General features: G+C 44.9%; 7 protein-coding genes and 1 pseudogene across 7 annotated transcripts; 3 read left to right on the forward strand and 5 right to left on the reverse strand.

Annotated features, from left to right (window-relative positions):
- Positions 1–17475: 17475 nt before the first annotated feature.
- Positions 17476–17882, forward strand: LOC102449848 (histone H4). The gene has a single exon (XM_075934829.2). The coding sequence runs from the start codon at positions 17523–17525 to the stop codon at positions 17832–17834; it is 312 nt and encodes a 103-aa protein (XP_075790944.1). The 5' UTR covers positions 17476–17522; the 3' UTR covers positions 17835–17882.
- Positions 17883–18986: 1104 nt separating this feature from the next.
- LOC142818228 (histone H3) lies at positions 18987–19528 on the forward strand. Its single transcript, XM_075934804.2, has one exon. The coding sequence runs from the start codon at positions 19050–19052 to the stop codon at positions 19458–19460; it is 411 nt and encodes a 136-aa protein (XP_075790919.1). The 5' UTR covers positions 18987–19049; the 3' UTR covers positions 19461–19528.
- Positions 19529–19672: 144 nt separating this feature from the next.
- LOC142830377 (histone H2B 5-like) lies at positions 19673–20982 on the forward strand (annotated as a pseudogene).
- A 136-nt stretch (positions 20983–21118) lies between these two features.
- On the reverse strand, positions 21119–21651 carry LOC142830376 (histone H3). Its single transcript, XM_075934798.2, has one exon. The coding sequence runs from the start codon at positions 21586–21588 to the stop codon at positions 21178–21180; it is 411 nt and encodes a 136-aa protein (XP_075790913.1). The 5' UTR covers positions 21589–21651; the 3' UTR covers positions 21119–21177.
- Positions 21652–22755: 1104 nt separating this feature from the next.
- Positions 22756–23172, reverse strand: LOC102450092 (histone H4). The gene has a single exon (XM_006125906.5). The coding sequence runs from the start codon at positions 23113–23115 to the stop codon at positions 22804–22806; it is 312 nt and encodes a 103-aa protein (XP_006125968.1). The 5' UTR covers positions 23116–23172; the 3' UTR covers positions 22756–22803.
- Positions 23173–28454: 5282 nt separating this feature from the next.
- On the reverse strand, positions 28455–30925 carry LOC102450334 (histone H1-like). The gene has a single exon (XM_075934838.2). The coding sequence runs from the start codon at positions 30874–30876 to the stop codon at positions 30223–30225; it is 654 nt and encodes a 217-aa protein (XP_075790953.1). The 5' UTR covers positions 30877–30925; the 3' UTR covers positions 28455–30222.
- An 11023-nt stretch (positions 30926–41948) lies between these two features.
- LOC102450562 (histone H4) lies at positions 41949–45048 on the reverse strand. Its single transcript, XM_075934851.2, has one exon. It carries the CDS (start codon positions 45000–45002, stop codon positions 44691–44693), a length of 312 nt encoding a protein of 103 aa, XP_075790966.1. The 5' UTR covers positions 45003–45048; the 3' UTR covers positions 41949–44690.
- A 5543-nt stretch (positions 45049–50591) lies between these two features.
- Positions 50592–50999, reverse strand: LOC102450788 (histone H4). Its single transcript, XM_006125908.5, has one exon. It carries the CDS (start codon positions 50960–50962, stop codon positions 50651–50653), a length of 312 nt encoding a protein of 103 aa, XP_006125970.1. The 5' UTR covers positions 50963–50999; the 3' UTR covers positions 50592–50650.
- Positions 51000–62414: the final 11415 nt, after the last annotated feature.

Below are 62414 nucleotides of genomic sequence, written 5' to 3' on the forward strand. Positions count from 1 at the left end.
CCAGGCCCTGCCATGGTCGCCAATTATGTTACCAGCAAAGGCGCACTAATAAACTAATTTAGACTGGGCTGCTGACTAGATGGTAAATGCCTTTGTCCCAGAAGGAGATCCAGCCTGGAACCCACTGTATCTATCACCAGCGGATTTCTCAGATGGAAAAAAACCCACAGATGCTGGTATCAAATTTAAAAGATGTAAAAATGTATTGAATACAACAGGTAACCAATAAATTTGAATAAACACAACACAACACTGTAAAACCAACCCTACCCCCTTTAAAAATAATGAGGTGTTATGCAGTGTGCAAAGGAAATTATACTCAGTGAGTCTGGAGATGGTAACTGACAGCCGAGGCTCAGGACCTACAACCCTTTAGCTCAGATAGCCTTGGGGGAGGAACACTGAGAAGTCCTTGTCGTTGCTCTGTCGATGGTGTGACAGTCAGTTTGTGAGTAGAATACACATAAGATTGTCTTCCCAGCTCTGGAGTAGAGGGCATTCACCACAGCAATCGGAGTTAGGCGGTGTGTCCGGTTCGTCAGGACAGGTAGCTAGAGTCCACTTGCACAGGGCTTTCACCAGTGTTGGGCTAAAGCACCCTGCTAGATGCTGGTCTGTTATCAGGATATGTCCCAGCCTTCATCACGGTTCTGGAGACAGAAAGCTAGGCGAACGACGAACTCACAAAGAGACAGGAATGAGGGAACCTGAGAAATCAGGAACCCGAACTCTCTCAGGGTCCGAGCTTATAAATGCCTCTGGACGGGAAAAGCAGCTGGAGTGCCGAGTGCAGAGAATGGTGCTGGGTGCAAACTAGTGTGGTGTGCATGGACATGTGCCATGTGCAGAGGGTGGTTTTGGCTGCAAAAGTCCTCTCAGTCTGTTGGGTTCCATGTTAAAATCCCATCATGCACCACAACTCCATTTTGGATTGTCCCTTTAGTCACAGTCTCCATTTTGGTTATAGTGCATTTCTAACCACATTAAATTCCTACTAGGACCCTGGAACTGCGCTGAAGGGCCAGGGTCAGGGTCAGGAGGAGAGTGGAAATATGTGTGTGTGTGTGTGGGAGCGGGGAGGTGTTACCCCAGAGTCTCAGTAACAAGCATAATCTTTTGGATTAATTTAGAATTTAGGAGAAGGGATCTGACTGATGATGTTAAATGCTCTGGTTACCAGAAGGGAGTCTCCTGACACCATATCTGATCACCGGTGATTTCTCCCCCAAAAAACAAGCTTGGAGTCCAGATTCAAGTTCACTAATATATTGTAAGGATTTAAATTGACAAGTGCATGAACAAGAACAAAAACAACCAACAAATCCAACCCCCACCCCAAAACAGAAGAGAAGGAAGACAGAAAGATCCCCAATACAGGTAAGGTATTTATACGTTACAAAGTCTCTGTCGCCAATGGTGGTAGTGCTGCTTGCAACCTTCTACCTTTGGACTCAAGTTAGCCCTTAGGGAGGAACCGCAAGTGATCCCTCGCAGTTCTGGGATGATTTTCGTTGAGCCTTCACCACAACGGAGTGTTTAAGGGACAATGACAATGTTATGGTCCGAGGCAGGTAGAGATCAAACACCTCTGCTTGGTGTATCCCAGATCACCAGTGCTGAGCCTTCGCCACAGCGTGGTGTGAGAACCCACCGCAGTTGTAATGATCCCTGTGCCTTTTCCCTTTGTGGCGCTGTGCTGTCTACACAGACCAGAACACTGACCACCCACCCCTGGGTGCAGTGTTTTTTCTTTTTTTAGAACCTTTGGTAGGTAAACTGTAAACTTGTATAGGGTAATGTGCCCAATTTCGGGCTGGGTGCAAAGGATCTGCATGCCTGGTGCAATTTTGGTACTGAGTGCAGACACTTGAGGAGGGAAAAGTTTAACTGTCTTTCCAGAAAGTCCATTTTATTTTCCTAAACTCCATTTTGTTTTCAGTTACTGATGGCAGCAACTGCTCCTTTAAGTGTGCACCTTACCCACATCCTATTTACAACAATTACATTATGACCATTATAAACAAATCAACATTATAACACCACTCTAACAGAGGCAACACTTCCACATGCTCCGCTCCAGTCACACCCCTGGATGTGATGTCACAAATGTTCTTATGAAGCAGGTGTGTTGCCGTTACTGAGGCTACGTCTACACTGTGGCTTTTGTGCGGCAGATGATATGCAAATCGCGCTCTCATTTGCATATGTTCTGCCAATCCTTTTTGCGGAAGAGGTTTTGAGGCTAAAAAGCCCCGTGTTGATGGGCCATTTGTTGGAAAAAAAACCCTTTTGCGCAAGATCCTGTAAACCTCATTTTTTGAGGAATTAGGGATTTTGTGTTAAAGGGTTTTTTTTCCAACAAATGGCCCTGTCTACTCGGGGCTTTTTGAATGTGCAATTCACAGTAGGGAGAGTTCCCTCAGGAACTGGTGCTCATCAGCCACCATTGCTCTTACATGATATTGCTGCCAAGAAGTGTATCCTGTACTTCTTTGTCAGCCGACGGTCAGGGCAGTGAGTGGTGTGTGTGTGTGCTATACACCCGAGACTTCAACTGCTGAGACTGGGGTCCCTTGCAGCGGGCAACCTGGAGGAGGGTGACGAGCGCCCCAATAAGTTTACAGGGAGAGTTTATTACACTTCAGATTTTAGCTGCTAGAATCCGTGATTCCTTCGCAGCGGGCAGCCTGGGGGAGGCTGAGAAGTGCCCCAACGGATCTGCCACCTGGGAGTGACACAAATCCAAACGCCCAAGCTCTCCCTATATCTGTCCCTTAAGACCGGCTGAAGTTCTTTTAAATTGTGCCTGGTTCTGTTACAGCAACTGAAGGAGTCAGGTTAAAGCTTAAACAGTTACAGGTTTATTGAAGAAGCTTATAAATCGTATGGTTGCAATGGCTATTGTTCTATTTCTTAACTGCTAGCAAAATATAAATCTTAAAAATGGTTACAAAGAAGATAAAGATAGGAAAACAGAAATAATAGTACCAAGTAACAGCTTAATCTTTAAAGAGCTCTAAGTCTGTGTACACTTAAGACAGAGGACCACATCCAGGTACAATTTTTACCCCCTTCTGTGCCTCTCGACTCCAGCGTGTCAGGCCAGGGCCGGTCCCTCAATTCCTAGGAAAGACGAAAATACGAGGTGGGCGTCCCCATAGAACCTCGGGAGGTCAAACACCTAACCCGACCAGCAGGTAGAGGGTAGATTGACACTCAAAAGTGAGTGTGCTGCTGTACCCATCTTTATACCCATGGGGTCACGTATTTTTCTTTCTTATCTGTGATGCCAAATAGTGCTGGTCTGCCTTTTGTGAGACCAGTTCTTACAAGGGAGTTGTGAACTTAATTTACACTTGTAAGAGAGAGTTGAGAGGATTAAATTGGAAGTACTGGGCATTCTTTTCTCAGTGGGGGATTCCTCTCCCAGGGACGGCTGTGTGTGTTCGTATCAACATGGGTGCCAGCCGAGCACTTCTGGGAGCCTCGAGCTCAGCTTATTGCCTTAATCGTTCTCTCCTCATATCAATGTTTTCAGCTTACTCAGAGTCAGAGAAAACTCGCATATCCTGATCTCGCATCAAAGCAGATCAAAGCTTAATGGCTATGCTGATTTTCCTTATCGTTCCTTCTCTGCCCTGCATACAGACATCTCAGAGGGCAAGCAAGATGGATGAGATGGGGGAGGGGGGTCTGTCTGGCTACATTCTTAGTGCCAGAGGGAAAGACATCTTTAAGGATATGATTTACTCATGGAAGTTATGGATCTCATGACTTTATCAGACTTTGGTGACTTCTTTGGCTTCAGCTGTCAGCGGCTAGAGCTGGGGCTATGAGCCTCCCCTGCCCCACAGCTGCTGCTGGGGCTATGACCCTGTTCTGCCAAGGTGGGAGACTGGCTGTCAGCCCCCCTTGAGGCTCCAAATGTCATTTCTCCTTCCCAAGCCCTTCCCCACCCCAGCTAATTTTAGTAAAAGTCACAGGTCAGGACTCCCGTTAATTTTTTGTTTATTGCTCATGACCTGTCAGTGACTTTTACTGAAAATAACCATGACCCAATCTTAACCTGAAAGCTCAGCAGTGGTTCCCATTCTGATCACAGCCACATTCTGCTCCCTCCAGTCACAGGAGCCATCCCATGATCCTTCACATCGAAACTCAAGCTTTTTCTCTGTGCACACCTCCCCTCAGCCCCTAACTTACCTTTGGTTATTGTATTTTTGTCTTCAGTCAGGAACATAGTCTTCGTACACTTTTGTTCAATTACCACATCCTAACACAATAACTCACATCATACAATTTTAAGTTAACGGAGGCCCTTCGTCACACACCTATAAAACATATGCTCCCTGCTGGGCCCCAACTTTCCACAATGTGGGGAAAGAAGGTGTCAGAGCAGTGCCTGCTCCCAGCACCATGACTCTTCCCATAAGAACCTTCCTAACTCATGCCCCACATTTTTACACTGCCACTATGACTGTTATATTCTAGTAGCACTTAAAGACTCCAACCTGGATAGGAGCCTATTATACTAGGCATTATAATAGGGCTACTCAACATTGGAAGCCCTGGGGGCCACGATGATATTCACAGCACATGCCGAGGGTTGCAACTTAAGTGTGGTTGCACATACAGGCAAATATATATGCAAATAAATGCAAATAGCTTCTTTCACGCTGATGGACATGAATACAATGATGAAGTCAAGTCGACACAACACGCTGGCCCCAATTAAGTCAGTTCTGCTGATATTAACCAAATGCAATATTTACCTGATTTCCACCCATATAACAGCACTTTTAATGAGCAATGACAGTCCAGGAATGTAACTACTAAAACGCATATCAACAGAAGACCATTATATTGACTTGCCATTGTGTAGCATGGTCCCAGTGGAGGCCATGTTCAAAGGATCCCATCGGTGGGCCACGTATTGAGCCAAACCCAAACCGCATAAACCCAAACCGCACCGTGGGCCACAAACAAATGGGCCGCAAGTTGCACGTGGCCCACGGGCCATATGTTGAGTAGCGCTGCATTATAATGTGCCCATGCCTCACTATTTTATTAGGAATAATATGAAGTTGGCTCTTGCTACAATCTGTCTTGAGATGAAAAGAAAATCTGCAGATCATGCACTTATTTATTTTAGAACTTTTAAATTTTAACTCAGTTCATTAATTAATTATTTTGCGAGAGGTTTTTTCTAAAAGGGAAGAAACTCTGCTTCCAAGTTTCTGAGATGTGTTGTTGTTGTTTCAAGATATAACTAGGCAAAGCCACAAACCAAACAACTGGAATTGGGCAGGGAACTGGGTGAACTTCTTTCTCTTCCACTTTCAGTTTAGTTGCTGAAGGTGCATGGACACATCACACAATATATGCAACTTTAATGGATAGTACAGGTCATGAGAAACGTTCACTGAAATTCAGCTGCTGAGGCATTATTCCAGCTTGCCACTCTTGTTCCCATGGAATGCGACCTGAGTACATATGTTGTGATTTACTGAGCTGGACACCTATGAAGCAGACAACAGTAAGACAGTTGGAAAAGAGGTAAGAGGAGGCCCATTGACAGGGTTGGGGCAAAGGAGATAATTGGCCTGGGGCCTGGTGATTCAAAATAGCCAGGCAACAGTGGTGGTAGCCAGAGCCCTGGGCTCTTTAAATTTGCACTTGATCCTCACAAGGAGTGTATCAGGCAGTGCTAAGGATTGGGGAGAGGGGAAGGGGAAGTGTTCCAGGCAGCACTGCGATCTGGCTGCCCTCACTCTGTCATTTTTCCTGAGCCTCTCTTCCTTCCCCCTTTTCTGGGAGCAGGGAGCTGTCCCCACACCTTTCTCAGGGGCCTGGCAATACTATCAGACCCCTTGAGTAAGACAAAATAAAAAATGCTGGAAAGAACAATATAATAAGGACTCATTTTTAAAATTCTGGAGTTTCCTTAACACAGCCAGGTTGCCTGGGGAAGAGATTCCTTGAGCTCTAGAGCCATCCACAAATTGTGCCCATTTCCCTCTGTAGTCCAGGGTCTTCAACTGACTTCTCCCCAAAGAAATAAGTATCTGAGACATAGTGTGGGTACCTTGCTGGTTGCTAGGCTTGGGTTGTGAGTGACCTCAACTGTCTGCAGCACAGCCCAGCAAAGCAGGGGATGAGTCATTATGCAAGGGGGCTTTGAACCTGTCTGACCAGTTATCTCCCAGGGAGTGGAACAATGGGAAGAAGGGGAGTGGAGCCCTGGCTGGGGGCAGGGCTGGAAGTGAGTTAGTTAGGTTTCTGGATGGTATCATGGAGGAAGCAGCCTAGGCAATGGGCTGGGATTTAGGGGCCCAGGCTTCCCCATCTCAAGGGGGTGCTGAGGCATCCTAGACCTGCCCTGTAACAAGATTACATCTGTGCTGTGCTGTATCCTGGAGAAGCAATAAACTTCCTCTATTGTACTGGCTGGTGGAGTCTGTCTGTACCATTACGGGGGTGCAGGAGACGGGAAAACCCCAACGCGCCGTCACAGCATCCCGACTTCTCTAGAATGGCAGCAGGCAAATATTTGCCTACTTTGGTCTCTGAAAATAGCTGAAAGACAAACAGACATCAAGGACAAATTAGGAATGACATTTACGTCTCTCTGAAAGAGAGAGAGCTGGCTAGCCAGCTTCTTAAAGAAACAGCACACTTGTTTCCCGTTCCACCCTGGTGATGCAGAGTTGTAGCGAGGCGGGGGCAGAGGGAACAGTTGCTCCCATCTGGCATACTAGGGGGATGCTGGACAGGGGTGACCCCACGTGACCCACAGCAGAGAGGAAGCACTTTCCCTTCCCAAAGGAGCCGGTGCGTGCTGCCTGAAGAGCTGGGGCTGTGGCACCCTGTAACTTAGTTCTGTAGCCTTTCTGTGTGGTGAGGGGACGGGAGGACAGGAGACCCGGGGCTGTGCAGCTCCAACTGTGCAGGCAGCACACTCTGCCCTGGGACTCCCCACACCCTACCCCCCGCAGGATGGCATCGCGGAAGTAAGTTGCTGGAGTGCAACAGCCCCTGCTGTTCAGGCAGCGCACGCCAGCTGTTTGAGGAGGAGAAGTGCAGTCACCCAGAGGTGTTGCAGGATTGGCAGGTACTGGTCCCTGCTTCCCCTGTCCCCTGCCCCCACCAGCGCTGTCCCCAGCACCCAGCAGCACCCTGTTCCTGGCTCCAGCACCCTGCCACCCACCCCAGCACCCAGCAGAACTGTCCCCAACCCCAACCACCCACCCCGGCACCCAGCAGCACCCTGCCATCCACCCTAGCACCTAGCAGCACCCTGTTCCTTGTCCGAGCATCCTGCCCCAGCACCCAGACACCTGTGCCAGCATCCTGCCACCTACCTCAACACCCAGCAGCACCCTCTCCCAGCCCCAGCACCCACTAGCACCCTGTCCCTTGTCCCTACCAGCACAGTTGGGACCACATTAGTGAGGCTTGGGGGTTTGGGAGGGCTTTTTTTTGCATCTCACTTGTGTGGCCCCAACTGACTTTTCTGTGGGTCAGTGACCCTTGACTCAAAACAGGTTCCCCGCCCCTCTCATAAATGAAGACAATGCTAAAACCTTTTGCGTTTCACATAATATATTATTTCAAAATGAAGCCTGGTCAACAAGCCCCCAGTTGGGGCCAAACCCCCATCTCACTGAAACATCATAACACTTCTGCACCACCTGACCCCAAATCTGAGCCTATCATACACTGGAATCCCCTGTCCTGAGCCTCTTACATCCCCAAACTCCTGCATCCCCACATCCTCAGTCTTCTGCCACAACACCCTGCACCATCCACACATCACAGATCTGTGTCCTGAGCCCACCATACTCACAACCTCCTTGCTCTGAGCCCCTCATATATTCAACCCAAACTCCTGCACCCTCACGTCCACAAGCTTGTGGCTGGCTCAGTACCGCAACCTTCCACCTGAGCCCAACACTCCCCAGCCTGGAGCCCTCTCCCTGAGCCAGCCTCCCCTTCTCCTGCATCCAAATTCCCTCTCAGAGCTTGCACTTCTCACCCCTTCCCACAACCAAATCCCTCATTCCCACCCCAGAGCCCACACCTCCTGTCTCAACCCAGTGAGAGTGTATAAGGGCTAGGGATAGCAAGTGATGGAGAGGAGGGGAACAGAGAGGATGAGGCCTCAAGGAAGGGGTGGGGTCTTGGGGAAGGAATGTGATTTTCATGCACCGGTGGGTCCCCCTCCCCCTCTTTTTTTTTTTTTTTTTTTTTTTGCTTCACAAACCTACTGGTTACTTGACATTCTGAAAAGCTGAAAAGGGTTCCATGGCCAAATAAAATGGGGAAACACTGTTATAATCATTTGAAAATAATAGAAGTACCTGTAGTAGCAGAGAAAGGCAAACCCCTAAAATTTGTTCTCTGGCTCCTTACAGAATCACTAAGCCAGTCAGATGATTTTAAATTCGATTAAAAAAATACATGACAGAGGTTCCTGGCTTCTATGATGGCTTCAATTGCTAAAGCTCATGCTTTGATTGTCAAATGTCTTTGATTTACCGTTAAAGAAAAAAATAAGGCAACTAGACTGTGGGGGAAAACAATTTTGTGGGAGACCACAAAAATAAGATAATATTTGTTCAAGATTTTGCAGAGATGTGGCTGAAAAAAATTATTCTTTTGAAGACTTTGAGAACTTGCCAAGATGCAAAGGGCTCAAATATTTTATAAAGTTTCTAGCTCAGTCCCATGTCAAGAATGTTCATCTGTTACAAAATCCATGGGAAATAGGAAGATTTTTAAATAGCCATCAGAAAGCTGAATAGCCAGCAGCAAACTGAATGTCTTGCGAGTATACTTCCAAGTTGTTATATCTTATGCCTTACTTGCTTATACAAACTTATCCAGTTACCGTGACTAACTTTCTTATTTGGTTTCTCTCTTTTGACTTTTGGGAATTTCTGTTCTTATCAAATGCTCCAGCAGGGGAGTTAAGGGAAGACTTCAACCCAAAGTGATCTCATAAGGGTGAAATGATTGTGTTAGTCTTTATTTAAACTTGTGCATTAGCCATATTCAGTGCCTTTGATCCTGTATTTGTGTGGAGGAAATAATGAAACATTTGGCAATATGACTAATTTGCTAGATCAATGTGAATCTTTTGTTTGATTAAACAAGATCTATCTGTTCAGATCTGAACAAAAGTACAACAAAGAGATCACCCGGGGGTTGTGCAGTTCTATGTTGATCTGTAGGAACTTGAAGGCCCCAATTAAAACTGATGCCAATGGGAGATTCTTCGTTACCATGTCTTGCCACTGGGGGTCTTTCTCATAGTCTGGTGTTTTGGCATCCTAAGTGCTGGAAGTGCAGGAGACAGTTTTCTACACTGCAAGCTGTGGAAAAGTGCATAGGAGCTGACAGATGTAGCTGTGCCCTGTGTAGGCCAATGGAGCTGTGGAGAGGACCAAGAGGGGATACCAAGCTACATGAACAAGAGACTCCTGCACTAGGGATGTGAACAACTAGTTGACTATCCAATAAGCAAATGCCTAATGGATAGTCAACATGCTAGTTGACTAGTCGCTTCCTCCCCCCCAGTCCTTGCTGCCTCTATCAGAAAGAGACAGCAAAGGGGGGGAGGAGAGAAGGGAGGTTTTCAAAGCAGCAGTGCCACGTGGAGCCTGGGGCCAGACCTTGGGCTCCATGCAGCGCTGCCACGTTCAAACACTGCATGCAGCCCGGGGTCAGGCTCCCCATGGTGTTTCTAAGTGGCAGGGCTGCATGGAGCCCAGGGTCAGCTGGGGACTCAGTTTCCAGCTGACTCCGGTCTCCATGCAGCGCTGCCGCTTTGAAACACTGTAGGAGCATGGGACCAGAGGAGGACTGCTTGAGTCTGTAGCTGGCCCCATGCATGCAGTACTGTTGCCTTTGAAGTATATCAAGAGCCCAAAGGCTGTTGCTACATTTCAAAGGCAAAGGTGCCTGTATTGACTAATCGAATAGTCGATGAAAATTGCATGGACTATTTGATTAGTCAATTAATTGAAATTTAACATCCCTATTCTATGCTGCCTATGGTATTCTTCTTCTTCCTCCCTCCCATCCTGCCCCTATATGTTCCATTCCTCTCTTCTCCTGCCTTTCTCTTCCATCATGCTCTCCCTTTACTCTTCCCCCCATTGCCCTGACACCCTCCTCTTGAGTTCCTTCCAGAACTTCTTCAGTCCCTTTCAAAACACCTGGCTATGTCTAGACTGGCATTATTTTCCGCAAATGCTTTTAACGGAAAAGTTTTTCCATTAAAAGCATTTGCAGAAAAGAGTGTCTAGATTGGCACGGACACTTTTCCGCAAAAGCGCTTTTTGTGGAAAAGCGTCTGTGCCAATCTAGACGTGGTTTTGTGCAAGAAAGCCCCGATCGCCATTTTCACCATCGGGGCTTTTTTGCGCAAAACAATACCGCGTTGTCTATACTGGCCCTCTTGCGCAAAAGCATTTGTGCAAGAGGACTTCTGCCCGAACAGGAGCAGCATAGTATTTCCGCAAGAACACTGACAATCTTACATGAGATCGTTAGTATTCTTGCGGAAATTCAAGCGGCCAGTGTAGACAGCTGGCAAGTTTTTCCACAAAAGCAGTTGCTTTTGTGGAAAAACTTGCCAATCTAGATGCAGCCCTGGTGTAGCCCAAGGTCCAGGGTGCTTCAGGCGCAGCCCTGGGAACTATTAGTTGTGGCATGTTGGGATTACTTCCTGGTTCCTGACAAGATGCACCCCCTGCTCTCCTAGCAGGGTCTCAGCACTGACTGGGCTTGGAGCAAGTAGGCTGCAAGCAGAGAGGCGGCTGCTGAACTGTAATCTTGGTCTGTGTTCTTTGCAGAATAAAGCCTGTTCCTGGTGATTGGAGTGGGGCTGGTCTGAGGTGCACACACACTGACACACAACACAAAGCACACAACAGAGCCTCAGGTCTAGTCTCCCAAAGTTGTGTAAAAAGTCACAAGGCTTCCACTATGTAAAATAACCTCATACAGGGCTAGTGAACAGGAGGCGCTACATTTTTTTAGTTATTGCTGCTGTGACTTGGATAGGGGAAGTTTGATTTTTTTCCACACAAGCAGGAAGGTGCCACACAAGAGAACAAGGACAGCATGGATTCAGTTTGGAGTCCAGGGGGAGCCCAGGGTTTACTCTGGTTTAGTGTCAGTGAAGATAGAGCTCTTCAAGGGTTGTTGAGGTCAGGAGACTCCTGCTACTAAGAGTGAAGGTGTTGGGAGTAAATCTTGGGGTATGTGGGATTCTATGTTCAGTGGTGGTGCAGATTGCAGGGTAGGTATCAAGGACTGGATAACAGATATACAATCCATGCTAGCAGCCACTGGCATTCCTGAACCTTTGAAGTTCCCCACCTTCATTAAATACCTAAACAGGGGAGCCTGTAAATTAGTCCTTAATCTGCCACTTCCAATCTGAGCTATTGAAGGGCGTAGAGCAGAGTACAGTGTCATTTATCATTGGACCCCACGGTAGGCTTTTAAGAGAGGTGCCAATGCCCTGGAGAGACAGCCTCATCTTATGCCATTGAGTTAGAAGCCTTACTGCAGGCAGTAGAGGAGAAGCTCCGACAGGGCCAACCTTTCCCTGATCGGGATTATAAATTGACACAGTAGTTCATGGGGGGCATCTGGGACCAAGAAGTGAGGAACAGGTTGGCACCAGTGTGGCCTTGCAGCATGACATTACAATAGTTGCAAGGAGACTTGCTTCACCTGGCCCAGGAAAAGAATGAAGAGCAGTGGTCACCAACTACTGGTAGATCTTGGAGCCTCTGATAGGGGATCTTGACTGGCTTAGCCAAGAGGTTATCAAGCCCAGCACTTCAGCTGCCTTTCACAGACTGATGCACATCTACTGCTGTTTGCCTTGGAGTTGTCCCCTCAGGAACCTCCTGCTTTCTATGCAGGCCAGGGGAGACAGAGGAGGGGTGCCGATGTCAAGATGCCCCCTCTCTCACCCTGTATCCTATCTCCACAGAGCAGAGAGGGGACACAGCTCTGAGTCATGCCTACCTGCACGGCTCCTAATACACTTTAAATGCAGAGCTGCAGCAGGAATAGGTCCCGGACCCATTGCAAGCCAGGGCTGAGTTATTCTGTTGGCCAGCCTGCTAAAAAATGTACTGGTGGGGTAGGAGGAGGGAAATGCCAGTAGTCTGTGCAGTGGTTCCCAACCTGTGGTCTGTGGACCTCTGGTGGTGCACTATGGTATTGCAGGAGGTCCATGGAAAGTTTAAAAATAAGTTGAAAATAAATGTGGTGACCCCGATCTTTACTTTTCGTTTCCTTTTCTTTTTTTTCTCCCCCAAGGAGGGGGGCAGTTCGTGAAGTTTTAATAGATTGAAAAGAGGTCTGTATGCTCAAAAAGGTTGGGAACCATTGGTCTACAGCATTAACCTATAAGCTTTTGCTTATTGGTTAATTGGTTAATCCACTGCACCAGGGCTACTCAACTTTGGAAGCCCAGGGGGCCACAATGTTACTCTCATAACTTAAGTGTGGTTGCATACACATGCAAATATATATGCAAATATACGCAAATAGCTTCTTTCACACAATACCCTGGCACTCCTGGCACCTCCTCCCTGGGGGCTAGAAACACCGACACCCTGTACCTAACTTCCAGCCAGCCTGTCCACTCGTGCCTTTCAATGCTCAACCCATCTGGGAGACGCCTCGCCATTGTGGAGTATGTTCCCAGTGGAGGCTCTGTTCAAACGATCCCACCCACAGGCCACATGTTGAGCACCATGTAAATCCAACTGCACTATGGGCTCCAAACAAAAGGGTCGCAGGCTGCATGCGGCCCATGGACCACTACACTATTACATCCTAAGGATGATAAAATGCGGTTAATTGGCTAGTCAACTAGTTGATGGAATTTCCATTGACTAGTCAATAGGCACTTTCATATTCCTCCTTTAAAATGTACAAGGGCCCTCAGCTGTGCAGCAGCTGCCCCTTTGAAATGCTGCATTGGGGTTTCAAAGCAGCAGTGCTGCACATCTGAAGTACCCTTTCACTCCCCTTTTGCTGCCTCTATCTTATAGAGTCAGCGGGGGAGGGGGAAGAGGGTAATCAACTAGTCCACTCAGATAAGCAAATGATTATTGGATAGTCTTTAACATCCCTATTACATCCCTACTTCACAGGTCTCATTGCTGTTAGATCTGGCTTCCATCCCCTCTCCATCCATTGCCCTGAAATGCTTGTCTTTCTGGCTTTATCCATTCACAATTCATTCATTCAATAGGGACATTCTCTTTACCTAACTCATTTTTAGGGATTATCCTACCAAGACTAAAGACTTTATACAAAGTTTCTATGTTCTATATGAAAAGATACAATGTTTCTATATAAAAAGATGTAATACAAAGCTATGTAAAAGGACTTGCTACAAAGTTAAAAACTTAATATAGAGGTTATATGAAAAGTTGATCCACATTCACATGAAAATGATTAATATAGAGATTTATGATTAATACAGAGATTAATCCTACAGTCAGAATCAGGAGGAAGAGAACAGGTGATATACCATTACCAAATTACACCAGACATGTTTCTACTTATTGGCTGAGTCAATCAACCAGTATGTAGGGAAGTAGAAATGTAGGGAGCCAAGCCAGGACGTGAGGGATACTTCCCATTGAAGGCAGGGGTAAGGAAGGACCTCACAGGGAACTCTATCGATAGACCAGGCTGCTATAGGGGAAAGAAAACCTGCAGGGGGATTGCAGGATACACTGCAGTGAGTCACCAGACCCAGACCAATCTGAGTCAGACCCTCAATACTTTGACCTATAGGAGCTTTACCAGACCATAGGGAACATGGAGGAAGCCAACCAAATCAAGGAGAATCTGAACAAACATAATTGGATGGGAGAAAGGTAGACAGAGTGGGATCAGACTAAAGAGGTGCCCAGAGATAGCCCACCAGCTCTGCAGTGCTCAACGAGACAGTTCAGAGCATCTGTTTTGCCCAATCTAGAACAAAGGGCTGCCTGATGAAGGAGGAGTAAATGGGGGTTTTGGCCAGAACTGCTGTGAGATGATGTACAGCAGGAAGCCCTAGGAAATATATGAAAAGTGTATGACATGTGATATTCCACTGGAGAGGGTTTTGACTAAGAAAAGAGATAAGGTTGCTCTTTCAATATGTGGGGAAAGGGTGTAGTCCCCGGGCCAGTGTGCTTCAGAAGCAGCCCTGGGAACTACAAGTTGTGACCTACAAACTGTGGTTTGTTGGAAGAACTTCCTAGTTCCTGCAAGGATGTACCCTCAGCTCGACCGGCAAGGTCTCAGCATTGACTGAGCTGGGAGCACATAGGCTGCAAGCAGAGAGGAGGCTGATGAAAAGTAATCCTGTTCTATGTTCTTTACAGAATAAAGCCTGTTCCTGGTGGCTGGAGCAGGTCTGGTCTGAGATGCACACACACTGACACACAACATAGAGCACACAAAAGAGCCTCAAGCTTAGTCTCCCAAAGTTGCATACAAAGTCACAATAACTTCATAGCTGGCTAGTGAACAGGAGGGGCTACACTGGTATAAATCAGGCCCAGAGAATATGAATAGTGAGTATGAAATATACATCAGACTCACTAACTGAATTGGATTGTTTGTTGTGCTGTTTGGTACTAGGGATATAAAATTCCATGTAATTACTTAACTGCTTAAACTTTATGTTTAAATGGTTAACGGATTACATTGCAGTGGATGCAGATGGGGTGCTTCAGCCCAGCTGGTCAAGAGCAGTCACTGGCAAAACAGCCAGGCTGAAGTGGCTCCCCCGGCCATAAATGGGAGCTCCCTGTGCAGGCCCTGAAGGGCTGGAGCAGCCTCCACTGGTTATCTGTTATTGGTAAGCCTTACCCATTAAAGATGAGGCTTACTGGTTAACTCATTAACCAGTCACATCCCTATTTGGTACAGAACTTTACTATCGGCTGGAGCAGTTACATTTCTCTTCTCAGTAACATATTCATATGGGAAGAGAAACTGAACATTTGGCTGTAAATCAAAGTTGGGGAAGGGACGCATCCTAGGGAAAATAATCCCCACCACATTCAATGTCTCACTGAATTCATCAAGCTGTATTATTAGTACACAATTTTCAGTTTGGCAAATTGGAAAGATTACAATTAGGGGGAATGCAAAGGGATATCCATGTTACACCTGATTACAATTACAGGTTGGACCTCCCTGGTCTGGCACCAAATGTGAAAGGAACTTAAATTTCTTAATTTCTGTCCTATCACAACGCAGGTCCACTCCAGCTCTTTAAATAGATCCATGCTGGCTATTGCCATAGCTCAGCCAGTTCTTACTGGATTTGCTTACCTGAGTATATCCCATACTTTCAACCTGTCTGGTATCTTGAGGATCTGACTGGCTATGGAAAAGGGAGATTTCCGGATTAGATAAGGTTGGGCAGAGGGGGCACTAGACTCTCTGCTCTGCAAGCTGCTGCAGCCCTGATGGAGTTCCTGGCCCTCTAAACTGTGGCAGCCCAGTGTAATGATTTCATACTATATTTCTGCTAAATGACTCTGCCTCACTCAATGAACAAAGTGGGCAGAACTCAACTAATGAGTCATGGCAGTGTTGTGCATGAGGCTGTTTTGTGCCTCACTGAGGTTACCTCAGTGTCATTTTTAGCAGAAGTTGAAATGTGTAAGGTGAATGTAAAAGTAGACTTGCCAGAAGAGATAGGAGGGCCTCAGTGTTAAGAGGTTTGAGTGTGTCCCTAGGAAACTAGTGTTATCCTTGTCTCTGCCAAATAGCTTAAGTGCAAATAGCTCAGCTTCTACAAGTCAAGCTCCAGCTGCCTCATGTAAGGCAACATTTCCCACAGGTGACCTCTAATATGGCACTTCTCCTTTGAATTAGGGCCTTGGGCAAAACAACTGAGACTTGATTTGTAGATGTTCTGAGAATACACACATGCAAATGATAGTATGGGGAACTCTGCTCCAAATATTTTCAGTATGTTGTTATAAACTATTAAATGATCAGAAAAACCAGCTTCCTGCAGACTGAGTCTTTCTAGACACAAAGCTACATAGTGATCTTCCAGTAAAGGAGCACAGCTTGCTCAATGGCCCTTGGAAGGTATATACCTGTCTTTTCTGAATCTGATGGAGGACAACTATCATTCCCACCTTTCTGGTTACAAAAGGCAAAGGTGGGAACAAAACCCGTATGTTTCCCATCAGTTAGATCTCCTCTACATAGCAAACATTTTTGTACAACTGAAGTTCTGCTGACAAGTTGTAGTCCTCTCTGTCTGAACAGGAACAAATAACCTGGTTAGTCTTTAAGGTGCCACAAGACAGCTCCCTGTTTTGTGGTATTCAGAGTGCAAGAGATCCTCCTCTGAAACCCCCCCTTCAGATGGCAGTTCCCCCTTTGCCTTCCGAAGATCTGTCTGCAGGTTCATATAAAATTGGAAGTGTGGCATGTGGGCACATATAACATCTTTTTCGAAGTATTGTCCCTGCCTGACTGTTTTCATATCAACAATTTAGAAGCCGACCCCTTCCCAACATAAAACTTTGATTTCTGCCTAGAAGGTACAGAAATGAGGAATCAGGCTGGTTTTCTGAGCCATTGTTCCCATTTATGCATCAGTCACACTATGGCATGTACTGTGAAAGGAACAGTAAGAGAGTTCATACCAGCGAATAAATGTATCGAAGGTGTCCTGCCTGCTCTGTTTTCCGATGGTAATAACTGTGGGCGTCTTACATTAAGCTCCCCGTAGGAGAGTTAGAACCTGGCGAGGGGAGGCGGCGACAGAGGAGTGGGGAAAACATGTGTCCGAAAATCTGATTGGTCGGATTTTGATGCAGTCCGTGAATACTTGAAAACCACAGAAAGGTTTTCAAAAGAAAATGGCTGCGAACGTGAAGACGGCTTTTCCGGAGAACCCTCAGTTACAAGCTAAGGACAAATTGAACAGTACAGCTTGAAAGTAGCATTTCCTTTGCACATTTCACAGAGCCAGGCCATAGCGCCAGAAACCGCGAGGTTTCATTGCAATCCTAATTATAGCAAGCACGACTTTTTCATGGATTCCAAGGCCGGAAAGGGTCCTAGTGATCGTCTAGCTCTGATAGTGTATCTCGATATTACAAACGAAGGACTTATCCTCGATCGCGTCGAATCTATCTATTTTATCTCTTTTTTAAAAACTCAAATCTTGGGGAGTGTCACTTAGAGCAGCGCGCCAACAATGGCGAGTGGAGAAGGGAAGGGTGGGGAAGAGAGCAGGCTGAACAGCCCGCCTTTTTTCTTGTAAAACTCGCCCTCCTCAGGCAGCCGGAGGCAGGGCGGTGAGGTGGAAAACAGGGTCCATGCTCCGCCCCTTTCCTTCACGGTTCTCAATCAGGTCGGCTCCCAGATAATATACAGCGAGTACAGCGAACCGAAGCCACTTACTCTGTGCTAGGTTTTTATTTGTGGTGCTTAAAGCCTATAGCGTAAGCATGTCTGGTCGTGGTAAAGGCGGCAAGGGTTTGGGAAAAGGGGGCGCTAAGCGCCACCGTAAAGTGCTCCGTGATAACATTCAAGGAATCACGAAGCCGGCTATTCGCCGTTTGGCGCGCCGCGGTGGCGTCAAGCGTATTTCGGGCTTGATCTATGAAGAAACTCGCGGAGTGCTGAAGGTGTTTCTGGAGAACGTGATTCGCGATGCTGTCACTTACACCGAACACGCTAAGCGGAAGACTGTCACTGCCATGGACGTGGTCTATGCTCTGAAACGCCAGGGTCGCACTCTGTACGGCTTCGGCGGCTAAGTTTTTCCTCTCACACCAAAACCATAAAAGGCTCTTTTAAGAGCCACCCACACTTTCACAACGAGAGCTCAATTACTAGTGGTGTCTTCTAAAGCTGTTTAAGGGTATTCTATTTCCTCACGTGACCTAAATCATACATTATATAAGGACGCATTTATTTTCTTTCACGGCTGAAAGGAGAGGACTAAGGCTGGGATGACGTTTTTGTTTTCCCCTGAGAACCTGTTTCAGCCTTCTGGCTAACAGGACCCGGGTTTCCTACATAGTCCTTTGCCTGGCAGCTTATGAAACGCCACGAGAAAGCTGCAGTAAAGTCCCCTACAACCGGGAACACTAACCTCCGATTTGTGCCGCCCTCCCCCCGTTTGTTGGGAGGGGAGAGACTTCCCACGGTGTTCCCCGAGGCCATATGTTTCATGCACTTTCAAATCTTGTAGAGAAGATACGGAGGGCATGAGATGTCAATAGAAAACCTCTTTGAGAATTACAACTCGTAAGCATTTAAGATATCTTGTCTCCTCTGAAGCTTAAGACAGGACTGAATGACAAAAAGGTTCTTCATGAGGAGGCAGCGCTCCTCGTTCCGAGAGAAATGAATTGTTGGATACTGGTAGCAGTGAGTGTCACCTTCTAAAAGCTATGTATGTAAAGAAGGCACGCCCAGGAGAACGAAGCGACTTTTCTATGCAATTGGCATATCCTGTGGCTTCGCTCTTACCCTTCGGGGATTCGTGCCCCGCTCATGCTTAATTAAGGTTGCTCGTATGTAAGTTACGGCGAAGATGGGGGAATAATGTTTGGTCTCAAGAAACACCCGTTTGGAAGCGAAATAACAAGGTGCCGAAACATCACTTTAAATGGGGGGGGGGGGGGAACTAGACGGTGAGGGAGTGGGAGGCGGAGTCTCGGAGAGAGGGAACCGTAAGAAACCGACTATGGGGAGATTCACAGAGCGCGAATTTCAGCGACCTGACCGTTGAAAGCCGGTTTAGAGACTTGTCTGAACTGAACAGCACTGGGAAAAGGCGTGTCCGATTTTCGCTGCACCAGGCGCGGGCTTTTCAAATGTTCAAATCGTCCAATGATAGCTGGCTCCATCTCAACAACCAATCGAAAAGGAGTGCTTGCCTATAAATACCGCCTGAGCCGAGGGGGTTTTATCTTAATTCTGTCTATTTGCCTGACAGTTGTAAGTGAGGGTCAGGGTTGCTGAAAATGGCCAGGACCAAGCAGACCGCCCGTAAGTCAACCGGTGGCAAAGCCCCCCGTAAGCAGCTAGCTACTAAAGCTGCCCGGAAGAGCGCGCCTGCCACCGGGGGAGTGAAGAAACCTCATCGGTATCGCCCCGGCACTGTTGCCCTGCGAGAAATCCGCCGCTACCAGAAATCTACCGAGCTGCTGATCCGCAAGCTGCCCTTCCAGCGCCTGGTGCGAGAAATCGCCCAGGACTTCAAGACCGACTTGCGTTTCCAGAGCTCGGCTGTTATGGCCCTGCAGGAGGCGAGCGAAGCCTACTTGGTCGGGCTCTTTGAGGACACCAACCTGTGCGCCATTCACGCTAAGCGAGTCACCATCATGCCCAAGGACATCCAGTTAGCTCGCCGTATCCGTGGTGAGAGGGCTTAAAAGCTTAACTCCTTTTGGCAACAAGAAAAGTATCGCGAAAGATCCAAAGGCTCTTTTAAGAGCCACTACATTCACACTGCAAAGGAGCTGTACCACACTCGTCTTTTCAGCACCATTCTTGTCCAGTTAAGTTAGTGACTTATGTATATTTCATACTCAATATTCATATTTTCTGGGCCTGATTTATAGCAGTGTAGCTAGCCCCTCCTGTTCACTAGCCGGCTATGAAGTTATTGTGACTCTGTATGCAACTTTGGGAGACTATGCTTGAGGCTCTTTTGTGAGCTCTATGTTGTGTGTCAGTGTATACATTTCAGACTAGACCCGCTCCAGCCACCAGGAACAGGCTTCATTCTGTAAAGAACATATTGTTCATCAGCCTCCTCCATAAGCATTTCCATATTCTGTCTGGGTCGTGAAGTACCTTTAATTTTTTCTTATCTCCTTTTATTGCCTCTATCGCTTTTGTGGTTTAAGCAGGGCACATGACAGTTTACCTAAAGGAAGGTAGCAGTGCACATTCCCAGAGGGAGAAGTGTAAACTTAAAATCATTTTTTTAGTAACAAGATTTGGAGTAAATCTACGTAGCACCATGATTATATACATAAGCAGAGGGAGTCTCGTGTTTCCAATGCTGCTGATGGACTCGTGTAACAAATTTAGGCATATTGTTCTTGCATATGGGCCTCTGAATTCTTTTTTTATTTACTAACCTGTACCTGTTTTAAGGATAGTCGTGTTCGCCTAACTTTAAAAACGAGTTTTCATATGGCTCACACAATCATGAATTTAAAGAAGAAATACCATCAGATTAAATGGGTTTCCCCTATGAAAACACATTATATGCATTTATCTCAAAAATGGCAAAGGAGCAAAAGATGTTTTCGTCGGTAAAATAGTGCTGTGTGAAAAATAAAATATTGAAAGAATACTCTGAAACTCCCACCACCTGGAAAGAATGAGCAGAATACAAAACCTTATAGATGAGCTGACAGGAATCTTGCTGAAAAGACGAGTGTGGTACAGCTCTTTTGGAGTGTGAAGGCTTCCATAAGTAGAGGGGTCGTCGCTTTTTAAAAATGTGCTCTTGTTAGGATTTCAGGGATTGAGGCAGAGTATATAGATACAGCGGATACTTTTATCAAAATGTCTGAACCAGCAAAATCTGTTCCCGCTCCTAAGAGAGGCTCTAAAAAAAGCTTGTTATTAAAACTCAGAAGAGCGATAAGAAACGAAGAAAGAGCAGGAAGGAAAGCTACTCTATCTACACGTACAATGTGCTAAAACAAGCTCACCCAGGACACCGGCATTTCTTCCAAGGCCATGGTCATCATGAACTCCTTTGTAAATGACATTTTCGAGTGCATTGCGAGGGGGAAGCCTCTCGCCTGGCTCATTACAACACGCACTCAACCATCGCTTTCCGTGAGATCCACACTGAGGTGCGTGTACTTCTGCCAGGGGAGACAGGGTGTCTGAGGTCACTAAGTACACTAGTTCTAAATAACCGTTCAGTTTTTTTCAGCAATAACTTAAAAGGCTTACGAGCCACCCACCTTTTCAGTTAAAGAGCGATGATCCTGTGAACGAATAATAGGCATAAGACCTTAGAACACATTTCAATTACGAGTGTGCTACAACTCCTTTAAGTGTACATTTAGTGGCTCTTAAAAGAGCCTTTGGGTCGTTTGGAAGTTGCAGGACAGTGAGCTGCCTTTAAGCCCTCTCACCACGGATACGGCGAGCTAACTGGATGTCCTTAGGCATGATGGTGACTCGCTTAGCGTGAATGGCGCACAGGTTGGTGTCCTCAAAGAGCCCCACCAAGTAGGCTTCACTCGCCTCCTGCAGGGCCATAACGGCCGAGCTCTGGAAACGCAGGTCGGTCTTGAAGTCCTGGGCGATTTCTCGCACCAGGCGCTGGAAGGGCAGCTTGCGGATCAGCAGCTCGGTAGATTTCTGGTAGCGGCGGATTTCTCGCAGGGCAACAGTGCCGGGGCGATACCGATGAGGTTTCTTCACTCCCCCGGTGGCAGGCGCGCTCTTCCGGGCAGCTTTAGTAGCTAGCTGCTTACGGGGGGCTTTGCCACCGGTTGACTTACGGGCGGTCTGCTTGGTCCTGGCCATTTTCAGCAACCCTGACCCTCACTTACAACTGTCAGGCAAATAGACAGAATTAAGATAAAACCCCCTCGGCTCAGGCGGTATTTATAGGCAAGCACTCCTTTTCGATTGGTTGTTGAGATGGAGCCAGCTATCATTGGACGATTTGAACATTTGAAAAGCCCGCGCCTGGTGCAGCAAAAATCGGACACGCCTTTTCCCAGTCCTGTTCAGTTCAGACAAGTCTCTAAACCGGCTTTCAACGGTCAGGTCGCTGAAATTCGCGCTCTGTGAATCTCCCCATAGTCGGTTTCTTACGGTTCCCTCTCTCCGAGACTCCGCCTCCCACTCCCTCACCGTCTAGTTCCCCCCCCCCCCCCATTTAAAGTGATGTTTCGGCACCTTGTTATTTCGCTTCCAAACGGGTGTTTCTTGAGACCAAACATTATTCCCCCATCTTCGCCGTAACTTACATACGAGCAACCTTAATTAAGCATGAGCGGGGCACGAATCCCCGAAGGGTAAGAGCGAAGCCACAGGATATGCCAATTGCATAGAAAAGTCGCTTCGTTCTCCTGGGCGTGCCTTCTTTACATACATAGCTTTTAGAAGGTGACACTCACTGCTACCAGTATCCAACAATTCATTTCTCTCGGAACGAGGAGCGCTGCCTCCTCATGAAGAACCTTTTTGTCATTCAGTCCTGTCTTAAGCTTCAGAGGAGACAAGATATCTTAAATGCTTACGAGTTGTAATTCTCAAAGAGGTTTTCTATTGACATCTCATGCCCTCCGTATCTTCTCTACAAGATTTGAAAGTGCATGAAACATATGGCCTCGGGGAACACCGTGGGAAGTCTCTCCCCTCCCAACAAACGGGGGGAGGGCGGCACAAATCGGAGGTTAGTGTTCCCGGTTGTAGGGGACTTTACTGCAGCTTTCTCGTGGCGTTTCATAAGCTGCCAGGCAAAGGACTATGTAGGAAACCCGGGTCCTGTTAGCCAGAAGGCTGAAACAGGTTCTCAGGGGAAAACAAAAACGTCATCCCAGCCTTAGTCCTCTCCTTTCAGCCGTGAAAGAAAATAAATGCGTCCTTATATAATGTATGATTTAGGTCACGTGAGGAAATAGAATACCCTTAAACAGCTTTAGAAGACACCACTAGTAATTGAGCTCTCGTTGTGAAAGTGTGGGTGGCTCTTAAAAGAGCCTTTTATGGTTTTGGTGTGAGAGGAAAAACTTAGCCGCCGAAGCCGTACAGAGTGCGACCCTGGCGTTTCAGAGCATAGACCACGTCCATGGCAGTGACAGTCTTCCGCTTAGCGTGTTCGGTGTAAGTGACAGCATCGCGAATCACGTTCTCCAGAAACACCTTCAGCACTCCGCGAGTTTCTTCATAGATCAAGCCCGAAATACGCTTGACGCCACCGCGGCGCGCCAAACGGCGAATAGCCGGCTTCGTGATTCCTTGAATGTTATCACGGAGCACTTTACGGTGGCGCTTAGCGCCCCCTTTTCCCAAACCCTTGCCGCCTTTACCACGACCAGACATGCTTACGCTATAGGCTTTAAGCACCACAAATAAAAACCTAGCACAGAGTAAGTGGCTTCAGTTCGCTGTACTCGCTGTATATTATCTGGGAGCCGACCTGATTGAGAACCGTGAAGGAAAGGGGCGGAGCATGGACCCTGTTTTCCACCTCACCGCCCTGCCTCCGGCTGCCTGAGGAGGGCGAGTTTTACAAGAAAAAAGGCGGGCTGTTCAGCCTGCTCTCTTCCCCACCCTTCCCTTCTCCACTCGCCATTGTTGGCGCGCTGCTCTGAGTGACACTCCCCAAGATTTGAGTTTTTAAAAAAGAGATAAAATAGATAGATTCGACGCGATCGAGGATAAGTCCTTCGTTTGTAATATCGAGATACACTATCAGAGCTAGACGATCACTAGGACCCTTTCCGGCCTTGGAATCCATGAAAAAGTCGTGCTTGCTATAATTAGGATTGCAATGAAACCTCGCGGTTTCTGGCGCTATGGCCTGGCTCTGTGAAATGTGCAAAGGAAATGCTACTTTCAAGCTGTGCTGTTCAATTTGTCCTTAGCTTGTAACTGAGGGTTCTCCGGAAAAGCCGTCTTCACGTTCGCAGCCATTTTCTTTTGAAAACCTTTCTCTGGTTTTCAAGTATTCACGGACTGCATCAAAATCCGACCAATCAGATTTTCGGACACATGTTTTCCCCACTCCTCTGTCGCCGCCTCCCCTCGCCAGGTTCTAACTCTCCTACGGGGAGCTTAATGTAAGACGCCCACAGTTATTACCATCGGAAAACAGAGCAGGCAGGACACCTTCGATACATTTATTCATTTGGTGGCATGCAGTCTTTTACTCGTGCTCTTATTCTTACTTCAACTACTGTAACTGGCTAACCTCCTCTATAATAAAAAATAGTTCCTGACTGCAGGATTCTGTGGCCTCAGAGCCGTCCTCTGGCTCTTGTCCTCTGGCTCTGTGTCCCCCTCTGCAATATTGTTCATGATTTTCTCCTCCTGCCTCTGTCCACTCTGGGATTGTCCCTGAGACCATGAAGTATCTATAGGGATTTTTGGAGCTGAGGTGGGGTCACCCCAAATATATCACCCAGCTCGTTATATAAGCTCTGGGTCCTGGGCACAGTGCCAAATTGGCATGTCTGGTGGTAGGCATTTTACAGCTCCTTCTCTTTGATCTTGCACTGCAGTGTATCCTGGTCATGGACCCTTTCAGTTATCCATCTAAAGATCTGCCCATAGGTATCATAATTGCCATGGCTGGTGCATAGCTGGGACTGAACTGGCTCCTTTCCCCAAACAGTGACAAGATCAAGCACCTTGATGTGGCTCCAAGTAGATCTTTTGGTGTGCGAAGCAGACATGGTCACCTGGAAAGATGTACCAAGAGCACACAAATTCAAAAGGATTACAAAGGGCAGGTCTGAAAACTGGTCACCTGACGGGAGGGCAGTAGAGTTCAAACCAATAACTAGAGAGGCAAGAAATGGCATTGTGGTACACGTAATGGAGTCCTGTCGCAGCACTGTAGTACAACATGGTGTCCACACTGGCACCCCAGTACTGTATCCAGAGCACAACAAGCACTATGTTTCTCATCAAGGTGGTTTACTCAAGACTGCAGCAACTGCGAAGCTCGTGCACACTAGGTACCTTATCAGTATGGACATCTTTGAATGGAGTGGGCAAAATATGGTCCACAGGTTCAATCCGGTCCCTCAAACTGACATCTGACCCAGCGGGATCCTTAGGAAGGCTCCCTTGCTTTCCACATGCCACCCAAAACAGCCTGTAGCCAGAGCCATGTGTTTTCTGCATTCCAGGCACGGGAGGGAGGAAGGGCAGGCCTCTTGTGGTTACCCTATCCTCCAGCACAATCTCACAGCACTCATTGGCTGGAAACCAGCCAATGGGAGCTGCCTGGTCCGTGTTTGTGGTAAAGACAGAACATGAAGTCTGCCCTCTACCCCGGACACACAATGCACAGAGAACACTTTACCAGTTTGACTTCTGCTCTGTGTGGTGTAGAAAGCAGGGAGCCTGCCTGACGCCCCGCTGGGCTGCTGGCTCAGAGCCACCTAGGTAAGCACCTGCTGGCCAGAACCTGCCTCTGGCACCCTACCCGATCCCTTGTCCCAGGTCATCACTAAAAACTCTGCACTCCCACCTACAACCCTGCCTCAGGTCACAAACCCTTCCCAGATCTTGCATCCTTCCTCTAGGTCAGAATCCTCTCCTGCACCCCTGCCCCAGGTAACAACCCCCTCCCAAACCCTGCATCCCCTCCAACACTTCTCATCCAGGTCAGAATCCTCTTGTGCACCCATACTCATACTCCCTCCCAGATCCTAAAACCCACCCACTCCCCTATCAAAGCTCCAGGAAGTATCTGACAACTGAGTGAGCTGCTCCATTTGGAAACAAACAAAAAGAGTAAATCATTAGAATCCTACCCCACTAGAAAAACAGCAGCAGGGAGACTGCTTCTACAGGGGGAAGTGTGGAAAGACTGCTATGTTGCTTTGACATTCCTCAGCACAGAGAGCTCACAGAGCTACTCATGATGCTGCTCCCAGCAACTGAGAATGCTGCGGGAGAACTTAGAGAGCATCCCAAGAAGTGCAGGGATCAGCTCTGCCTTCCCACAACACTGCACTATAGGATGAGTACCCACATTGTTTTGCTCTGTCTATCAACAGGGGAGCTAACAATATGTTCATGAAATGTCAACAATGGGAGGCAGAAAAAGAAGTTTGTCTGGTTTTCACTTTTGCCGACTTTTGCATGTTGATAGCACATTTGTGATCAAACCTTCCTACTGTAGACATAGCCTTAGGAATAGAAACTTAATGAATTGGATAGAGAAGGCAGGTCAGGAGCTTTTGTGTCCCCTGTCTCATGAAATAAGCATAACTGGACTGGTGATAAAATTGAGAGATTACAAATTTAAAACAGACTAAAGGATATAAACTTAACAGGTGGTTGCACTATAGAATGTGTTCAAATGGAGTGTAGTGTTGACTTCAAATTAAGAAAGAAATGACTGAACATTTACACCAATAAAAAGAATTTCCAACTGTAAAATATTTAGTGGGGCCTGGGAAGAAAAAGATATAAAAACATAGCATTTTACATCTTAAAACTGATCTCTAATTATTAGAGAGTAAAAGAAGATCTTCCTGTAGAGGTGAACATTGTAAGGACTCTTGAATAGTTACTTTTACAAATGGCTTTGTATTATTTTTATTTTGTCATTTTGAATGCAATTTTTATAATTGATTTATTCGTATTGTTTGCCTTTTTTAAAAAAAAGTATATCGACTTTTAATGAAAAAAAATGAGCTGCTCCACTAAAATTAAGATGGCTGTATTTTGAGAATTAGGTCAAGAAATGTATGTAAGTGTGAGCTCTCTAAAATTTATGCAGATATTAATAAGCTATGACAGTAAACTTATAATAAATGTTGATTGGATAAGGTGTGAAAAGGAGACCAAAAGATTAGCTTACAAAAAAGGTCTCCTGACACATTTTAATATCTCTTTTAAGACTTTCCTTAGTAAACAAGAGAATGTGGATCCATAAATTCATGAACCAAAATTGTTGTTTCAGATATTAGGCCTAATTGGTGTGCAAAATAATGATAGCATGGTCTTTTCTAGTCACCATTCCTGTTTGGGCTCTCAGGCCATGTCTACACTACAGATATGATTGAAGCAGCCACAGTCAATCTTCTGGGGTTCAAATTAGTGGGTCTAGTGAAGATACATTAATTCAAACTGAGAGGGCGCCCCCATCAATGCCAGTATTCCTGCTTCTATGAGGAGTAAAGGAAGTTGAAGGGAGAGTGTGCCCCCTTCAACTTCCTGCAGTGTAGACAGTGTCAAAAATTGCATTAAGATACTTCAACTTAAGGTATGCAATTAACATAGTTGAAGTTGCGTACCTTAATTCAAACTTATCCCTTAGTATAGACTATGCCTTAAAGAAAAAGACTTGAGGGGAGGGAGAAATGGAGCACACAGAAGCTACTGAAGCAATTTTCAGTATCCTGGCTATCATTCCCAATATCACCTATGACCCTTGGTCTTCATCATCCTAATCCTGAAACTGTGATGACTTTGCCAGAGTTGGCAAGAGACAGGAATCCAGATAACATTGCCATATGTATCAACTCTATTGTAACTCCTAACACTGTGGGAGTGGGATTTTTATATTTGTATTTCAGGTTTAATAGCATAGTAATGTATGACTTAATTTCATCCTGCTAACCACTCTTTTTTCTTGTGACCCTCATTAGGCCATTTAGTTAAATATACATATTTTGTATTAAGATTTAATAATTGAGAGACAGGATTTTGCATTGTGTCTATGTTAATGAGATTAGAAATATTGAAGGCCCGGGCCTTCAATGTGAACTGTTTTGATTACAAGATTTAGTAAGGTTTAATTTACAATGCTTTTTGCTTTTGCTCAATATAAAACACTGCTGGTTGTATCTTTTTGAAAGGCTGTGTGAATGAGGAATGTATCATCAGAAAGAGATAAGGTGTGAAGGCCATTGTTAAAACCAGATGGTCAAGAGAAGAGGGGGTGAAGAGACTCCAGGATGCCAGAGAACCATCAGTGCGTATCCATGATCAGGGATTGGCAGATTGACTACACCAAGGTGGAGCTGGCACCCCTAAAGACAATTGATTAAACAATCCAGGACAGGATGACCTCTCGGAGGTGTTTTGGACTATTAACATCAAAAGATAACCAGAATCAAAAGGGAAAGAGGATTATAAAAGCAGGGTGCTTTGCCATGGAACTTTGGGTTAATCTTGCCACCAACTCCAGGAGCATCGGATTGCGACTGACAATGCCCAGCTCCCCTCTGCGAGCAATCTGGCTGGCCACTAGATTGATTCAGACTCTGGACTGGTAACTATAACATTGACTGGCGGGACTGTATGCATGGTGTGTGTGTGACTGAAAAGCATATGCTACAGTTGTATTCTCAATAAATGCGGTGTAATGCCTTTCCCTCTATAAAAGGTCTTGTGTGCTTTGTATAACCATAACACCACCACACTAGATAAAATGGGATAGGAATTTAACAAGAACAGCTCCAGCCCATGTCAACTAACTTCTCCCCAAAAGGACATATATTGCCATCAGTGATACCGCTGCAAGGTGTTCCTTCTAAACCTCTCCCCAGCTACAAGGAAAGAGAACCAAGGATATTGTTAAAATGAAACCCATTTAATACCTTACATTTCAAATATTTGAACTGCTTTTTTCTTTTCTATATCTTTAATTTAAAAAATTAAAGGATGCGTAATAATGGGCTTATCAACCCCCAACCTTGTTTTAATGGTGGCAGAGTTCATCCAATGTACATTGTAACAGTCATAGTTTACGCCAGAGCAATGTGACTTATGTCAGTATAGTTGCCACAAAGAAAAAGTTTGACTTGAGGGAAGTTGAAGGGAAATACACTGTATTGACCACATTAAAATATTATCTCAACGGAGACACTCAAGCTCCTCCATGCTTTAGGCTCATACTTGACATTAAGCAGATTGACCACACAAGTATCAGGGGTATATTTTTTGTTATCCTCATGAAAATCCATTCCAATCTGGCCAGTTTACAAGCCTCTCAAAATCATCACATATGCTAAGCAAAGCATTTTTGTTTGGTGCCTCAAATGTTTCAAGATTGGCTGCACTGACCTCCATCAGACAGCTGAGCAGAACTTTTTCTCTGCAAAAACTCCTGACAACTACAAAGGATCACTGTAGTTTCAGGCACCTGGAATGAAAACAGGGATTGTCTTCTGTAGTTTACATGCCCTCACTTTTTGCACCCTGACAGAATAAGAACCATATATTCTAACAGGAATAAAGAGAGGAGAGGTGCTTGGTAAAGGAGCCGGACAGGAAATGGTGAAAGGCAACGACTAGCACATAGGTATGTATAAAAGGGATTACAGTAAAGATGGAAACGGCAAAAGGGTCTGTAACTATCACAAAACAGTCCCTTCCAGAGTCTGGTATAAAACAGATGAGTCCCGAATATCAACTATCTATCATCTGTTGTCAGAAAATATCCCTAAAGCCCTGTAGAACAAATGTGTTTCATTCATTCTTTCTTTCCCGAGAAAGAATCCACATATGGAATAGCCATCTGTGCTCGTTGCTACCAGTTGGACAAACTGGCTGAGGTTTACAAATGTCCCAACCCTCGGGGAATTCCTACTATATTCAGGTGAAGGTCATTTTGAGAGGTATCAGTGAGGAAATTATTTCTGGAGTATTGGGTGAAAGACTGAAAGCTGCCCAGGAGAGAAACGAAGATAGAAAGCGGAGGTGACGATGGAGGAAAGACTGAACAGAAATTAATCAAGGGAAAGCGGAGAACAAAATGAAAAACGCTTCTCTTCCAGTCCCATAAATGGTGCTCCGATTTCAGAAAATAAAGGTTTCCAAGAACCCAACCAATCTGATCTGAAGAGAAATAAAAATCCCCGGGTGTGATAGCTTGTACTTTGTAAATGGACAGGATTCGATGCACGCAAATTACTCGGTTACATTACATGCGAAACTCCAGATTTAACACTGCGACCCTCCCCCTAACTCCAAGGAGAGAAGCGGGTACGAGTTGGCACAGGCCAATCCTGGCACAGCGCGGGCTTTTCAAACCCACCAACGGGCTTAACGCTGATCCCACCACGGCGAACTCAGCAGAGAAAGAGAAGGCTGTGCCTGAGCCTGTGCGTACGCGCGCAGTAAGAAAGATTGTTAAAGGCTCATTCCCTCCCTTCAAAGAGGGTTGGGTGGGCAGAAGAAATCTATTTTTAAATACAACTCCCCTCTAGTGTAAATAAGCCAACGTCACGTATTAAAAGCGTTGCTTGGGGCGGGAGGGGGACAAGAGGGACGTGTATGAAATTAAACATTTATTTGTCCCACATTTCCATTACTTTACTTTCGAAAGGTATTTTTTTCGCGCCACCTGTAAAACAGCACGAGTTTACTGACGGGAACGGAGTGTTTCAGCTCCTCTGGTAAAGGGGTGGGTGGCTCTTAAAAGAGCCGTTGGATTTCTCATCAAGACATTTGGTCCAGCCCTTATTTCTTCTTGGGAGCTGCCTTCTTGGCTTTGGTTGCTTTAGGCTTGGTTGGTTTGGGCTTGGCAGCTTTGGGCTTCACCGCCTTGGCTTTAGCCGGGCTCTTAGCTGCCTTCTTGGGCTTGGCAGGTTTAGCCTTTTTCGGGCTCTTGGCTACTTTCTTGGCGGCGGATGCCGCTGGTTTCTTGGCTTTCTTCGGGCTCTTTTTCACGGCCGCAGCCTTTTTGGGTTTCTTGGCGGCGCTGGCGGGCTTCTTGGCAACTGGTTTCTTAGGCTTCGCCGCGGGCTTCTTCTTGGGTGCCTTTTCCTTGGTCTCGCCCGGCTTCTTGTTCAGTTTGAAGGAGCCCGAGGCGCCGGTGCCTTTTGTCTGCACCAAGGTGCCTTTGTTCACGAGGCTCTTGAGCCCCAGCTTGATGCGGCTGTTACTTTTCTCCACATCGTATCCTCCAGCGGCCAAAGCCTTCTTAACAGCAGCCAAGGAGAGCCCTTTGCGCTCCTTGGAAGCGGACACCGCCTGGGTGATCAGCTCGGTCACGCTGGGACCGGAGGGCTTACGCGCTTTAGCGCTGGCTGCCGCTTTCTTCGGCTTCTTAGTAGTGGCTTTCGCCCCAGGAACGGAGACAGCAGGAGCTGCAGCAGGCGCAGTTTCCGACATAGCGACAAGCGATCTCTAAATTTTAGGAGAGAGAGAAAAACTAGAGCAAGAGCAGTTCAAATGGTTGGTATTTATAGAGACAAGCTGCTCTGTGATTGGCGCATTAAAGAGCCCGCCCCGCTGAAAGCAAAATGGTCTTTCTCCTCTCTCTGTGTTTCTTCGAAGTTAAAAAGGGGTATTTTTTGCGAAATATCTATCACCAAGTCACCCTATTTTTTAACTGCGTGAAGGGGGAGACAGGGTTTTTTCTTTCACTAGAGTCGTCTACTTTAGGAGAGACTAAAAATGAGCTAAAAATGCCAATAAACCGTGAGACCTGTAACTGGAAATAGCTTTGAAGAGGGAAACTTTTCTTTTTCGTTGTAAATTAAAACCATATAATTATCAATAAAATCATAATTATAATTAAATCTTATTTTTGAGAATGTTTTCTTTAATTTAGGGTATAAAGCTAGTTATTTGATGTGATGTTGCCGGTATAAAATGGTTTCAAGAAGAAGAAAGTAACACAAGTTCTGTACTTTGAATATGGATGAAAGAAATACTGTCTTAACCATATCTTCTACCCCCTAAAACACTTAATTCTGTCAACAACAAAAAAGGGAAAACTACAGGGCGTGTTTACCCTACAGGGACAAAGTCAAAATAAGATATGTAAACTCAGCTATGTCAATTGCAATTGCATAGCTGAAGCTGAAATAGCTTAATTCAGCTTTTGGCACTGTCTATACAGCCAGAAGTCCAAGGAAGAACACTCTTCTTTTGACTTCCCTAAGGTGCATCTACACTGCAGGGCTTAACTTGAAATAAGCTACACAAATTGAGCTATGTCAATTGCGTAGCTCAACATAGCTTATTTTGAAATAGGAAGCATCTACACAGCACTTATTTCAAAATAGAGCACTCTTCCTCTGACTTCCCTTATTCCACATACAATGAGGGTTACAGGAGTTGGAGTAAGAAGTCTTCCAGCTTTACAGTATTTTGACACTACTTAGAAATAACTGCCTGCAGTGTAGACCCGGACTAAGTTATTTCGGAATAGCGCTAGTTATTTGGAAATAGTGTTGCAGTGTAGACGTACCCTTAGGGTGCATCTACACAGCAATCTAAACTCAAAATAAAATGCGCAATTTGCGCTATGCAAATTGTGAATCTTAATTCAAATGTATTTAGAAATAGCTTATTTTGAAATCTGGTCCATCTACACAGCACCAAATTTTGAAATAATGTGCTATTTCGAGCCATCCCTTAACCCTTGTCAACAAGGTTTACTAGGATGGCAAAATACCACGCCCCTTATTTTAAGAAATATTTCAAAATAACAGGCTTATGTACACGCAGGGTAGTTATTTTGGGATACTGGAGGTATCCTGAAATAGCCCCGCAGTGTAGACATATTCTTACTCCTCGTGAAATGAGGGTTACAGAAATCGGAGTAAAAAGTCCTCCATCTCGAAATTATTTTGAAATAACAGCTTACTGTGTAGATGTGCATTTTGTTATTTCAAAATAACGCTGCAGTGTAGAATTGTCCACAGAGAGCTGATCAAATACATTAAATATAATTAATGTTATTGCTCTTTAAATTAATACTATTCCAAGAAAGTCACCTTTTTCATTAAAAACAATAACCAGTTTTAATTTTAGTGTTCTGAACTTTACTTTAAAATATTTAAAATATTAAAATTTAAAAGAACTATTAGCCTTTTTGTTTAACCACATTCTGTTAAAACTAATAGAAAGTCAGAAGCAATGTTTTAATAAAAAAACTAAACCATATGGAGAAGTAAGTATCAAAATCTGATCAGTGGTTTTTTTCTATAGAATTAATATAATACATGAAATTGGCTTCTGTGGTGAGGAAAATCAAAGTTAATAGTATGACAGAGTAATATATGTTTTCCACCAAAAACAGAATGAGATAACTCACTATTTTTGGGGGGCTTTCAAACAGTTTCAAAACTAAACCAAATATTCTTTTTAAAGAGACTGTCAAATTACAGGGAAGGGGCTTATTTATTAATAAATTACTTTAGAGTCACAAACAATTGAAGAAATTGCTTTTCTTTCACTTCTACAGTGGGAGGTAGCTCTTATTTGTGATTGTATTAGGTAAAAACTAGGCCCCACTCAGCTACTAAACAATAGTGAAGAAGCCTAATTTTATATTGAATGTAATATAGTACCATGTTTATTATTAATAATTAATACTAATTACTAAATAACAAACATATTAATATTATAAAATCTAATCTAATATTTGACCAATCTGTAATAAGAGGTAATAAGCAAATATTTACTATTCTGTAACTCCCCTGGTTATTTAATAAATATAAGTTGTTTTCCTGCACAAGAGACACAGGTTGTGCTGTGGATAGGGCCCTAAAATATTCGTTAAAAGTAATAATAGGTGTATGTCATCAAAAACCAGGTTAAAGGGAGAGAAGTTGTTGTGACATTTCAGTGTTAACCCAGACCAAGGAAGGGTCTGTTATCACACCTGCCTTGTAACTTTTTAAATGCCTAACCCTATGCTTCTATGGCTCAGCCTTGACACCAGTAGTCAGCATACAACCATAAAGGTCTCACCCTGTCTTCCAGCAGACAAGTTACTCCTTGCAGGTGACCTCAACAGCCCTTCCCATCCTGTCCCCTCAAATCCTTCTACTCCCAATTCTTAAGCACCAGGCACTCAGACTTCTTCCCTGGAAGGAGTGATGCCTGCAACCAGTAATCAGTTTGCTGAAGGTAAATTTATTAATCAGAAAATATAAACGATAATCCATTTACTCCTGTAGGTTATTTGTGCTTATATTTCAATGATTAAAGGTCTCCAGTGACTTGATTTAAATCTGTTTGAAATGAATTGATGAGAACCAAGCCTAATCTATCCACTAAAGTTATGTCTTCCTAACTTCATTTGTTTCAGTTTAGTTTTGCATGCTTACACACCTAAATCTGTATGCTACTGATGTAGACACAGGGACAAATTATTATTAATAAGGTGGTAGTATAGACAAACTATTACTTCTATTGAGTCTACCGTTCCTCCACCGTTCCTCCAGAAGCTGTCACACAGTGACTCTGAACCCACCACAAGATACTGTTTTTGAAATGTTTTTTCCTGTTTGCCCACTTTAGCCAAGGACACTTACTACCAGTGTTTCCTGAAAACTGAGTGGTGGGTGGCAATGCAGGAGAAATTTAAATGCTGCCCAGTTGATTAGCAGAGTGACCTCAGTTCATAGCATGTGTTCCTACTGCAGGTGCACATCTGCACATACCTCTGTGCACATAAAATGTATTCCACATATGGATTGAAAAATAGTTAGAACATTGCTTACTACCAAGCTTTGTAAAAATCTAATCAGGCAGACAGAGAGCCACTAAACATGCTCCTATCTCCAGCAATGTAGAAGTCATGGGAAGAGAGGCTGTGTAAGCACAGCCAATGACTAGACATTTATGTGAAGATTTTATGGGGTTGCTGGTGGGTGCTGAGCACCCACAATTTTTCCCCATAGCTGCTCTAGCCATGGAGTCAGCATCCATGCTCATATCCACCTGTAAAACCCAGCAGAGACCGGGGCTTAGGGAGTTATACATAGGGGGCATTTGTACATTCTAAAAGAAATTAGAAGCATTTAGCAACCTACCTCTTTTCTTCATCCAGTGACAGAGATCCACTGCTCATGGTTTCCCTGAGTATAGAATCATTGCTTTGCACTGTATTAATTGCTTTAGAATTTGTAGAGTTTAAGTATTTAAGGTTTAAATTGTAGAGTAATTGTTTTTAAGGCTTGTGAAACTTAAACTATGTTAACTGCTTAAAGCTTGCAATAAATAAGAAAGTGCTTAAGTCTCCCTGCAGTGTCCTGGTTTCTCTTCAATCTAAAGTAAATTGAATCACATGACACAGTGTACTAACAGTATGTCCTAATAATGCATGGTATATAATATGTTGCTTGAAACTCTCAAACTGTATATTCCAACTTCAATATTAGTACTACAAACATTTAGAATCAAAATGTACATATGAATTTGAGGAGTCATTACTGAGCTGTAGCTGAAAGTTGCTGGAAAGTATAATTTATAGCAATCAACATCACACTGGTAATTTTTTTATCCAGATCTTATGGACGACCATGCCTTACATAGTCAAATGGAGGAGTCTATCTTTTCCAACAAGATGGGGAAACATACACTCCAGGTCCAAATGAAAAAAAAACAAAACAAAAAACCTGCACTAGCTTCTAAATATCCACTGAAATCTAAGCACCTCCAACATACATATGTAAAACCTTCTATCTCCAGTCTCAAAAAACCAAAATCTTGGGTTTTTTTTTTCTTAGCTCGGTTTTGTTGCTTGATCCTCTCTCTCTCTCTTTCTCTAATTTATTTGGGGAATAAATTAGTTTTGTCTTGAATTCTGAAATCGGTGAGATTCCGTGGCTATTCTTAACTAACTCTTTGTGGAAGTGAATTCCATAGTCTAAAAACGTATCTCCTGAACTTGCATGTCATCTTTACTGGTGAATAGGATAATGATACCAGAGGAGCAAAGCTACCATAGACCTTTAGAAACCCCTTTTGGGGGTACCTTGGCCAAATGACCCAGAAGTGGTTGTGAACTTCTTGCACCAATAAGCCACACCTGAGTCAGATTTTTAAGAGTGTTTTACAGTGGAGTCACAGAGAGTTCCCATGTGTACTGAAATTTATCGTTCCACCAAGTTCAGCTTGCCTTTGTGATAGATGATTCCTTCTATCACAAATCATAACAACATTTGGGTTATTCACAATCCCAAAAGACCAGTCATTTACTTCAGTGCAATTGCACCTTAGATCCAAGGAATGAAAAAAAAAACCTACAGTACTTTATCCCCCTCACTGTATCCTTCCCTGTTCCAGCTCCCAACCTGCCTCACACTCCATTTCCCTGTCATTGCATGACTCCCCATCCCACCTCTATCCCCCTCACTGCATCCCTCCCAATCTCAGACCCCATCTCCATCACTGCATCCCTCCCCATCCCAGCTTCTGCTCCCATATCCTTCTTTGAATCCCTCCACATCCCAGCACTCAAACACAGGGATACACATACCTTAAGCTCCTGGATGCTGGTGGTGGGGTGACAGACAGCACATGCTTTAGCTCGAACCCTGCCATATGAGAAGAGACGCAGGAAGCAGCAGGATATGACTCCTCAACATGACCACTCAAAAGCCTCAGCACTGGAGTGGTACTACTTCAGGAGGGCAAACTTTTTGGCTTGAGTGCCACCTCAGGAACAGAAATCATATGGAGGGCCAAGCAGGGCAGGGTTGTGCTGAGGCTGTGCCTCCCTAACCAGCCAAGCATGGCTTGAACCTAGCCCTATATCTAACCCCTCTCTGACCTCTGTCCAAACAGCTCTGCTTTCCAGCCCTTCACTGCCCCCTGGAACCCGTGCTCCTTATCCAATCCCCCTGCTCCCTGCCCTCTTAACTGCGGGTATGTCTACACTACCCCGCTAGTTTAAACTAGCGGGGTAATGTAGGCATACCGCACTTGCAAATGAAGCCCGGGATTTGAATTTCCCGGGTTTCATTTGCATAAGCCGGGCGCCGCCATTTTTAAATCCCGGCTAGTTCGAACCCCGTGCCGCGCGGCTACACGCGGCACGAAGTAGCTAGTTCGGATTAGGCTTCCTAATCCGAACTAGCTGTACTCCTCATTCCACGAGTACAGCTAGTTCGGATTAGAAGCCTAATCCGAACTAGCTACTCTGTGCCGCGTGTAGCCGCGCGGCATGGGGTTCGAACTAGCCAGGATTTAAAAATGGCGGTGCCCGGCTTATGCAAATGAAGCCCGGGAAATTCAAATCCTGGGCTTCATTTGCAAGTGCGGTATGCCTACATTACCCTCCTAGTTTGAATTAGGAGGATAGTGTAGACATACCCTGCCTCCTTGGGACCCCTCTTCCCTCTATCCAACACCTCCTGCTCCATGCCTCCTGACCACTACCCCCAGGAATCCCACTTCCTATCCAAACCCCCCTGTGCTCCACTCCCTGCCCAACTCCCTGGGATTCCCTACCTTCAATCCAACCCCCTCATATTCCTTGTTCTTCCAGAACTCCCCTGCTTCCAACCCTTTGACTGCCCCTCCCCCACCCCTGCAGCCTACCTGGCAGGCCCTCTACTCCCTGCTTCCAGACTATGCTGTCCGGAGCATCTGGGCTGGCACTGTGGCTACCACATCCTGGTATAATTGTGGTTGTGGGGAAGGGGTGGAATGGGAAGTGCCAGGAGGCTAGACTCCATGGGTAGCTGGATCACCATGTAGCTCCTGCTCACCATGCTTCCCTGGAAAAGTCCCTCCCCTGCCCTGACCCAGCCAATGGGAGCTACACCTGCAGGTCAGGAGTAGGGCAGCACAAGGTCACACACCCACACTGGAAGCCCCCAACACTAGGAGCTGGACATGCTGGCTTGGATGCTTTCCTGTGGGCTGTGCAGTGGCTCACAGGAAACTACCATCCCTACTGTGGTGCTGACTGGAGCCACCAGGATTCCTTTTGGAGCGGGTGTTCTAATCTAAAAGCAGAAGTGTGGTCACCTTATTCCTGGGTCAGTGTGGGGCAAGCAGACCATGTCACAGTCACTATTTGCAAGGTGAGGCCTTTTAGCTGTTCTCACTGGTGCCTGTCTGACCCCTGAATATGCTCCTAGGCCTCTTTCTCCTCTCCTCTGACCCAGAGACAGCACTAGGTTCTTGGTGGCTTCCCTGGCTGGCAAGCTAGTGATCTTCCTCTCTGGTAGCAGGTCAGCTTCCTTGTGACTCTTCATCAGCCAACTCATAAAATGAGTCCGGCTCTTTCCTTTTCTTTGCCCTTCAGGCCTGGTATGGACTGCAGAGTTAATGGGACAGGTCTAGGTGGGCCCAAAGGCTCTCCTTAACCCTTTCTGTGCTACTGGCCAGTTTCTCTCCTTCACCAGACTCCTCATTCACCTCAGCGGGTTCTGTAGTGGCAATGGGGTGGGACCCCAGTGACCCAGAACTGCTATCTGACCCCTTCTGGCCCAATGTGGGGTTCTATACCCCATCATAGGTGCCCTAAGGAGCACCCCTGCAGCGCCTCAGGCACCTGGCAAAAGGAATGGCTGGTGTACAGCTGGTGTCTTCCCATGGCAGTGATGTCCTCCTCCTGCAAGAGAGGAAGGAGACTTGGATGCCCCTAGGAATCAGGGGTGTATTAACAGTAACAGCAACAGCCGCATTTCCATAGCACCTTCCTATGTCTTAGGGACAGATTTACACTTCTGACCCCTGGGAGGCACTCTTCCCCTCTAGAGATAGTCAGTGCTATCTCCCTCTCCCTCTCCCGCCTACATATCACCACTGTAAGGTGAGCTCTGGCCTCCAATCCCTCAGCCTCCCTCTGACAGCTGTTCCATCTCCCAGCCCAACTGAGATGCAGCTCACATGCTCAGAATCTCTCCTCCTCAACCCCCTCTACCCAAGCAGGACAGGGAGAGGGCTGCAGCTGAGAGGGCAGGGGGGTTTCTAGCAGCAGTAATGTGGGAGATTGAACCTTTTCCCCAAGTGACAAATGGAGAAGCTGTAAGATGGCAACTCTAGTGAATTGGGCTGATGGACAGCCCCTGAAGACTGACTTCTTCAGTTCTTCCCAGAGCAGGTCTAGTCTGGCCATCAGCAAAACTCCCCATCCCATGTGCCTCAACTCTGTCTGGTCAGTTTGCCATGGCCCAGTCTGTCCCCAGCCCCAGGAAGCTGCCAATGACAGGGGCAACTCTAACTGGTAGCTCTTGTGACATGGAGTGTGGGAGTCCCTGGCAGAATCCTTACCCCTCCCCCTCCCTGGCTGTGTTCCTGTAGCCCATTCTCCTGTTGTCAATCCCAGCACCACAGACCTTTGGCAACATGTATTGTCAGCCCTGCAGGACAGAGAGAGTGTGTGTGTGTGAGAGAGAGAGAGGGAGAGAGAGAGAGAGACTCATCCTACAGATGTGATCAATCTCAGAGGAGTGGGCAGGAGTGAGCAAGGGTCCCATCACCCAGTTGTGGTCACTCCCAGATAGGAGAGGGTAGATGTCTTTAGGAATCCCATTGCCCAACTTCCATCAGTCTCAGTCTTCTACTAAGTCCTATTTTCCAGCTGGCTTTCCTTATCTCTTGTTGTAGAATTAGCTGGTGGAGCTGGTAAATACACTCCCTGGTGTTCTGGCTTATGTCCTTGGCTGAGCCGCTGATGACATTCCCCATCTTGGTGAGATGTTCTGAGTTCTAAAGGAAGGCAGAAGATAGGGGCCATTCTACTGTCAGCTTCCAATGTCCCCTGGGCCAGGAGGATCCTCTCTCCCCCAAATCCCTCTGCCAGAGATGCTGGGGGGGCAGGGGAAGGAGCAAGAGCTAGATTCTTAATTCTTTCTGCTCCCACTGGAGCCTGGAGGAAAGGGATGAGGGGTGTTCCCTTTCAGGAGGACTTTTTTCCCCAGCTGCTCCAGGATGAGAAGAAGGGATCCAAGTCCAGACACACATCTGGCTGGAGCAAGGACTGGATCATGGTCCCTTTGAAGGCCCAAGCGTACCACTGAACTAAGAAAAGAAGAACTTGACTCAAGTCTACCTCATTCCCTTCTCTGACTCTGTCTCTCCAATAGGAATGTTCCTAACCCACAGCCTTGGCAGCAGCAGATCCTGCAGCCCATCAGAGCCAGCCCACCTAAACTGGCGAGCTGGACCAGAGGTCATATTCAGGGAAAGCAATGCTGAATCAAAGCTGGGCTGGGCTGCATCTTCTGAACCTGGCTGTCTCCTTTGGAATGCTCTGGGCCTCATCCTAAAGCTGACCTGCTGTGGGGGAGAGAGGAAGGTCAGGGTCAGTGGGCAAATCCACGTGCTGTGCAAATTAATCCCTCCCCATCTGCCAGGCACTGGGACATTGCGCTCAAAGGGGAATATCTGACTCAGGGATTGCAGAGCTTTTCAGGGGAGCACCCGGGACAGTGCCTAAATAATGCTGATAAGTGTTTCATGTTGGGGCTGGTTCCATCTTCCATGAACACCTCAGCAGGAAGGAGACAGACCCAGCATCCCTCCCTACTCTAACATCCTTGGTGGGGTGAAAGGAGTGACTATGAGGACACTCCCCCTGTGATTGTGTCCTGACAGGTCTCTTGTTCCATCCATTGATGATAATTGTTTGGCCATGTGTGTATGCTCCTCCTGGTGGGTTGATCAATGTATCTCTATCCATCAGGTTGTCAGACCCTGTCCTGAACCTGGGTTAGTATGTCCTTGTGATCTGTGGGGAGTGTGTGGGTAAAAATGTGCTCCTTAAAGAGGTGTTAACAGCCCCAGGGTTGTTGCTACACTTCAAAGATGAAAGCACTGTGGCGTTTCAAAGCGGCAGTGCAATACGTAGCTGCGTGCAGCCCAGGGCCAGCTGAGGACTCCCCCACTGACCGCGGGCTCCATGCGACGCTGACACTTTGAAACATCGCATGGAGCCTGATGCCAGTCACTGCTGCTTTGAAGCACCCTCTCCTCTCCCACTCTTTGCTGCCTCTTTCTGAAAAAAGGAGCAAGGGAGAGGGGGAAGCGACTAGTCGACTAGTGTGTCGACTATCCAATAAGCATTTGCTTTTTGTATAGTCGGCAAGATGTTTGCATCCTTACATGGAGAAAACTCCACTTCCTCCTTTGGTAGTTTGGAGGAAATCAATGCAATGAGGGGAAGGGAACTGACCTCAAGGCCACACTTGTGAGTCTTTGTCATAACACACACGCTCAACAGTGCTGCACTAAGGTTGTACATGTAACCTTAATTCTGGTTTTTCCTAATGTTTAAAGCCTGGGCTACACCTTGTTCTTTGTATTACAGAACTATTTTGGGTCAAGATGCATGAATTTATTTATAATTCTGAAGGCCCCTAGCTCTCAGTTGCAACTTCAAACTGGGGTACCGCTGAGCTCTCTGTATCATACGCCTGGGCTTCATTTCACACTATGATAAGGTGTTGATTGCTATCAACCCTGCACTCACACAAATCTATACAAAGGCAGGGATGCACCCAGATACAGTTACTGTGAATCTTCTCCCCAGCTCCGAAGTGTAGGTTCACAGAGCCGTCCCATCTTGCCCTGGTCAGAAGTCTGGCCAGTACAAGTTTATTATCCTTCAAAGCTGAGAGGATAATGCATGAATTTTTCTTCCTGAGCAGGTTTTCCAAGCATGTCCAGCAAAATACACTGGTCTCGGTAAAAAAATACAAAATTCATTCATTAACTACAGAAATATTGGCTTTAAGTGATTATAAGATCAAAGTACATTACCCGAGAAATAAATAAAAATGCAGTCTAAGCTTTATAAACGAGACAGGATTTGAATGAAGCAGTGTCTCACCCTGTTGGATAGTACAAACCAGAGCTGGGCAAGAAGCTCTCAGCAGGCCAGATTTGGCCCATTGACAGCTCCTGGATCTGGCTCTAATAAGGAACCTAGGAACCACTGTGGAGGCGCAAGACCTTTCAATTGCTGCTATTTAAAGGGCTTGCAGCTCCTGGTGCCAGAGCTGAGAGCCCTTTCAATAGCAGATGTTGAAAGTGCTCCTGCCCCCTGCTGCCCTGCCACTCCCCCGCCCTCAGGCCAATTGAAACCTGAGGACAGGGCAGTGTGTGAAATCTCCTCCCCCTGCCAGGGGCACATAGTACCAGAAGGAACTACCTAGTGGTCCTCTTTAGGCACTGCACACCCCTGGCAGGGTGTGGGCAGGGGGAGCTAAGACTTCACTTGCTCCCCCACCTCAAAGCCAATTGGGGTCTGTACGTGACTAAGCCTCCTGGCCCCACCCCTTCCACTCGAAGCCCCACCCCTTTGGGGGCAGCTGGCAACCACTTCAGAAATTCACAAAGTGGCCCCCTTCAAAAACTATTGCCCACCCCTGGTATAAACAGTTCACCAAGCTTTTTTTTTGCTTTTGTGCACAGACAAGAGTTCTTCTTTCCTGCCTGGCACCTCCTTCCCCAATTCAATCTTTGTTTTCAGATGCTGTGTTTTTAGGAGGAGTGTGGCCAAGTGATGTTGTAACTTCACCTCTTTCATAGCTTCTTCTAATTTGTGGATGTTTGTGGTCTGCCCCCCCTTTCCCGCAGTTAAGCATCCTCCATAGCCTACATGCTCCCTCTAGGAAGTCCCCATTGCAACTAATTTCTGAGATAGTCCATGGTCACGTGGATTCCCTTTAATGGGGCCATTAGGACTGTCTAGGTTTTTCATTGTTGTACCTGAAAGCCTAGTTGTGGGGACTACCAATATCACAACAGATTTCAGTAACACACACACACATAGCAATGCTTCTTAACTCCACATACAGTGATAGCACCTGCAATCCAGCATGACATTAATGATCAACAGTCCAAGACCATGGCTCCTCCTGTTGTGGTAAGTGCATGGAGGGGGGAGGAGACCTCTGCTGCCAGCTCGCACCAAGCCCCCCCAGTAATCCCTCAGTTTGTGTCACGCATAGGAGGGGGCTCTAAGCAATGGGGTGGAGCCGTGGCAGGGCCTGCAGGGGGTTTGCCCTGGGCCCCTGTACCTAGGGTACAGTGTGTGGGGGGCGGGAGTTGCCCTGGGCCCTGGTCACCATAGGGATGGCCCTGCCAGATGCCAGCAGTGGAAGCATGATGGTGGCCATCTTCCATTTTCTCCAAAGACACCCATCCAACTGGAGCACCCGATGATATTAACTGTCAGGTTAGTGCTGCCCCTATGTCTCTGGGATTTTCTAATAGACTTCATTACCACTTGGAGATCTTTATTTTTGTGCATCTGATAACAAATAACTTGTTAAATGAGTTGTAAATACTGACTTCCTCTTATATTATGCAAACTATCGTGTATTCGATATTTAATTTCGCATGTCACTTTCAGCCAAATTTCCCCTCCACTAGGTTTGCAAAGGCATCTGTGAACAGCATGTAGTTCAAACATTTTGTCCAAATTAATCCACTGTTCACTGAAAGGGGGAAAAGGGTCGTTCCTGTTAGAAAAATGAAGGCAGAATCCTATCCCCACTTATGTAAATGACGTTTAAAAATGTTTTGTTAAGTTAGTATTGTAAAATGAGGATTCCATAAACACAATACCTACCAACTTTGGAGATAATCAGCCCCTTTTTTACCTCGTGGGTGGCTCTGAAAAGAGACTTTAGGTTACTTTGAAAGTGGAAGTGTTCATTTCTGTCAGCATTACTTGCTATTGACCTTATGGCTCTCGGTTTTCTTGGGCAGGACACCACCTTGAGTGATTATGACTTTCCCCAGCAAATTGTTGACCTCCTAGTCATTACGGATGGCGGGGAATGATCGGAGTTTTCTTGTTGTTCCGAGCATCGTTGCCAGCAAACTGGAGGATCTCAGTGGTCAGATACTCCAGCACGGCGGCCATATACACCGGGGCTCTGGGGTGCCGACTTCATCTTAGCTCTCCCCTTATCTCCTTGTTTTTACCGGTCTGACATTTACAATTCGCTTGTGCACGCTTGGCTCGGGAAAAGAAATTCAGGGCAAAGCCAAGGGACATCCGGGCCAGCAGCTGAGCTGCCTTTCCTTTTTCCAAGTCAAACCATTTGCGATAAAATGTTGCCTTGGGGAACAGCCAATGGGGAAGCAGATTTAACTGTGACCATTGGTGAAGTGTAATGTGCCAATTGGGAACAGCACGGTTTTTCCGTCTCATATGGAATAGAAACGTCCCACGCTAAACTTTATTTTACAGATTGTCAGATTGACGAGAATAAAGGTCTCCAAATGACTGGTGCATTTGTTTGAAATCAAATAGAAAATCCTCGGACGTAACTTTGTGCCGAATGCCCTACTCCGACTGAGCAAAGGAACGCGTCTAGGTATCTCCGTGAAGAAGTAAAAAACAAAAACAAAAACAGACTGTCACTGGGCAATCATCTCACAGCGCGGGCTTTTCAAACTCACGGGTTTGTAATTGACTAATCCTTACGCAGCGCGGGCTTTTCAAACAGAGAAATCGGTTTTTAACTCACCGCCCGGAGAACAGATTTTTACTTCTAAAATCGCCAATATTTTCTCCAGCCGTCCTCATCCACACTCCTTCAGGCTCTAGGTCGGTATGCGTTTACACTGTAGTCTTAGGGATACTTTAGTTCATTCCCCTAAAGGCAGCATTTATACACTAATTATCTCACTAATCCCCTTTATCTCAAATGCATCCTGCAAACAGATTTAGCGGAGAATAGCAAAAAGAATATTAGCAAGACTTGTTTTTTAAAATACCCCTATAATGCTTTATAGACTGCGTTTCTCTTCCTCGTAAATCTAATTTTTGTATTTCTGACTGCTAGGGGAACTGCCGAGATTGCGCCTGCGCGCACAGCACTATCTACAGCTAGATGGTCATTTGCTGCAAGCGGTTGCTACTATCAAGTATCTTCAGTGCTTTACAACTATTGTTTAAATAGTTTAAACAAAATCTGAATTAACACAAACGGTACGAGCCTAGTTAGGGTTTATTGCGTGTTCCCTTCAGCACCGTTTCACTTGTTTTCAGACTCACATGGTTCAACCCCGCACCTCTCCATGAATTAGCGCTGAAACAGACGTATGTAGATTATAATAGGGTTGTGAACTGGTTGCTCAGATCATAAATTCCCCGCACTAGTTATTCTTTGGTACATGTTCCCGTGGTTGTTAGGCTGATACAGCTCTCACTGTGAAAACGTGAGTGGCTCTGAGAAGAGCCGTTGTTATTAAGACTTAGAGAGGAAATCCTGCTAACCACCGAATCCGTACAGAGTGCGACCCTGGCGTTTCAGAGCATAAACTACGTCCATGGCAGTGACAGTCTTACGTTTGGCATGCTCTGTGTAAGTCACAGCATCTCGGATCACGTTCTCCAGAAAAACCTTCAACACTCCGCGAGTCTCTTCATAAATCAGCCCCGAAATACGCTTCACTCCTCCACGACGAGCCAAGCGACGAATAGCGGGCTTTGTAATACCTTGGATATTATCACGAAGCACCTTCCGATGTCGTTTAGCGCCCCCCTTTCCAAGTCCCTTACCACCTTTACCACGTCCAGACATGACTGGGTTCTTAGTTGCAGCACTAACACCCAAAATGACTTCGAAAAAAGTGAATAACCAGCGTATGTGATCCCCTCATATATATGCACCTAACCGACCTAATTGAAAACCGTAAAGAGGCGTGTCAATTTTCTTCCACTCCCCCCCCCCCCGAGCCTGCTTATTGAGAAGAAAAGCGAGGGAGATCAATCCTCCCCACCCCCGCCGCCATTGTCAGTAAAAGCATCCTTTTAAAATTCAGAAAGTTTGGAGAGGTAAATAGATAGATAGATCCAAACTTTTTAAATTTAATAAATAATAAATATTTAGTTCGGTAGTATTTCCTGAGATTTTCTACTTGTATAAGTTACTAAGTCCTACCTAATTGTTATAAATATTGAAATCCTATATTTTCCAGAAATACTGGTCTCTCTGAACTCTTGACAATAAGAACCACTTTGAAAAATGTGTTCCTGGGGATCTTCCCCAAAAAAGTGTTTCACATTCACTATTTCTTTTTTAAAAGTTCCTTTGATTTTTAAGACTTTCCTGTGTGCAGCAAAATGCTACCAATTAAGTTTCTGGACACATCTTTCTTTTCTTCCACCCCACATTCACTGCCATTTTTCGAAAGAATGGTAAGGAGGGGAGGGCTAATATAAGTACACCTTAATTGCATCCAAAGGATGTGCTAAAATGGCTGTTATTTCCGCTTTCAGCATCTGATATTAGTTTTATATATAGAAACTGGGGGAATATGTGAGCTTTGTCTTTTTCTAACGCTTTTGTATAGTCTCAGTGACATTCTGAACCTACTATCTGCATTGGAATTCACACAGGACCAAGTGCCCTCTTTGTCCTTTCTGATGTGCTTACTGGACAATTGGTCTGAACTTAAGATGAAAATCAATAGCTACTGCAAAGTACTATACTTAAGGAGGAACAATCACATGCACAACTCCACAATGGGATTAACTGTCTAGGTGGCAATACTACTGGATGCTATTTGGGAATTATAATGGAATACAAACTGAATGAGAAGCAACAATGTAAGTCAATTGGGAAACAGACAAATATTCTGTAATGTATTTACAGGACTGTTCTATGAACAACACAGGAAATAATTATCCCCTTTACTCATCAAAGGTGAAGCTCAGGTGGTGTATTGTGTCCCATTTTGGGTACCACGCTTTATGAATGATATGGACAGATTGGAGAGTTTAGAGGAGAATAATAAAAATAATAAAAAATAAAAATAATAAAAATAAAAGGTATAATAATACCTTCCCTGGCACTGCTGCCAACAGACACCTTGGCCATAGTGTACCCCAATTCCTGGAGAATCCCATTGCCTCATCCACTCCATCCACCATCCCCAAAGGCCCCTGCTGCTCATCACATCCCTCCCTTTTGGGATGAAGGAGTGATGAGCAACATGGAAAGCCAGCAGCCAGTGGGCTGAGGAGTCTTGGCTAGGTGCTGCTGGGGCCAGCAGCATGAGGGAGGAGTCCTTCATGGCAGCAGTCGTCACTCAGGGAGGCTTCCAGCTTGGCCCACTGCTGAGCCCAGCCCAATTCTGGCAGCACTGGGGCCAGCCTGGCACTCAGCAGTGCCCGCAGCTCCAGTTGGCCCAGTACTGGGGCTGGCCTGGAACTTGGAGTATTCAGGGGCCAGGGAGCAGAGGCTCACTTTGCTGCTGAGGCCAGGTGGTGGGTGGCAGGCAGGAGGACCAGTGCCAATGCTCCAGGCAGCACAGCTGTGAGCTTCAGATGGAAGTGCATCTGTGATTCACCTGTCCCAATGCTCCAGGTGACACAATAAAGGGGCAGGGAGCATTCATCATGCCACGTAAATATTTTAAATTAAAATTAAATCCAGAGTTTCATTAATTTTAGAAAAATTCACAACCTTTGTTTACATAGTTTTTGAGCCAAAGAAACCACTTTGAAGTGAGAAATGAAAATTTGTTTACATCATCCATGTGCATTAAGGTCTAAAGCATCAAATATCTTAAGGTAGATGGGAAAAGCTGGCTCTTCGTAGAGCAGGCTGCGGTTCCCTCTAAACTAAACTTTGTTCACTGTCTGATCTGCAAGGTCAATTATTCTGAGCATATCGGTGCAGGATTAGAGCCCTGATCTATATGGCCATGGATGTCACATATCCGGTCACTGAAATTTTTTAACTGCTTGACAGATGGTACTGCTTGGGACAACAAGAAAAACAGGATCATCCCCCGCTATCTATAGCTCTTCAAAGCTCTGTAAGGCATTACATCTAAACACCCACACAAAATGTAAAAACTGAAAGTGATCTACATTGTCCTCAAGTTAACCCATCATGTTGTATCAACCTGATTTTAGCTTTGCGATTGGATGATTACTTGTTTTTTGACTTGTGGCACTGTTTTATTGGGCAAAAGCATGACCTGCATGTAGACAAGATATTCCCTTGCAACCAAGAGGCTATATCACAATCAATCCAGAAATTCTGTTTAGAGCCACCTTCAAGATTAAAGAAAAGTTAGTTTATCTCTAAAGAGCCATTAGGAAACTGAATTCTTTATCCTATAAAAATAACGACCACGGTTTTCAGTGACTTCAGTAATGGGCTTGTCTAGACTACACTGAAGTTTTAAAAGAGGATATGCAAATTCTGATCTCACTTTCAAGAGTGGAGCTGCTGTGCCACTGGAGGGCCCCCCAGCCTCCCTATATTCTGATTCCCCCCCTTATTTGTCCTTTGTTCCAAGGGTGCCAGGTCCACATTGGTTGAGGGTGGGGCTTGAAGAGATTCCCTTTATTTTTCAAACAGGAACTATGTTCAAACAAGAGCAGTGACATTTCTTCCTTTCTATTAACATTGGATTAAATTGGCATCAGTGTAGATCACTTTCAGTTTTTAAATTGTGTGGTGTTTAGATTTAATGCATAGTCATCTATTCTCCACTGCATGACTTTTACTAAGAAGAGTCAGTATTTAACTCTAGACGTCTCGTGTCATGTACACAGTTCTCTAGCAAGATGTTTGTGATCAGAACTAGAAGAACAAAGGTCTCCAAATGGAAGTCTAATCTGTTTATGAATGAAATAGGAAAACCGGGGGAGCAGTTTGGTACCTAATCGTATCCACGCCACTCGAGAGACTACAAAGGCGTTCAGGTAGTGCCTGTAACTTGTAAAATAAAAAGGTTAGAATTGGGCAATCCTTGAACAGCGCGGGTATTTTCAAACTCATAGAATGGTTTGTCACTGTCCAATCCTTGCACAGCGCGGGCTTTTCAAATTACGAAAGGGTCACCACCTCCCGGATGCAAAAGGTTTTGTCTATAACTCATCAACAGCTTTGCTTCTCTCACTGTCTTGGCGTTTGCCTTTTGGAGAATGAAGCTGATATGTCACGGCCACAGATAACTTTCACCACCTCATAAAGCTGTGTCCTTTCCCGCTCACTCCAGCTGCGGCGTGCATAAGGGACAATGCTTGGCTCTAATTAGGAAAATGCAACTTCACTTTTATTTTTATAACTCACAATCTCAAAAGAATATCAGTCACTATTGAGAGTATTAAGGGTACCTCGACAACAGAAATTTGTATCCAGAGCAGGAAAGCCTTCAGTTACAAGTATCCATTCTCGAGAGATCCATATTGCTGCTGGGGCCAGGCAACTGGCCAGAAACACTGCGTCTGAGACTACTAAGTAAGGGTATGTCTACACTACCCCTCTAGTTCGAACTAGGAGGGTAGTGTAGACATACCCATAGAGAGGTAGCAGTGTTAGTCTGATCTTGGTAAAACAAAAGGAAAAAATATGTAGCACTTTAAAGACTAACAAGAATATGATCTGAAGAAGTGGGTCTGCCCCACGAAAGCTCATCACCTAATAAACTATCTTGTTAGTCTTTGAAGTGCTACATATTTTTTTTTCTTTTGAGGCTAAGTCCGCTCCCAACTAAATGTGTTTTTTTAACTCAACGAAGTGTTTTGAATAGCCCAAATCAGTCAAACATCTAAACACGCTACAAATTAATGATTAATATTACAACAATATAGCCAAAGTAAGTTTGTTTATTTAAGATTCAGTACTTAACGTTTTGACAAGTGCCTAAAGGGAGTTGTTGAACAAAACGCAGCTGTTTGAGAAGCTTATTCTTAAAGTTAATTTAATGGGAAAGTTTTTTCTTCAAATATAGGCTGATAAGAGGAAACAAAGGTAATTTTTCTTTCAGGAATGTAAAATTTAGGGTTTGGAGTAAAAAGTTATCCTTCCATTTAAGAAACTTTTACAGTATCTTACTTTATTATGAAAATCCAGCTAGGTAGAGCGGGGTGCTGACACGTATGCAGAATGTCAAAAGAAAGTGTGTGGGAGCCATGGACATAGTTATGGTCTGCACTCTTTCCGGAGATGCAAGACACTGTATTGTGATTTTCGAAACTGTAAAAGACTAACTAGCTTGTGTGGTTCTCAGTCGCAGAAAAGACTAGGATAATGAAAATGACCAGTGATCGGTGATTTAACGTAACAGCTTGCTTCTCATGCCAGGTAACTGTTTCAGATCGTCTGACCTTTTAGATGTTTTTTAACTAGAAGATTATAGAAGTTTAAAGCTAAGTGGACAGAGCACTGGGATCGGAAAGACTGTTTCTGAGACAATGAAGTGGCTTAAATGTAAGAAATACTTTTATGCAACTGACCTAACAGATCTAGATTAAGAAATCTCAAAGTAATGTAGATTGGGAAAATGAAACTTTAGGAACACCATGAATACGAATTGTTAAAGTGAAAATACAGTGAAGATTCTTAACAGCTTATTGACCGGGACCGGATCCTTGCTACTTTGTAATGATTTTTTCCCAAGATTGTATCCTGCAGTGTTCCGAAAGAGCATTAGAAAAAACCAAGGAGACACAGCCTTCTAAACTGATCCTCGTGAGCATTTTTCTTTTTCTTTTAATACTCTCCTTTGTCTCGTTAGTCTGCGAAAAAGCGAGGAACAGAATTTCTAATATACCGAAGTCAATGTCAAAGGAATGGTGGGCACATTTTCCTTAAAACTTATTTAGAACTGTAGAATATTGCTACTGGGAGCGGGTTTTCAAATTGAACAAAGGTAAGTGTGCCTGTCACAGAAAACTGTATAAGGACTATTCTTTTTAATCGCCTTAGATTTCTACGTTTCCTTACTTGTTCTGTCGTCCCCTTGGCAAGGAGACCGATATAAAAAAGTGGCCCAAAATACTTCCTTTTCATGTGTTTTGGCTAGGCTGGTTTACACCTTCTAACGGGAAATAATTATTCCTACTATAACCTCGATTTTAAATTAGCGGCGCCGCTGTTCTGAAATAAGAATTGCACACCTTTCTAACAGCTATTTTCTGCCGGCACTTAGGATGTTCTGCTTGTTTCCCAAAAACCGACAAAATAAGCAAATGTTATTTAGCTTAATTGTTTTCTAGCCATAACCACAAATACCGCAAGGAAAGAACTTGCACGGTTTTCTGCAAGTATCCAAAACACAAGAACGCTAACACAATTCACATAACGTAAAAAGCTGCAATGCAACTTGTCCTTTCGTTAGGCAGTATTAACAGCTCTTATTATGAAAGTTTGGGTGGCTCTTAAAAGAGCCTTTGTGTTTTTCTGTCGTTTTAAAATTGCCTTAAGATTTAGCCTCCGAATCCATAGAGAGTGCGACCCTGGCGTTTCAGAGCATACACTACATCCATGGCAGTGACAGTCTTCCGTTTAGCGTGCTCAGTGTAAGTCACAGCATCTCGAATTACATTTTCCAGGAACACTTTCAGCACCCCACGGGTCTCTTCATAAATCAACCCAGAAATACGCTTTACACCACCGCGACGAGCCAAGCGACGAATAGCCGGTTTCGTGATACCTTGAATGTTATCACGAAGCACCTTCCGATGGCGCTTAGCACCTCCCTTCCCGAGTCCCTTTCCCCCTTTGCCACGACCAGACATTCTGCTACTGATGAATCACACAACGCGATTGAGCCCACAAACACTTGCACTCGCCTTATATATTCGATGAGCCGACCTGAAAGAAAACTCGGATGAAAAGTGGCGCGATGTCTATTGTTCTTTCCTTCTTCCGCTCTCTTGTTGCTGTTAGATTGAGAGGCTGTTTATTAACCCCTTTTGTTCCTTTCTCCTACCGCACTCACCATTGTATGTACGTTACATAATTTATACTCCGCAAATTTTCTGATTATATTTCAATTATATTTTATACCAAGACTCACTATCGATTCCAACCTGTAATGATTCCTACATCTACTGAATCCAAATTTATGACAATATCTGCTACTCTCTGAATTGCTTAAACCAAGAGTCTCTTTAAAATTGCACTTTTTCTTTTCTATTACTGTAGTTTTTCTATCTGGGCGGTATTCAGATGACAGTGCTTCATATTTGTCGATATTTTCTTTGGACAATACTTCTCTGATTATTCAGTGACTTGCACTCTGCGGCAAAAACTGGCCAATCAGGTTTTGCCTCCATTTTGGAGCGTACACAATTTGATAAGTAGAGTTATTTATAATTTATCATACGGCATATCCATATTTCGTAATTTTTTCCATTTAGAGGTATTTTTATTCTTTTTTTTCACTATGTACAAAAGAGTTACTTAATTTGAACGACTGCAGAAATAATCAGAAAATAGGACTCCTTTCCCATTCCACAGAAAGGAAGACATTCCTCTTCTTCACAGGCATAAATTGTTTTCTTCTCTGGAGAGTTGAGTTTCTAAATTGCAAATGTAGAAACTGAGAAAAATACTTTAAATTACTACTGTATTATATGCATTGACATTTCAAAACAATGCAATTTAGCTATGAATCTGCTGCTCTTTACAAAGCATGGATGGGCAAGATTAGAAGGCATTTCTCAAAAACACAAAGAAATCTGTCTTTTCCTCTTTCTCATTCTCTATTGCCCTCTGATGGAAATTCATTTTCAATCTATAGAAGTTGTAAAAGACATAAAAATTGGTTTATCATTCAGTACTTACTGCTAATAAATAATTAATATTAGATAATAATTATAATTAATCATAATTAATACAAGAAAATAAACAATTACCATGTAAAAATAATATTAGAGAGACAGAGTGTGTGACATAATATCTTTTATTGGATCAATTTCTGTTCCTGAAAGAGACAAACTTTCTTTGCGATCAGTCTTTTGACAGTATAAACTGTCCATTAAAATATATCATGCCACCCACCTTGTCTGTCTAAGATCCAAAGACCAACTCACCTTGCAAACAACCACAAAGTATACTTTTCTGTTAAACATGAAAAACAACAAATGGTCTGGTAGCACTTTATAGACTAACAAAACATGTAAATGGTATCATTAGGTTTCGTGGGCACAGCCCACTTCTTCTGGTCATCTGAAGAAGTGGGCTGTGCCCACGAAAGCTCATGATACCATCTACATGTTTTGTTAGTCTATAAAGTGCTACCAGACCATTTGTTGTTTTTTAAGTTTATCCTGTACAGCAGGGGTTCTCCAGCTTTGTGATACTACGACGCCCCTCTAAGTTGCTTGCGATCCCCCTCTAAGTTGCTGCAACCCCCCTCTAAGTTGCTCGCAACCCCCCCCCCCGGGGGGTCGAGACCCACAGTTTGAGAAACGCAGCTATACAGACTAACTCGGCTATCCCCTGAAGTTATTTTTCTGTTGTATAAGCTTATTAAGTGTTATTCTCAACAGTATTTCTATGTAAGTATGCATGCATGTGTGTGTGTGTGTGTGTGTGTGTGTGTGTGAGATACATTTTTAGTATCACTTCAAATCTATTCCAAAATTCCAGGGATTGTTATAAGGATCAATATCCAGAAACATAAATATTTGGGGGTAAAACTGGAAACCAAGAGAGGTAATGGGAGATCCATTCTTTTTCCCAGCCACAGTTTCAGATACCTGCAATTGGCTGTAGCTCAAATAAGAAGTTGATGGCATTCAGGAATGCTTTCAGACATAATACCTGTAGCTGAGTGCCATCCATTCCCTCACCAGCATTTAATGTGTAGACACCATAGAGTAATTATCACCCATATGGGGGAGAAAGAATAATGGCACAGAGGAGTGAGGTGGGAGGAGAGGAAGGAGTGAGGAATAATGTAGTTCAAAGAGCCTCTGGCATGGAGGGGAGATATAAGGGAAGGGACAAACAGGGCACGCAGAACCCCTGGGGATGAAGGAGATTTGGGGGAATCTTGGTATGGGACAGGGGCAAAGAGGAATACATAGCCCCTACCTCCCCGTTTAGCATAAGAACATGAGAACAGCCATACTGGGTCAGACCAAAGATCCATCTAGCCCAGTATCCTGTCTGCTAACAGTGGCCAATACCAAATGCCCCAAAGGGAAGGATCACAACAGGTAATCCTAATGTGATCTCTCCCCTGTCACCCACCTCTGGAGAAACAGAGGTTAGGGAGACCATTTCTACCCATCCCTGGCTAATAGCCATTGATGGACCTAACCTCCATGAATCTATCTAGCTCTTTTTTTAACCCTGTTAAAATTCTAGACTTCACCTCATAATCTGGCAAGGAGTTCCACAGGCTGACTGTGCACTGAGTGCAGAAAACTTCCTTTTGTTTGTTTCAAACCTGTTGCCTATTAATTTCATTTGGTGACTCCTAGTTCTTTTATTGTGGGACTAAGTAAATAACTTTTCCTTATTCACTTTTTCCATACCAGTCATGATTTTATAGACCTGTAATATACCTTCCCCTTAGTCTTTTCTTTTCTAAGCTAAAAAGTCCAAGTCTTTTTAATCTCTCTTCATATAGGACCTGTTCCAAACCCCTAATAATTTTTGTTGCCCTTTTCAGAACATTTTCCAATGCCAATATATCTTTTTTTGAGATGAGATGACCACATCTGTATGAAATATTCAAGATGTGGGCGTACCATGATTTTATATAGAGGCAATAAGATGTTCTCTATCTTATTCTCTATCCCTTTTTTAATGACTCCTAACATTCTATTTGTTTTTTTTAATGCTGCTGCACACTGAGTGGATGTTTTCAGAGAACTATACACAATTACTCCAACTCCAACTACTCTCTTGAGTAGTTGTAGCCAAATTAGTCTCCATCATATTCTATATATAGTTGGGATTATTTTTTTTCCAATGTGAATTACTTTACATTTACCAACATTAAATTTCATTTGCTATTTTGTTGCCCAGTCACTTAGTTTGGTGAGATCTTTTTGAAGCTCTTTACAGTCTGCTTTGGTCTTAGCTTACATGAGCAGTTTAGTATCATCTGCAAATTTTGCCCCCCTCACTGTTTACCCATTTCTCTAGATCATTTATAAGTAAGTTGAATAGGATGGGTCCCAGGACACACCTTTGGGGCACCCCACTAATTATCTCTCTCCTTTCGGAAAACTTACCATTTATTCCTACCTTTTATTTCCTGTCTTTTAACCAGTTATCAGTCCATGAAAGGATTTTCCCTCTTATCCCATGACAACTTACTTTACTTAAACAAAAAACAGGACTATGTAGCACTATAAAGACTAACAAGATGGTTTATTAGGTGATGAGCTTTCGTGGGCCAGACCTACTTCCTCAGATCAAATAGTGGAAGAAAATTGTCACAACCATATATACCAAAGGATACAATTAAAAAAATGAACACATAAGAAAAGGACTATACTTTATTTAAGAGCGTTTGGTGAGAGACCTTGTGTCACGTTATTGGTTTGTGAGGGGAGCAGCTGGGTAACTGCTGCACCCATGGGGGGTGTTTGCCCCAAAAGTGGTACAAAGGGGGCCCATGTGAGGGGTCAAACAAAAGCTTACTTTCTTCTGATTCTGTATCTGCTCTTTATATATCTGTATAATGTCTGTGTGTGGAGTTAGGGATCTGTACTCTGTATGGAAGTTAGGGATCTGAAGTCTCTCTGAATGTGCTTGAGTAATGGGCTAGGAATATTTGCCTATGGACATGCTAATGAGCGAAGCTCCAGGGAACAATGGGCCTCTGAAGGCAAAAGACACACCTGGCCACTGGCCATGTGACTCTAGCCAGCCTGGAAGAAACCAGGAAGGAGGTATAAATTTGCCATGTGGCCATCTCCATCTGGTACTCAGCTCAGCACTTCATCCCAGAGGCAGAAGTGCAGGGATCGAAGAGCAGGAAAGAACTGTGGACCCATCCTGACCTAGGATGTGCAACAAGGACTTTTAAGCCAGCAGTTATAACATCTTTGCTGCAAGGCTGCATCGAGAACTGGGAGATTCAATGCATGTAATGTATGATACTTTAGCAACCTTACTCTCATGCTTTTCTTTCTTGTAGTAATAAACCTTTAGATGGTAGATTCTAAAGGCTTGGCTCAGCGTGATTTGTGGGTAAGATCCAGAGTGTAAATTGATCGGGGATCGGTGGCTGGTTTCTTGGAACTGGACAGAACTTGTTCGGGTAAGGTGAGATTGGGTTCTAAGACCCCTCACCTGTGTATGAGGCCCGGGGCCATCTGGGCTACGGATATTGCTGGGGTGTCGGTGGGGTTTTGCTCGCGAGGCTTCAGGCAGGCAGCTGAAGCGCTCTGTGGGACTGGTTTGTGGCCCCAAATTTGAGCAATTCACCCTGAGCGGACGCCCTCAGCTGTGCCCAGACCCGTCCTGGTCCGTCACACCTTGTCAAAGGCTTACTGGAAATCTAAGTATACTATATCCACTGGATCCCCCTTGTTCACATGTTTGTTGACCTCCTCAAAGAACTCTAGCGCTGTGTCTACATTGGCACCCTTTTCCGGAAAAGGGATGCTAATGAGACAAGTCAGAATTGCAAATGCCGTGGGGGATTTAAATATCTCCCGCGGCATTTGCATGAACATGACTTCCGCTTTTTTCCGGCTCGGGGCTTTGCCGGAGAAAAGCGCCAGTCTAGACGGGAACTTTCGGAAAATAAAGCCTTTTCTGGAAGATCCCTTATTCCTCTAAAATCAGGAATAAGGGATCTTCCGGAAAAGGCTTTATTTTCTGAAAGATCCCGTCTAGACTGGCGCTTTTCTCCGGCAAAGCCCAGAGCCGGAAAAAAGTGGCAGCCATATTCATGCAAATGCCGCGGGGGATATTTAAATCCTCCGCTGCATTTGCAATTCTGACTTGTCTCATTAGCATCCCTTTTCTGGAAAAGGGTGCCAATGTAGACACAGCCTAGCAGATTAGTAAGGCATAATTTCCCTTTATAGAAACCATGTTCACTTTCCCCAACAAATTATATTCATCCACGTGTCTGACAATTTTATTCTTCACTATAGTTTCAAGTAATTTGCCCAGTACTGACGTTAGACTTACTGGTCTATAATTGCCAGGATCATCTCTAGAGCCCTTTTTAAATATTGGTGTCACATTAGCTATCTTCCAGTCATTAACAACAAATGGTCTGGTAGCACTTTATAAGAACGTAAGAACATAAGAATGGCTGTCCTGGGTCAGACCAAATGTCCATGTAGGCCAGTAGCCTGTCTGCCAACAGTGGCCAGCTTCAGGTGCCCCAGAGGGGTTGGACGGAAGACAGTGATCAGCGATTTGTCTTGTGCCATCCATCTCCAGCCTCTGACAAACAGAGGCCAGGGACACCATTTCTATCCCCTGGCTAATTGTCTTTTATGGACCTTACCTCCATGAACTAGACTAACAAAACGTGTAGATGGTATCATGAGCTTTCGTGGCCACAGCCCACTTCTTCAGATGACCGGAGTTTTGAGTTTAGGATGTGCAGACCCAAAATAAATAGGACAGAAGGGGGAGGAAGGCAAGGAAAAAAAGGAGGGGGTGGGAGACAGGGAGCAGAGGGCATAGAAAATTCAGGAAGGCAGAGTGAAACAGTAAGTATCTGAAGATTGAGTAGTTAAAATGAAGCAGATAAGAATCAAAATCAATTGATAGTATCCTTCCTGACAGGAATATACAAAAATAGCTGTTTGCACCTTCACTGACTGTTGTTAGGCAGATAGTGTCCAAGGTTGTTTGCCCCACTGGTTGTTTAGCCGGCTTCCTGCTGTCATACCTCGGTGTTTTCGTACCTCGGTACCTTCGGTGGTCTGGACTGTCAGTGTCAGCGTCGTCTGGTCAGGGTTGTCCTGGCGCGCTCCTGACAGGACCTCTACTCCGTTGTTAAACTTTCGGCTGCGTGCGTAACAATCGGTACTCCCTTTATCTAGAGCGTTAGACCCCGTGCACTTGGGTCAACACAAAAGATCTCTGAGAGGCCCCGGAAACGACAGATGCAGGCAAGGTTTGAAATCAATCGAGCAGGTTTATTGTCAAATGCGAAGCTCTACCAGTTGGTAACAGAGATCAGTACAATGTTACACCACTGGGCACTATGGCCCGCGTTGACAAGGTACCAACACCGGGCAGGCCTATTGCCATATAACAGATATTAACAGCAGTTAGTCAAAGTTAAGCTACTGTGCACTCTGTAAGTTTAGGCAATGACACCTGCCGTTCAGGCGCCTAGTGCGCCCCTCCCAAGGTCGGCCGGAGAGCACCCTCTGCGGTGTCCTTTTATAGACAGGTACAAACAACTTACATCATTTCTTTACGCACCAGGTTACCACCCTCTGTTGCCTAGTTACCACCCCTCACCTTATGGAAGGGGGGCTTACTTACTATCCTTCATGCTGTCAATTTCGACCCAGTCCTGAACCTAGGTCGGTATGTGCATTAGTTTTTAGGGAGTTTTTGTACCAAGACATTTCTTATTAAGATGTTCCAATACTCCCCTTTGGCTCACAGTCTGTACCCAGTACCTCCCTGTGTCTTTCCATGCTCGACCTAACTTACACAATCACACAATTATCAATAGGGCCTCTTTCTTGGCTCCTGTTACTGAACCAAAGTCTTGCTCACTAGATTGCAGGTCTGTTGCTGTTTTCATGTTACAGGCTTCTATTTAGGCCTGCTGACTCCATGTTACTGACCCTCAACTTACTACACCTGCTTTTGATGTACTTTAAAAAAAAATACTATTATTTTTTGAGGTTTTGGCTAGCAGTTCTTCATATTCCTTTTTGGCTTTTCTTATTTTATTCTTATACTTAATTTATGGTCCTTTTTATTTTCCTCACTAGGATTTGACTTCCACTTTTTAAAAGATATGTTTTTATCTGTCACTGCTTCTTTTACCTGGTTTACAAGCCAAAGTGGCACTTTTTTATTCTCTTACTGTGTTTTTTAATTTGGGGTGTAGATTTAAATTGGGCCTATATTATGATGTCTTTGAAGTTTCCATGCAGCTTGCAGAGATTTTACTTTTGTCACAGTACCTTTTAATTTCTGTTTCACTAGCTTCCTCATTTATGTGTAGTTCCCCTTTTTGAAATTAAATGCCACAGTGTCCGGCTGCTGAGATGTTTTTCCCACCACAGGAATGTTAAATGTTATTATATTGTCACTATTTACAAGCGGTCCAGTTATATTTATCTCTCAAACCAGCTCCTGCGCTCCACTTAGAACTAAATCAAGAATAACCTCTCCCCTTGTGTGTTCCAGAACCAGCTGCTCCAAGAAGCAGTCATTTAAGATAACAAGAAATATTATCTCTGCATCCCATCCTGAGATAATGTGTACCCAGTCAATATGGGGATAGTTGAAATCTCTCACTATTATCAGGTTTTTTAATTTGATAGCCTCTTTAATCATCCTTAGCATTTCATAGTCACTATCACTGTCCTGATCATATATTTGATAATATACCCCTACTGCCATATTCTTATTATTGGAGCATGGAATTACTATCTATAGAGATTCTGTGGAACATTTTGGCTCATTTAAGATTTTTACTTCATTCGAGTCTACATTTTTTTTCACGTATAGTGCCACTTCCCCACCAGCATGACCTGTTCTGTCCTTCCAGTATATTTTGTACTCTGGTATGACTGTGTCCCATTGATTGTTCTCATTCCACCAAGTTTCCATGACACCTATTATATCAATATGCTCCTTTAAAACTAGGTACCCTAGTTCACTGATTTTACTATTTAAGACTTCTCGCATTTGTGTATAAGCACTCTAATAATTTATCATCATTTATTTGTCTGCCATTTTTTATGTGTTAGACCCGTGGTCCCCAACACGGTGCCCGCGGGTGCCATGGCGCCCGCGGGGGCATTTCAATGCGCCCGCCAGGTGTTCGGGGCTGGCCTGGCCCCGGGCACATGGCGCACAGGTGCTTGCGGGGGGAGCGCGCTTGGCGGGGAGAGCGCCGGGTACTCGGTGGGAGGGGGGGGAGCACCAGCTCCGGGCACGCGGCACTCGGCGGGAGGGGGGGGGAACGCCGGCCCCGGGCGTGCGGCCCTTGGAGGGGGCCCTGCCCCCGGGCGCGCAGCTATGGGGGGGCCCCGCCCCCGGGCGCGCGGCTAGGTGGGGCCCCGCCCCCTGGCGCCCGGCGGGCAAACGGCCACGCCCCCTGGCGCCCGACAACCTAAAAAGGTTGGGGACCACTGTGTTAGACTCTTTTTATTTTGATTGTGTTCCATCTGATCCAAACCACACTTCCATCCTCTCCTCCTGACTAGAACACTGAGCATCTCTATTAATACAACCTCCCCTAATAAACGTCTCTGTCCGATCCATGTGCTTCTCCGCACCAGTAGGCTTTCCCCCAGCCCTTAGTTTAAAAAATGTTCTACAACCTTTTTAATGATAAATGTCAGCAGTATGGTTCCATTTTGGTTTAGGTGGAGCCCATCCTTCCTGTATAGGCTCCCCTACCCCAAAAGTTTCCCCAGTTCCTAACAAATCTAAACTCCTGCTCTCTACACCACTGTCTCTTCCACACATTTACACTGAATGTCTGCCTGCCTATCTGGCCCTGCGCATGGAACTGGAAGCATTTCAGAGAACGCTACCATAGAGGTCCTGGATTTCAAACTCTTTCCTAGCAGACTAAATTTGGCCTCCAGAACCTCTCTTCTACCCTTCCTAATATCATTGGTAGCTACATGCACCATGACCATCTGCTCCTCCCCAGAACTACAGATAAGACTATCTAGATGTCTCGAGCGATCTGCAATCTTCGCACCAGAAAGGCAAGTCATCATACGGTTCTCCTGGTCATCACAAACCCAGCTATCTATGTTTCTAATGGTTGAATTCCCCATGACTAACACCTGCCTTTTCCTAATGATTGGAGTTCCCTCCCCCGGAGATGCATCCTCAGTACGAGAGGTTACCATAACATCCTCTGGAAGGAGGATCCCAATTATGGGATCATTTCCCTCTGCTCTAGTTGAATGTTCTCCTTCCCTGAACCTTTCATCCTCCTTAAAAGCACAGGGGGTGGGACAGTTCTACAGTGTCCCGGAAAGCCTCTCAGCCTCCCTTAGCTCCTCCAGTTCAGCCAGCCTGGCCTCCCAAGCCTGCATCCAGTCTCTGAGGGCTGGGAGCTCCTTGCACTGAATGCACACATACAACAAACGTCCACAGGGCAGGTAATCATATCTGCTACATTGATTGCAATAAACAGGATAACCCCTACTCTGCTGCTGGGCTTCTGCCTGCATTCTCTTCTACAGCTACTTAGGTTATTGATAGGGTTTTTATTTAAATTGGGAAGTTTTGTTTTTAGTTTAGTGTAAAAGTTTTAACGAATGATAAGCGTACCTCACCCGCTTCCAAACTCCCTCTCAAAACTCCCTGTTAGCTGCCTCTGTTGGCAAAGCTCCATAGTCACTTACTCACAGACTTTATAAAGCTTTGGCCTTCCTGATAGCCTCACCCCCTCGCTAAGGCTCAACCAATGCATAGAGGGTTCTAGATTTCAAATCCTCATTTAGAAGCTTACAGCTTCCAACTGTCGGACACAGCACAGGGTCCTTCAAACAAACAGCTCAGCACTTGACTCTCCAAACAGAAAGACAAACAAGCTCAGCCCAGAGTTTCTTTCAGGCAACTAGCAAATAACCCCCAAACACAAACACACACTACAGATAGCATCTTACCTCAAGGGTCCCATATTCATTCCTCCTTCACTTGGAGAGCTCCCTCCTGAAATTCCGTGTTAGCTGCCTGGTATCTTACTCACAGGCTTTATACAGCCCTGGCCTTCCTGATAGCCCCACCCTTGGCTAAACAGGAGGGAAAGGTGCGGAAGAAGAGATAACAGAGCCCTTGCCATAGTGGGAAGAGGTAAATGAGAGAGGAAGGAGATAACAAGGGTTGACATTGTGTCTGCTGCTCTGTGGGAGAAGATGAGAGGGGAAATGGTACACACAAAACTCTTTTCATAAGGGAGAAATGGGGGAACAATGGAATAGATGGAGTGGGAAAAGGGGAAATAAGGACCACTTAAGGAGCTCCTGCTATCAGAGAGGGATTGGAGACCCTGGAATTGGGACAATATAGGGTCCCTGGTGGGGTAGGAATAGAAAAGGGATCCAGGGAACGGTGGCACAGAGTCTGTATCAGAGGAGAGATTGGGGAAACCTGTTATGAGGAAAGGAGAGAGGGGCGTTGGAATGGAATGCACATTGATTACTTCCACTATGGCAGGGAAAGGAATGGGAGATCCTGGAATGGAGGGAAGAGGAAATGGGAGGAAGGCACACGGAAATTATTGTTAAATACAGATTACGGGAACCTATTATGAAATAATTGACACACAGATTACCTGGCATAGTAGAGATGGGTGGGAACACACAGAATCCTGGAAGGTGTAGGGAATGATACTGGGAATAGCTGCAGGGCTCCCTTAAAAAGAGGGGAATAGGGAGGTGGTATACAAGCGATGAAGTATGCTATTTTCTAGTGTACTTCTGTCAGTCTCATTTTAGGATTATCTGTGTTTGACATATTCATTTATTTCTACTACCACCAGGTAGAGGAATACATATTGACAGTAGAATCTCAGTTACACAATATAGGCTTGCTAAATATGAGGCCTAACTATTGGGAAACCATTTTATTATTCATAATGTTCTTAGTTATTGCCATGACTCCTCTTCTTCCCCCCCCCCCCCCCGGTACATCAAGGTGACACATTGGTACCTCAGTCAAGTACCTTGTAATTTTAGATATTGTTCAAGGAGGTGACAGGGACAGACCAGGTTGTAAAACTCTGTCTGAAATATAGTGTGATACAACGTGGAGACAGAACAAGGAAATTTTAAAAATAATAAAACAAAACAATGTATTTCATTTTTAATAAATTCAGCATTAACTTTCCATGTAAATTAAACTTTATTTTTCCATCCAGGAAGTTACAAATATGAAGCATAAGATAAATGTTTATACTGTATGAACAGGGTGAAAACATGTAATGGTTTCAGTTCATACCTCATTGAAATCGGTAGGTATGAGCTCATCCTTCAATTAACATAATTGTAAATATAAGCCCCCATTTAAAACAAGGTGAATGTGAACCAACTCAGG

The sequence above is a fragment of the Pelodiscus sinensis genome, chromosome 1, assembly GCF_052426305.1.
Source record: "Pelodiscus sinensis isolate ZL-2025 chromosome 1, ASM5242630v1, whole genome shotgun sequence".
Lineage (NCBI taxonomy): Eukaryota > Metazoa > Chordata > Testudines > Trionychidae > Pelodiscus > Pelodiscus sinensis.

What these genes read in the sequence shown, in the direction of transcription:
- LOC102449848 (XM_075934829.2), top strand. Translation starts at nt 17,523, where the DNA reads ATGTCTGGTCGTGGTAAAGGCGGCAAGGGTTTGGGAAAAGGGGGCGCT.
- LOC142818228 (XM_075934804.2), top strand. Translation starts at nt 19,050, where the DNA reads ATGGCCAGGACCAAGCAGACCGCCCGTAAGTCAACCGGTGGCAAAGCC.
- LOC142830376 (XM_075934798.2), bottom strand. Translation starts at nt 21,588, where the DNA reads ATGGCCAGGACCAAGCAGACCGCCCGTAAGTCAACCGGTGGCAAAGCC.
- LOC102450092 (XM_006125906.5), bottom strand. Translation starts at nt 23,115, where the DNA reads ATGTCTGGTCGTGGTAAAGGCGGCAAGGGTTTGGGAAAAGGGGGCGCT.
- LOC102450334 (XM_075934838.2), bottom strand. Translation starts at nt 30,876, where the DNA reads ATGTCGGAAACTGCGCCTGCTGCAGCTCCTGCTGTCTCCGTTCCTGGG.
- LOC102450562 (XM_075934851.2), bottom strand. Translation starts at nt 45,002, where the DNA reads ATGTCTGGACGTGGTAAAGGTGGTAAGGGACTTGGAAAGGGGGGCGCT.
- LOC102450788 (XM_006125908.5), bottom strand. Translation starts at nt 50,962, where the DNA reads ATGTCTGGTCGTGGCAAAGGGGGAAAGGGACTCGGGAAGGGAGGTGCT.